Source organism: Anguilla rostrata, chromosome 15 (assembly GCF_018555375.3).
Source record: "Anguilla rostrata isolate EN2019 chromosome 15, ASM1855537v3, whole genome shotgun sequence".
Lineage (NCBI taxonomy): Eukaryota > Metazoa > Chordata > Actinopteri > Anguilliformes > Anguillidae > Anguilla > Anguilla rostrata.
Window position 1 is genome coordinate 27,725,573 of NC_057947.1, and position 62,371 is coordinate 27,787,943.

A 62,371-nucleotide genomic window follows, 5' to 3' on the forward strand; every position below is an offset into this window, starting at 1 on the left:
GCACGAGTATAAATACATATTTAAACTGCGATATCATCACATCAAAAGGTGGAATTATTTTATTTGACACATGCAGCCTAAGACTGCAGTCCTGAAGGAAATAATTTGGTAGAGCTTCCTGCATCAGCAGTGCCACATAGAGGAAACTCACCTTAAAGCAGAAACAAAGCAACAGGGCTGAAAATGGTTCCTGCTTTCGCCAAAACTTTCAAGAAAAAAAATGACAAAAGCATCATTGAAATCGTCAGTTTCAACAGCTACAACCCAGAGCTATCGGTAGTTGTCTTTCACCTTCCCTCTGAGATATTTCAATACTGAAATATCAGCACATGAATTTCCGAAAGAACAATTAATCTATTTCATACATAAGTTCTCATAAAGGTTTTTGACCGAAAGTTCAGCTCTTTAATAACCGTTAGTGAAATTTGCAACTGAGAAAATGTGCAGATGTCCTTCTTTTTGAATTTATCGTTTCGCCTCCAGCACTTTTTCAGAATTTTTCTGAGTGTGCAGTAGTTCCCTTTATCAATGAATACTGAAATCTCTATCATCTAATATCAAAAATCTCTTTTAGTCAGAATCTCTACAAATATCTCAGTGAAATGTCATTGACGTCATTACCTTTACTAAGGTAGTTTCAGTTCTGAAGGAAATCAGACTCACACTTCAAGAATTGTGTTCTTACTGGAAGTAATTAAGGCATTTGAAAACAGGATCTTCCAAAATCTTTCTTGAGAGGGAGGTTGGATATTGACCTTAGTAACTTGAACAGTTCACGTTACTTTTGTTGAGTCCCTCTCTAAGACCCTCTCTGACAAACAGCCATTTTTTTAAATCTTGTGAGTAGGTAAAGGGTTTCAATTGCAGGACAATTTTGCTAAGCACGAATATTAATCAACCCAAATCAGTGCATTAGAGCACTGCACATTGCACATGAGCTCTATTTGAGTTATGTGATCTGTGAAGTTGGTGCTTATCTTTTTCTTGAAAATATAAAGCAAGCTCCTGACATTCAAGCTCACCACCAAAATGAGAAGCCGGCTTTGGATTCATTGAGCGATAAATTGATGAAAAAACCGCTTTGGGGTTGTTTTTATTGTCAGTTATCTTCTTCTAGTCTATTATAAGCTCTTTTGTAAGGATATCATGAGATATATGCTGTTTTTTATTTTTTCCATTTACAAGAGTTTCACTATTTTTTCAGGGCATCTCATGTTTTGATGTCACTTTTATATTTTATCCAAGGTAAAAACAGAGCGCAATTGTAAGCTTTCCATTGATACACACGAACACATCAACAGCTTGTGGAATAATGGGAAGAGATCTACGATTTATAAGTTCGGCAAACCTATGAGCTGCAGTTTCAAAACTTGTTAGCGACACTTTCAGCTTTGTAAATTTCCATTGACAGCATGATCTCTGAGGAAACAGCAATCCTCAGCTCTCTAGAAATGACAAGGTCCAGACTATGGCCCTGACCACCATTTGACTCAGTAATATGCCAATTAAAATCAAAAGCAATTTTTTTTTAAATCCAGCCTTGGAGATAAACACACGCTCTGTCCAATAGACAAAGATGCAGCAAATTCAGAATAATGATTGTTTTTCAAGGAAATGCAATAGATGGTCCAACACAATCGAAATTAAATGAGTATCGCAAATGAGTATCAGAGCAAGACACTAAAAAGACGAAGAACCCCAAATCAGTTTTCTTGGGATTAAAAGCAGGTGAATATATATTTGCTAAGCCACATTCTCTCTTGACTGGAGACAAGCAGCAATTTAGTACAGGGAGCTTATTAAAAAGACAGGACCCTCTGTACCCAGCCAAGTTCCCAGTAAAAAAAAATAATTTAAATTTTAAAAAGTTCATAATCTTGGATAATATCCTTAATTAAAATGTCTTTGATGTCAGTGATCTAACATTTAGTAGGGAAAATAAAGAGAAGAGAAAATTTTCATGGGGAGGGGGGTGCGGGTTCCCTTTGCAGTGGTAACACCACCATGATAAGGGGTTCTCAAACTGATACACCTTAGTTTTTGGATTTACTGTCTGGATATTGTACTCGTGGAGGAGAGAGTGAATATTTAACCGAGCAGCACTGAATTGATCATTTGCGTGATTGCAATACAGTCAGACGCTGAGGGCTTTGGGAACATGGCTGTAGTTTGACCTCGCCTAGTAAGCTGCAGGCCATCTATACGGTGGAATACAGGTCTCTTCAAGAATACATCTCAGTTATTAATAAAGCTGAGCACACCAAGCACAAAGCCAGTCATTAATTGGCAGAAGGCGGCTGAAAGTTTTACAGCCTCTCGCACACCTGAAGGGGGGTCTGAGAAGTTGTCTTTTTATAAAGCCCTTGAAGTGTACGATGTAAAAGAAAAAAAAGGCCTTTTCAAAGTTTGAAGTCATTATCCAACAGCTTGTACAATTCAGTTTCCAGTGTGCCATATTTTCTTACAACTTCATCAAGGATCCCCGCACCCAGCGAGCATTTAGTATGCTCTCTTACTCCATCAACAGGTGGAACGCTGACGCCGCGGACAACGGAGCGGCCGATCGATAAAGCTTTGCGCGGATTGGATTAGGAGCTGTCGGAGTCACTTAGGGCTCTGTATTTGTTACTGAGCGAGAGTTCCGGAGGAGGTGCAGGCCTGCGAGGGTTCACTCCTGCGTGCGCTAACCCATTTGCAGTTCGAGCAGGGAGGAGAAGCAGCATGGAGGCGGAGGTCAGGGCGGGCGCACTCGCCAGCAGAAGAACCAGAATCCCGTTGCTAAGTGGCGCAAATACCACTGACGCTACGCGGCAAGGAGCAGCTAGTTGGACGCAGTCCAAGTCTTGAGACAGAGAGGATATTTTAAAGCCATCATCCGCAACCCGCACACATTCAGGGATGTCCTTTGATGTTAAAATGCATTTCTCCAGCAGGACAAGCTTTCAGCTCAGGTCCTCTTTAATTACTACATGATTATATGTTGAGCACTTTAATTTTATGCTGTGTATAGGTCTACCATAATGTTGGATGCCATGTTGCTGTTTTTGTTGTTATTGCTTGTTGTCTGTGATATATCCAATGAATGCTGCAGGGCGCATGAATTTCCAAAAGCACAATGAACTGGTCAATCAGTCGATCAATTAATCAATTACTACGCCATTTCCACACTCAGCAGTCCTCAATAAAATCACACATATTCACATATACATATTCATGCCACAGGATGTCCCATAATTCCCAAACTGGGCAGTTCGAGTCAGCTCATACAGCAGTTGAAGAGGCCTACCTGACCATCCCAAGGCAGCAGGAGGGAGGAGACTGTTCCGATGCATCGGCCAGGCCAACTGATCCCAAAGGGTACGAGGTGGGGAACTCAGGGGGGTTAGCCGGCTGGTCGAGCACAACTTGGTGACCTGCAAAGGGTGGCTGGGGGCACAGAAGCTACCCAAAAGGAGCAGCTGTCTCCAAAATAGCAGTGTGCCAAGATGGATGTCTCTGTAAAGCAAGGGATTGATACATTAATATGACAGTCCCGCTCTTACTCACAAAATGTATGACGCAAGAACAAACAACATAAACAAATACAGGCTAAAATGAAGTTAAATGTGAAGACAAGCTGGAACGTGCGACAGAAACCTTCGAGCCGGCATTCAGATAAGCAGAAATAGATAAAACCAGATTGCTGCTTCTAATACTGAAGGGGTGGGCTGTTATAATGGCAGGACATTGATGAAAAATGGGTTTAATAAAGGTTTAGGAAAAGATGAGGATACATGAACTCAGACAGCTACTGATTGAGAGAAACTGGCCCGCGTACTGCTCTTCACTAACATTGTGTGTGTGTGTGCCTTTTTCTTGGTATGTGTCCGTGTGTCTCTTGGTCTGCATGTGTGTCCCGGTATACTCTATTCTGTTGAGAAAAACATCTTGACATTAAGCACAAGATCCACTTGTAGACAATCTTGAGTTTGGTTTTGTTTGTTTGCGTGTTTAAGACAACGGCGGCTTAGTAAAGTCCTTTATCCACAAATTCAGGCAGGAAGGAAGAAAAAAACTACATTGATCAAATTAATGTAATGCATTATACAGAAATTCAGTTCTGTCAATAACACAGGCCCTGAGTGGATTCTCTCAGAGAAATTGTTTCTATTTCAGGATGATATAGCCCACAGCACATTTTACACATGCATGAAGCTTCCTGCTTCCTGAACTTCTCTCTACATGGGTGGGCCAATTTAGTGCAGAAGCTGTACAGAGAACTTCTATTTAATCCCGCGTGTATATCTACGTCACTCCGTCAGCCATAATAATATACAGAACAATATTTTATGTAATTGAATAAACTAAACAAATGGGTGTGCCCTTAAGTATAATGTTAAGTGGATCATTTTAGATCTCTATCAGTAACAGTAGCATTATTTTTAGACTTGGCAGAATTGAATCAGTATATGTATCCCTGTACGTGTCTTGGAGTACAGATAAAATCTACTTTGACTGCCACAGAAATCTTAAGGACTAAATTTCCGTGTCTGCTCTGTTCCAAATCTTGTGAAATGTCTCATGAAATTCTTGAGATTCAAAAGATGAGATCCAGAGCCACAAATTGATTCAATGTAATACCCAAATAATACATAATAGTATGGTAGCAAAGTCGTTCCTATCAATTACTTTGACATGAAGGCCCAGTAATTGCTAAAATAGGGAAAATGTACAATAGTAATCAAGTGTAAGAATGACTTGACAAGTACTCATGTCTGCCTTTTAAACTCGATACAAGTTCGGTCATGACCAGTAGAACGCACTGGGTTTATACGTAAGGCACCTTGGAGAAACGTGGAGGCGCATGCAGGAATTAATCTCCTCCTGAGTTTCGGGGGAGGGCTGTTTTGACTCAGTAAAGCAGAGAGAGGCTCTCGGTGTTCTCACTGGCAATTCCCTCGTTACAGACCGAAACCTCGGCAGCATCAAAGAAGTTTTGTTCCCGGAGGAACTAAAGCTCTCTGACACTATCTGAACTTGCAGGAGTCATAAAGTATCTCAGCATGAGGCCAGGCCTGTTCTCCGGAGTGTTCTTATTTATCTTAAATAACTAAACATTAACTGAACGCCTTATTTGCAGAGTTAAAATATTCATAGTGCCCCACAGGAAGTGCTGAAGCATTTTTGCATTAATATCACCTATCATTAGCCAGAGCTTCATCCTAGCGACAGGAACGTTATCATCTGTCTCCTTCAGCAGATTCAGTCAAGGCTTATAAAACTGCCACCTGCCACAGATTCAGGCCAGTCTCATAAACCACATCCTCAACTTGTGTATATAAGGGCTGTCAGGGCCTCAAAGCATTCATTTAATTATAAATAGTTAGTTGAATTAAGGGATTTTGTCATTTGTTTCAGTGTCAATAAAGCTGTTGATCATCCCTGATTAAATGTTTAGAGGCACCCTGCTGAGATCCTCCAATGAGGCACAACGCAGGGCCCAGGAGACTGGTCCAGAATACTTTCAGACCAAAGTTGTAAGCTCTTAATGACCTTTATTATAGTGGGCTATCTGATACCTTGATGTTCCCAGACTTTGAACTGGCCTGGGGCTATCTTAGAAATACTATTAATTCCATTGTTGACAGGGCATGCTCCATTGAAGAAAAAAAAAGGATAAAGCACAGATTCAGTCCTTCGGTTCACTACTGAACTACCAGTGCTGTTCCTGCTGAGAAATAAATTCTGAATTCTGGCCACATGTGTCAGAGACCCATCACACTGGCTTGTTTTCATGCAGCTTTGGAACAAGTGTACTGTAAGAAAAGCTAAATCTAACTTTTATTTCGATACAATTACAAATGCTTACAATAATCGCAGTATATTTTGGAAGACTGAACTCACTAAAAACCAATAATGGTATTTCTCTGCTTTCTCGTATATTTACTGAACAGAACTTCTAACCAAATTGCTACATGTGCTGCGTTATGTTATATCCTGCTATATGCACTTATCTGTTTGATAAGACGTGCTCTAGTGTCGCTGACTCTACAGAAACTGTAGACCCTCTTATCCCTCTTTCAAGATCCACCTTCCTCCCTTGCGTCAGCCTACACTCTTCTGCGCCGGGTTCCTTTCAGTCTGGGTGTAAAACCAACTGCAAACATGCAGCCGCCACCACCTATAAGCCTGTTAGATGCTGTCTATCACCCTGCCCTCCAATTTATAACAGGTGACAGCCGCAGAACCTATCACTGTATCCTGTATAATAAGGCTGGCTGGTTCTCTCTGTCAAAAAGGCGTGACCATCACTGGTATGTTTTTTTATTTGTAAAGCCATACTTAGTCTGTCACCTTTTTTATTTATCCTTACTTCTGGTCTGCAATACCACCACATATCAGGCACCATCATGTTCCTAGGACTGGCTCGTTCTCAGGGTTCCCACTGTTAAACAGTAGCCTAATTGCACTCACTGTTTCAGCCAGGCTCCGCCTACTAGACAATTTAGAAAAATGCATCCTGGGTTGGGTGGAGTAGGTGTGTCCATCTCATTTGCATAAAGTATTCTATATTCAAATGAATTTGTACAGTGGAGCTGCGCCAGGCTCATGAAACTTGGATCAAACGGTCAAACTTGGCATTGCAGATCAAACACAAATCAATATTCAGCAACTACATGGCCCATTTCTCATCTCAAATGTCTTCAGAAACATATTTAGTGGACTGTTTAGATGGAATATGATAAAGTTCATGAACAGGCTGCCATGTTTCTCCAGTTGGAAAAACTAAAAACTTTGGGCCAACACAAATCTAGCCAATCAGGTGCCAGCAGTGTTCTGTCATATTAAAGAGTAAACGGACAAATTTGAGGTCGCCAAAAATTTTCCCACTCAATGTCTTGATTGACATCTACATGATGTGATCTCACAGTTGGGGAGGGGCCCAAGTGGAATGCACAAAGCATTTTTCAAATGTTAGAGGGCAGTACTAAGACGTTTTTGACGCAGTTTGTGTGCGCGCATGTGTGTGCGTGCACATGCCCGCGATTGTGTATGTGCGAGTGTGCTCGCAAGTTCCTAGCAAACTGTTAAATGCAATGTAATGTAATATGTAATACATATTTACTTATTATATAAATAACACTTATCCAAACAAAAGTTACAAAGTGCTTCACAGAGAAAACATTTAAATCAATGTTTCCTGCAACACCTTGAAATAGGAGCAAACCCATCGTTGCTCTTATTGTGTAAGCAACCAAGCACAATCCAACCACCTGGATTGGTGCCGGTGGTTGGTGGACAGCAGTGGTAAAATAACAGATGGCTGGCTAGTGGTGCTGTAAATGGGGGGGGGGGGGGGGGTCGGGTGGGCTGTAGAGTGCAGGGGTATAAATATATAGTCGAGTTTGAAAAGAGATGGCATCTCAATTCTTCACTTTCTTGAATAGCAGCATTTTCAAATGATGACCATTTATTTTATTTTGGGAATAAAAAGGAACCTAAAGTCATCACAATTATGCAGAAATACTTCCATAGAAAAGAGATGTACTGCCTGAAGGAGAAATGCATCAGACCTTGATGAGTGCTCTAAAAGTTAAAAATGGGAGTTGCTCTTGGACCTGGTGTTTTGTTTTGGGCTGTCCATGATCCATTAAGTACATATTTCTTTATAAATGGCTCTCTAAATCTCATCTTTATGATGGACGGAAAAGCTTCCTTTGACAGTTCTGTATATGTGGCGTGGGTTGAAAGTGCCTGATGTATTGACACGCAGGGTTTGTCATCCGGAAGCATTTCTCTTCGCTCACCCTCAGAAAATTAACTAAATCGGACACATTCTGCCAACAAGTTCCCAGAGTCTTTTCAACCTTTGAGCCGCATGACCACAGTCCAGCCAGCAATACAAAATTTAAATCCTTAAATAGGGTTTCCAGATTTTTAATTTATCAAAACTGGACAACATGCACAGCTGGAAGCTTAATCGCAAACGGGGTGGGGAGCAGTGAGAACTCCAGACCGGCGGGATTTGGGGCGTTTAACTGTGTGCTTTCAATCGCTATCAGAACCTTTTGCAGAATGGCGCAGAATCCATGCAGAATTCATTACAAACTAGGTCATTTTTTCAATCAATTACTCAGACTGGACAATATATTGTTTGGTTGCACCAAAACCGTGCAATACATTACAATACAATACGTACATTATTTGGTACAAATAATTTTTCAACCGACCATTCCTGTCAAAAACTAGGCATCTGACAACCCTAATCCCAAAACGGGATGTGGAACGCGAAACTGTCTTAAATTCACCACCAAGGAAATGCAGGCTTTAGGGATCGATCAGGAATAAAGGCATTGGCATGGTTTACGTCCTCGTTGCCGGAAGCCAATAGTGTGAATTCATATCAAGATTTAAAATTTGAATGGAGGGAGTATCTTCTTCAATTCCTCTGAGATTTTAAGAGAAAAAAAACCCTGTCACGGGCTGATTCCGTGACGATCCTGTAAGCTACGTGATTCGTTCTTTTATTAAAGACCTCTGCAAACTCAGTTGCATCGGATAAAGCCTGCTAGTGCAAGTTTGTAATGTTGCGTTTGTATATGTTATTTTTACTGTTTGTGTGTGTAAAATGTCTAGCATGTAAATGTCTGTTTAAAATGTTTTTAAACAAAAATGTTTTTGGTTTATGACTATACACGTACTTTTGATAATACGAACATCACAACTATTTTTCATTGACCGTTTGTAAACACAATGTTAACCCTACTCACTTCCTCGTCTCAGCTCCACGCACTGCCAAACGGAGCAAGGGACAAACCAAGTTAATATCGGCGGGGGAAGATGACAGCTACCACTGCAGTCTAGGTTGATAGGGGGGAATTTCTTATATATATATATATATACATAATTTGCGTGTAATTAATTTCGAGTGCCTTTATTTTCTTTTCTTATGTTATAGATAATTTTTGTAACTGGTATCATGTTTTCTGTATTGTTCATTTATTGTAGTTTGGCTGTTGTTTATTTAATTGATTTAATTTATGGTGGTTCATGTCAGTGGAGGAGCTACTTAGTATAAAGCAATGAGTTTAGAGTTCCTTCAGTCAGTCCTGAGTCAACCTGCGCAGCAAACTTTGGTGGCACAAGGCATAGCCACATTTTGGCAAATTGCTGCATTTCTTTTTATTTTTTATTTTTCCTTTTGTTAGGTACAGTTTTTATATCATTTTTTTTTATTATTTATTGTTCACTGTACTTATTTTGCAATGCATTATGGGAACTGGCACTAAACTTCACCGGGTTCTTTGACCTCACTGCTGCTTCGCCACGTTTTGTTTGCCTCTGGTTATCGGCGCTACCCTTACATCCCCTCTCCCTTTCTACCTGCTCCCTCTCTGTGGAACTCTCTTCCAATAAACACCAGGGAAGCACAGAGTGTTGAAATGTTTAAATCCCTACTCAAGACCTACATCCTCAACATCAGTAACCCTTTGCTTCAATATTGCCTTGATTCATATTATTGTTTGTGTTTATTCTTTATTCTATACTCCCTTTCGTATTACTCCATATTCCGTCATATGCCGTTTTATGAATCTGTTTTTCCTTCTGTACTTACAGTTTTTTACTCTTTTACTTCTTTAAGCAACCTTTGGCTCTGTAAAGGTGCTATATAAACAAATGTATTATTATTATTATTATTATTATTATTATTTAAAAATTTCCATTTTCAGAAAAAAAAATTTCATTTTAATTTAGTTTTTGGGCCACTGGACGGTAAGTCTTTTCAGTACTTCAGTACTGCACACACAGAGGTATAAATAGGCTGTAATGTCACCCTGAGAAGGAGTGGTTGTCAGATTGGATGACTGTCACGTTGCTCACTAGCAACCCCCACTGGTCAGTCAGCTTGCTATCTGCTGGCTAAAGCAGCACTTGAAGTCTTTTTCTAACCTCTGACCTCTGCAAGCTATTTTTGAGAAAAGGAGCAGTAGCTCAATATGATTTTTGGAGGAGAGAGCCCCCGCTTTTCTGCAGTCTCAGGAACTGATTACCCAGGTTGCAGCAAATGAGTTATAGTGGCCAGTGAATGAAACTGGGCATTCCAAATTGAACGAACAAGCGAAAAGCAACAACAAAAAAAGATTCAATTGTGCATATTTAATCACTCATCCTCTTTGTCGCAAAATGTTTTCTGTAGAGTGTAAACGTTTTTGGTCATGTCAAAGCACATCCAGCGCATTCACAGTCAGCCCCCAGTGATGTGCCTGAAGGTATGTTCACAGTAGCATTTTGTACAAAGGAGGCTGGTTGTAATGATTTTCGATTGCCAGCCAGCACAACTCCACAGCAGCTCCCCCACTAAACCAGCCGGCAGAGTGCACAGGCGTAACACCTTGGGTTTTTATTAAATCTTCTCATTGCAGTAGGAGGGCACAGTTACTACTCGGAAACCGGTCATACCCAGTGGACGGTTGTAATGATGTGTATGTCTGCCACAGAATCACCAGAGACCTGTCTGGGCAGATATTGACAGAGAGGCTTTATAAGCTAGATAAAATGTAAATTAGTTTGGATTATAAAGCCAGGCAGCCAGCTAGTATAGACCCAAGTTCTCACTTGTCCAAAAAAATTGGGGGGGCACAGAGGTTGGTATGAATCATTTCTGTGGAAAGAAGTGCTTACCTTTTTCTTTTTTTCTATTTTTAACAAAAGTGAGAACATGGGACTAAAACAGGTAACTGGTTGACTTAATGTTCTAACCCCGCATTCAGTACTTAACATAATTTCAGGACACAAAACAAAATTGTGAACAAGGATATTATATTTCTTAATCATAATTATAATATCACTAATTATAGTATTACTATAATATAGTAATACCACACCAGCTATCTCAGTACCAGAGTCCATATTCGATTCCTGGGTAGGACACTGCCGTTGTACCCTTGAGCAAGGTACTTAACCGAAATTGCTTCAGTATATATCCAGCTGTATAAATGGATTGTGTAAGTCGCTCTGGATAAGAGCGTCTGTTAAATGCCTGTAATGTAATGTTCCCATGTTCAAATCAAGGAAATTGAAAAGTTATAACAGCCAGTGACTATCCAGCTAAATGCCATACTGCACGTTCACGTTATTGGGTATGTCTTAGCTCCTGGATTATGTGCCCATTCAAGTTTAAAAAAGAGCTGACATCTCCCAATCTCATGAAATTTTACATATGGCCATGACAAGCTTTTAATAGCGTTAGAAATATTTATAAGAGCATTTTGCAGCTGTTTTCATTTACATAATTACTTTAAGTAAATGCCTTGCTAAATCAGCTGCTGGCACTGGCACAATTTCTTCTTCCTCTCAGCACTTACGGCAATTTGTGGCAGTCTTAGTAAACGTCCGCCGAACTGCGCTCCTCAAATGCAAAGACAAGGATAAAAGTTTAGGATGAAATGTTTTCTTATTGATAAAATAGCATTATGTGGAAGCCCACATATAAGTTCATTAACAACTTAAAAGAAACAACATCTTGTTTCTGACTTTGAGAGATAACCCATTTGTTTTAAATGCAATTTCACCACAAAACCGAATGCATTCATTTTTCTTTGGAATAGATTTGTTAGCAAAACATAAAAAGTAGAAGCAGTTATTTTGTAAAAATGAGGTAGCCTATGTACTGAGAGTAATATAAGGTTTAAAATGGAAATACTCCTGAACTTCCTCTACAAATTGACTGTCCCTTGCGTTTTTGTGTTTGAAAGGGTACTCTTTATAGTGTAAAATGCAATCTCTTGCAGAAGACACGAGAGACAACCTGGTTAAATAAAGGTCATTACAATCGTTAAATGATATGTAAATACACTTACAGTGACCTATTTGAGTCTGTCACCTCTATTAGGATAAAATAGTCCTCCCTGTGACATCCTCTGTCTTGTCATTCCCTTCAGAACCGCAGTTGAGGAAGTGGCTATAATTGGCTGGGTCAGTCGTATTACCGAATGTCAAATTAGCCTACCCTGCCTTCTAGGGTTTTCTGAGGTGAACCTCTTCCACTGCGCTCCTCTCGACTCGCACTCTATCGTGTGACAAAAGAGCAGGTCAAAAGTGAGATTCTGGAGACTCAGAGGAAGAGAAATAGATCAATACTTGCTTTAAAAAAAGGGCGACCTGGTCCATATCTCACCTGGATTCCAAGGTGCGGGGAAGGCAGACGGATACCAGCTTTATAAAACTGACCTTAATACATAGCTCACCTAGAGCAAGTGTGGCTGGGAGGAAAAACACAGTATCCATTAGACCTAATGAGATCTTTAAAATACCACTGAAAATAATTATTTCAGTGTTGGCCGCTGTACCTAAAACATAATGTCGCACTCTAAATCATGATGTTAAAGTTGATGTCATGCCACAGCATTTATCAATGTGAGATACTCAGAGTTTATTTGAAAACATGGACTGTATTATTGTTGGAGAGTAAGCCAGCCCTAAAAGTGAGTGTAATGTCTAGTTACTACTACTATTAACACTGACCACTCTTCTGTGGCTTTCTTCCCCTCTGTCTCCATTATTGCCCTCCAATTGGAGAACAGTAATGTTTGTACTTTGTTCATGCATGTACCTTTTTAAACAGATATATAATAACTGATTATGGGTGGGGTTTATAGCGTAATTCTGTTGAACTCAAAGCTTTTAAAATACGGCTAACAGCATTGACAAAAGTTTCTACAGATCTAAACTTTTCATTGATAAATCAGCATGGAGCACCCATTTTGGAGAAGAGAGACTATATCTGAATAGCTTTATTGTGCTTAAGTCCCATTAAACTGAGACTGCATAAAAAGTACTAAAATACCCCATGTAAGGATCAGGCCCTGTATTATTAAGGGGTGTATAAAACTAACGATTGTTCATTACTGTATAGTAGTGCACTAATGTTTTGCTTGGTAGCATTATTTGCAGGCCCTTAAAATGAAGAAAGTGCTGTCTTGTTGAATCAGGTTAGTCATGCATGACGACATAACTGTTCAAACTGGGTATGAAAAAAAAATTAAACCATATTCTTTTAAAATTAGAGTAAAACAGAAGCACATCCAGGAAATACTGGAAAGTATTTCAGTACATCCGTTCTTTTGTATAACTGGAAAATGATCATGTTTTCACAACAGTGATAATTGTCACTAAAGCAATACATATGTTAGACATACTTTCTCTTCAGGCGACATATAGCTTTTGTTTGCATTGTCTTGTGTACACTGGTTTTAAAGATTGCCGTTTTAATAAATGTTTTGACTGTTTGAGAAGGAATAGTGACTACGTCGTCATTGATTCTCTGCATAATTTCTCCCTCCAAGGGACAAATTATGCACCAGTGCACACTGTGCGCAGGTTTACATGGTCCTCTTTTAGCACACTGTACACCAAAACAGGACTGTGTAGCCCTGCACACTGTGTACCAAAACAGGACTGTGTTGCCCTGCACACTGTGTACTAGAACAGGACTGTGTAGCCCTGCACACTGTGTACCAAAACAGGACTGTGTTGCCCTGCACACTGTGTACTAGAACAGGACTGTGTAGCCCTGCACACTGTGTACCAAAACAGGACTGTGTAGCCCTGCACACTGTGTACTAGAACAGGACTGTGTAGCCCTGCACACTGTGTACTAGAACAGGACTGTGTGCCCTGCACACTGTGTATAAACAGGACTGTGTGCCTCACTGTACTAAACAGACTGTGTAGCCCTGCACACTGTGACAAACAGGACTGTGTAGCCCTGCACACTGTGCACCAAAACAGGACTGTGTTGCCCTGCCCACTGTGTGCTAAAACAGGACTGTGTAGCCCTGCACACTGTGTGCTAAAACAGGACTGTGTAGCCCTGCACACTGTGTGCTAAAACAGGACTGTGTACTAGAACAGGACTGTGTAGCCCTGCACACTGTGCACCAAAACAGGACTGTGTTGCCCTGCACACTGTGTACCAAAACAGGACCGTGTAGCCCTGCACACTGTGTACTAAAACAGGACTGTGTTGCCCTGCACACTGTGTACTAAAACAGGACCGTGTAGCCCTGCACACTGTGTACCAAAACAGGACTGTGTTGCCCTGCCCACTGTGTGCTAAAACAGGACTGTGTAGCCCTGCACACTGTGTGCTAAAACAGGACTGTGTAGCCCTAGCAACAGGACTGTGACTAGAACAGCGACCTGTGCAAAACAGGACTGTGTTGCCCTGCACACTGTGTACCAAAACAGGACCGTGTAGCCCTGCATACCACATCCCAACAGGGGTTTAACGGCGTTAACCTGGCTCCGGCTTACATCAATTACCCAGGTGTCGGAGTGGAGAAAGAATAAACTAGTGAAGATACTTCAAGTTCAGTATGATCTGTTCTTAAGGGAGAACTCACACCTGGGGGAGTTCTTTAATTATGCAGCTCTGACAGTTATTGGAAATGTGTCACTTCATCTATTATTTATCCTATCACTTTATAACAGCATGTATTCATGAAGAGGCACTATCTGGGGTATTTAAAAGTGCCAAGATTAGAGCATTACCATGAGAATGGGGTTTGTCAGCAGTATCGATAAAAGCAGCTCCCCTTTCTGTTGCAAAGTTAACACCTGGGACACAATCAAAAGAGGGACAAAAAAATCGCATCAAGATTGATCTAGAATGGTCACGGTTGAACAACGTGTGGAAGGGTCTATCTAGAATGACCATGGCTAAATGACCTGATTGAACTGAAACAACCTTGCACATTTTCATGCTTCTGTTGTGATACTCTTTCAGTAACTGGAGATGGTTTCGTTAATCATGTCAACCTATGGGTATAATTCCCAGACACCGTTGGCAAAAATAGCTTTTCAGTTGTTTCACACCATCAATATTTGTGCGTGTGTGTGTGTATGTGTGCGCGCGTGCGTGCGTGCGTGCGTGCGTTTAAAGTTTCCCATTCTATGTATGGGCAGAGATTATTCTTAAATAATATTCTTATTCTTAAAGAATATTCTTAAATATTTTTCCATTATCACTTAAACTTACCAGGCTGTACCTGCATGATATTTAAGTGTTAGTTTCATCACTCAGCAGGGTTAATTATGTGACCTATTCCAGAGGACTAGCATTGTTCAGATGAAAAAAGTGAATTTAAAACGTAATATTTTACATTTGCCAATAATTTGTAAGGAGTAATACAGCAATTTAGCCGAAATGCTTTAAGGGTAGTTCTGTCTAAGGTGAAGTTCAAGGAGCACACTTGACACCCCCACCACCCCCCTCCCATCCCCCTCCTACCCCCCTCATCGCCTCTCCTTGTCTACACCCCCCCCCCCCTTCCTCACTTGCGGTGGTGTCTTCAGGACCACGGACGGAGGCCACAACCGAGTAGCCTTCAGCGTTGACGGTGGCGTGGAATAATTCCGCTAATTCGATAACTGGGAGACAGCCGGCCGCCATCAATGCCACTACGGCAGCTGCAAGCCATCATAAAAGCCTGGGCGTCCACGTAAAAAAGGCCTCATGCCCTACTAACCCTGTTAGGAATGAGGAGGGAGACTGCCCGTGGCAGTCCTGAACCCCAGACCGTCCTTCCTCCTTCACAGGATTGTTAGGTTAAATAAATATGGCCACTAGACTTGTGGCACTGCATTTCTTTGCTAACAGGCTTGCACAATCGTTGCTACTTCAGCACAGCATGATCGAAATGACCCTGAGATCGTAATGCTCCCAGTGCTAATAATCAGCACTTGTAATAATGCCGTTAAATTGTCATTCTGGCGGAGGATAAGTGGCCTAACTTGGTTACTTTGGAAAAAAGCTACATAATGAGGCTTTAATAAAAAGAAAACCAATAATGGTTTCTTTTTAATGGCAGTGCAGTATAATGATTAAAGGAAGTGAGCAAGTCTCAGGTGGGGTGCTGTAGTCGTATGCTTGAGCATATAACTTAATTTAAATTGCTTTGGTAAATGTTGAGTTGCATAAATAGACTGTATGTAAAAATGAAAGCTGTGCACGCTGGATGAAACTGCCTGATTAATGTAATTTTACATAAAATAAAGAATAAATATAATATTTATTTTCAAACAGTGGCTACACACTTGAACCAGACCTCACCATTCAGCATCCTCCTGCTGATCTGTGGTGTCTTCCCTTTGAGTTCATGATCCCGGCTCTTCTCTCACCTCATCTCCAATGGCGGAACAACCTTCTCCCGCCTTCCACGTACTGTACATCTCAAAACTCGTCATTTTAAAGTGTACCTCAATTCTTCCAGTTAACTCAGTGTTTCCATCTTTGTTTTTTTAATTACCCATCTCTCCTTTTATCTTGCAGGACTTGAGGCAAGAACCTTGACAGTGGTACTTATATAACTGTAATTATATACTGCATCCATCTCCAGCGCTTACAGTGTCTCCTTACCGTAAACTGTACTAAATTGTAATATTATAATAATATAATAAAATGGATCGAGACACATTTTGGACCAATTCTGCTGGCGCATCGCTCTAATGCAGACTCAGATTTTCAGACTCAAAATTTCTTTCATCTGTTGGTCCTGGGTCCTGGGTCTAATTTAGGTCATATGTCTGTTAGTAAAGGAACTCAGGAAAGTCACCGATAGGGTGGCAGTGCAGCACTGTTGTGGCGGTAACCCTGTCTGAGGAGTTCTTATCTGACAGCAGCAGCTCAGGTGCGGTGTAAATTTCCCCGGATGTGCCGGAAAGACCGTAGGGAACGTCACCGAAAACCACAAAACGCCAGCTGGCGAGTAATCGCTTTTTTTTTTTTTTTTTAAACTCTCCGTTCATCATCAATCACAGTCAGAGCAGCACAAAGAGAGGACCACACCGAGCCTCGGCTTACCAGCCCACACCAGCCGGCAGGTACAAGAGAGCGCCTATCAGGAGGACTCCAAAGTCCTGGGTTTGGGAAAACGGGGGAGGGAAGAAATCACTCCTGAGTTAGCACTCCGGCACTCCCAGGGCACAAGGCAGCTAATGCCTAGGCCTCGAACCCTGAGCAGTCAATCAGCATTACAGTCCATGTCTTCATACCGTTATTGCTTTAAAGCAGGACTCCCCCCTTCCAAACAGTGTTTATCAAAAAATCATCGTTATAGCTTCATGCAGTGACTGCTATAAAAGCAGTGGAAACTCAGAAGGGTGATTTAAGTTTGCTGTATAAAAATTCAGATATGAATTTTGATGTAAAAAAAAAAAAAAACATTTTTTAAGTTGAATTTCCATCAAACGGAAAGATCCCCACCTATAAAGTTATGCGATAACACATAAGGAAAATCAAAATCAGTTTTTCATCCATGTTCTGAGAGCTGGTCCTCTGGGCCAGGCTGTGCAACCACAGATATCTACGGCTGCCTAAGATGCCGGTCTCTCAGGGTACGGTGTTTAATCAATGTTAAACAGCTTGAGTAGAGCGTTGGAGTTCGACATCTTGAAAAATTGAAGACTAATCTTAATTTAATGTTCCACTAAGTAATTTAAAAGTTTGCCGGACAGAGAAATCCCAGAGCAGGCACAGAAGCTAGCCTCAATGCAGTGCGAGTGTAACTCACCCGCATGGACACGCGTACTTGGACAGGCTCGCACACACAAATGCACACACGACAGCACGTGCACGTGAATGTGCGCACGTGAATGCCCACAAACACAAATGAACGCATGCACACACGCAAGCACACACTCTAAACGCCCCCCCCCCCCCCACCATCCCCCACTTCTGGAGCTTGGGGAAAATTGGTTTCCCAGTCTAAAAGAGAATGAGCGATATCAGCTCACAGCAAAATCCTCAGTTATTGGTTTCTGCACATATAAAAGTGGGAAATTGTATCCCCTCTAATTCCAGATTGCATTAGAAAAAAATACATCGCATGCCTTCCTCAAGGGTGTTTCCAGTGAATATAACCATGCTGAGAGGGGCGAAGGGGGAATGGAGAAATGGAGGAAAGTTAGGAGGAAAGGAGAGCACTAGTCTCCTGAGTTATGAATACTGAGGTAGAGCCAAGGTAAATAATCTATCACCAACACCACACTATACCATCTCAAAAACAAATTCCTGCTTTTGTTTTAAGCCTCCTGAATTACCAGGGGTTCCAGAAAATGCTCTTTATGCAGAGAGAGTAAAATCCAGAACTGTACCATTCATTCATTTTAATCTGGTTGCGAGTTGTACATTTTGATAAAGGGTGATCCAACGAGTTGCTCTGCCTATCAACAAATTCAGCAATTTAACCGGCATTTGATATCTTTGATAAATATATTTTATATAATTTGGTAATTATTATTTGATTTATTTATATTTATGTTGGATAAGTGAGATGTTTTAACCGTTGATGCATTTGTGTTTGGTATTCAGAGTGCCAAACATTATCGTAAATGATGTAATGTTGGATTGAGAAAACCGAACATATTTCACTTAATCCTCACTTTCCTGACAGATTTCACATGAGCACACTTTTTTTAGGCACTTCCCTAAATGTTTAATCTCACCTTGAGGAAGTGAAGCAAAGGAGAGCAGGAGCAGAAAAAGAACAGAACCTGGATGATGTGACGTGGCAGGCTTATATAAGCCGTGCTTTATTTGTTTGTATAGCTCTGTGTGGGACTTCGAGTGAAGTTTTGGCAACACTGCGAAGGGGGAATGAATTTTCAAACACTCTGTGATAGCGCTGAGCCATGTTAATAAACTCTCTCTCCTGTGGATGTTGGGGCTTCTGTTCGGAGATCAAGCACTTTGTGAGAGACTGAAAGCTTCGACTGTCTGTTACCATACACCAACAGAGCGTTTTTTGTTTTTTTTTAAACTTCTTTCTTTCTTTTTGTCTTTGAAGTTCCCACAGCTGCACATATTTTGTGTTTTGTTTACATATCCTCATTTTTTAAATTCAATAAACTGCTTTGGAAATTAAGGCGAGAAACATTGCCGAGCTCAATGGGATGGCCTGAACACTGCATCCCATAGAACAGCATCCCACAGCTGGGGAGAGTTCACATGTGTCACAGTTTGGATTGTGGAAGCTACCCTGCCTATATTTTGGGTTTCATTTCACTGATACACTCTATACATACACATTGTTTATTAGACCTCCTGCCAAAAAAATATTTTGGTAGCCAAATTATTATTGCACACTTTTGTGGGGTTTAAGGGGAGGGACATGTCATCTAACTTCACTGATTTTTATTATATTATACTCCAGGTTATACAAGTGACTATTATTGGCATCAGGTTAACTAATCTAATCATATTTCAAAATAAATGATGGATAAACATTCAATTCTTCTTATAGAGTACCGGTCTTTCTGTAACTTTGTGCTCCCAGTATCTCTGACAGATGAAATGATCTGGTTTTACAGTAAATTAGCCTCATTTATAAATATGTATTTTCATTGATTTGCTTGTCAATGTCTGGCCCTACCTATCCATAAATGTCTTACTATGCCATCTTTTTCCAATTAGTTTGATAAGCAGCTCATTAATGATAAACAAAGTCTCTTGTGGCTCACCACTCATCTCTCTGAATATCTCTTAATCCCCCCCCCATCTCATATTTGAAAGCACTTTTTTTTTTTTTTTACAAATCAAGAAATAATCCAGAAAAAAATAAATTTATGTTGGGAGATCTAAAACACTGGCATTCTCAATTTTCCACTCTTGTGACCATGAATGACAATTACACATACCAATGATACTAGACATAACGCTAGTTATTTGTGAAAGAAGAAACCATTACTTGAAATACCAAATCTTCATTGAGAAATGTATTGAAATGGCAAATCCCCACTGTAAAAGGGCTTAAAAACAACTGAGTAAAACAAGACTTTAAAAAGACTGATAATTTATTTTAAAAACACCAGCAGTACAAATGTTAGTCATGGCTCACCTTTCCTTCATCCTGTCCCTACTGACAGACACTTTAAATAGGTGGAGTCAATCTGTTGCATCTGGTTTCAATTACCTCAAATTAACACATTAAAATCAAACAAACAATTAAATAATCAATACAATAAATAAGCAAGTGAAGGGCCACTCCTGCAGAATGTTTCTGAATGTAACCAAAAGTATTACAATATATTTCCATTTATTGGACATTTATTCCTCCACATATTCCTCCATATATACAAATGTACCTTTCAATAAATTCATATATTTTAATTTTGCATGGGCTTGTTGTTTGTGGTAGTGCTTTTGAGCACTGACCAGGGGAGTCACATCCAGACGATGCAGTGAGGGTTGGCTCAGCCTGACTCTGGAGACAGGTTACCGGTCTCTGTACGCAACAGGCATCTTATCCGATCCTGCACCGCTCTTAGCAACAAACCTTCTCCCAGACATTTTGTAGACCAAATTGTACATAACACCTGCACAGACGCAGAACCATTATGGCTGTGTACAGTCCTTCCTGAGGGTCAGCGAGAGCAGACGGATTCTGTACCATGCTGTATCTCAACAGGTCGATGACATACGTAGACACTTTGAAGAGGAACAGAGAGGTGATGGAGTGCTTCGCAAAATGGCAGGGAATCAGTAGTGAGTTCATTAAAAGAACAGAGCCCTGATAGATTACTTTAAAGAGCAGGCCTTTTGGAATATTCTTTTCAAAATTCTCAGTCAGTGCTGCTTTAAATTACCAGTAGTGATGGTTACATCAGCATCAGAATGTTCAGTTACGAACATTCTAATCACATATCTGTGATCTTACACATTAAAGGGTTAAAAAAATGGGGCACTGAAGTAAAATATGAGATCCAATGTAAGTGGTGTACATGATGGGGATCTCACAACGAGCATTTATTGTACTCATGCAGAAAGCTGCTGTAATGAACATGCTGGAAATAGCATCAATTTTGCATTCTCAATTTCAGGGCAAACTTGCTGCCTTTCATCAATTCACCATTTTGAATCCACAATATTGCACACGCATGAATCTATTCCAATGAAAAAAGTATTGAGGGTAATGTGGAGGGTGGGGGAGGGGGGGTGAGAGTGGGAGTGGACAAATTGCCTGCCTACACCACAAGTGATATGTTGTGCTCAGCTTATAACATGTCAGTCCTAGTCAAACTCACTAGGATTCAAAATCAACACAAATTCAGTCAAATTAACGCTTGAAAGAAATCTCCTGACAATCAAGATGCATGAGCTTCTAATGACCGAAGAGAGCACTCGACTCAACAGAAGTCCATGCATCGAGAAAGAATAGAAACCTGGTACAGGAAGTCAATATCTCAAGTGTCAAATAGAAACTGAACTAATCAGCATGTCTCCTGTTGTCCTTTCAATTTGTTGGCAAATCATGTAAAGAATAAAAATAAAAAAATAAAAAACCCTTCCAGAGGTTGAGAAAAGGTAGTTACTAAATATTTTCACCATGCTAAGGTCAGTTAGTCAGGTAACATCGGACTCAGACAGCCAAACCTATTACCAGAGCTTCATGAAAAAGGACAGATTTGTGCCTGAGGAAAGATTTGAATGTTGCTGGTGGGAGATGAGGTTGAGTCAGAAGACAAATCTGCAGTCCGCAAAATGCTGTTCAGTGGGATGTGGCGCCTTTCTGATGAGACGTCAAACTGAGGATCAGACTCCTTACAGCTGTCGTAGGTCATGACACAGTGCGCAAAGATCAGGGATTGTAACCCTGGTTTGGTGGACATATTTCAAAGTAGGCCACCTGTCCATACCTCTAATGGCTAAATGAGTCCATGGCAGCTGATTTGGAGGCTTCTTTTGGTACCTACTGGCTGCTATAAATGACCTCTCCCAAGTAAACAAAAAAGTAACATTTATAATAAGGAAAAACATGTATACAGTGGTGAACGATCGTAGTCAACCATCCCTATTTTCAGAATATTTCCAACAAGACAACTTCATGCCTTTATGAATATAAAATGTATGTCATGTTCTTTGAATACTAAGAATTTTACTGTGAATAGAGCTTGTATCTTGAAGCGACAGTCCTGGTTTTCTTATTCACCAGTATTTTCTTTTTTGTAAAAATTCTTTAAACTCTTTGAACTCTTTGGGGGCGAAAAAAAAGGATGTTACAGTTGTTTTTCTTCAGAGCGTTTAGCAGGCATCTATTCTCCTAAAAAGGTGCGGTACTGCACTGAAAGAGCCGTGTGAGGCCGAGCGGCTGCTACTGGAGACGGGACTCATTTCTGTGCTTTCAAAACCCCGGAGGAAAGAACACAAATAAAAGAGTGACACAAAAAAAGAAGGGGTACGCAGCGAACACCATGGGTTTGACAGCCAGGCAGTCAATTAGCGTAGCGTCCCTTTACTTCCAGCCCCTCCTTATCAGGCCCCGAACTCCTCAACACTCCTCTTCCCCCAATAAAAGCTTCTCAGGGGGGACAGCCTAACCCCGCGGCAAGGACATCCAGCCGCCCTCCCCCCGAACGCCGAGGCCCTCCTGATTACTCTTGGAGCGCGCGCGGTCAGCCCCAGGGAGAAGGGGGCAGGTCCAGGGAGAAGGGGGCAGGTCCGGGTAAAAGCGCTGCGGTGTGGCATTGGACCTCTTACCGTCTCGCTGCCGGGCTGTAGCGGGCCTTGGAGAGGCTGCAGGCACGAGTTCTACAACGCCTGTATAATAACCGGTCCATTAAATGGCAACCGTGCCCAGAACCCTACTCAGCTGAGAAACGGTGTTACTGTACCTGTATAATTACTTTCATCGTTTCAACATTCCTCCCTCACCACCCCCAACCTGTCTCTCCACAATCCTTTTTCATCTGCATACTCCATACAGAAACATTTGAAACAGCTGCAGGTAAGGATCAACTAGTTTCGTTTCCTAACGTCTGTAAATACTACATATCATACTGGCAGCTGATCTGTTTTCTATTCCCAGCTTTTTACAAAGTCCCCCCCCTTTCCCGCCAACTACCCCCTCGCAGTCAGTAGCTACAGTGCCCCCCGCCAAGTATGAATTGCACCATAAATTGTTCTCTCGCGCTTGCGTTCACTGCCCGCACCACGAACACATTATGGCGCAAATTATAGTCAATACACATCGGTCTGTGAAGCACAATGCTCACCAAACCTCCAAAAGAAACTAGAGGAAGAAGCTTCAGTGAAAAGCCTTCAAGCCACAATAAGATCATCCTTTACCTTGTGCTACTGAGCTAACCGCTGGTACTTTTGGTCCCCAGTCTCACAGCTGTCTAATCCATGCCTCTGATGATCACACACAGCCATCTTTGCTGACTGCAGGGGGGGCAGTAAGAAGAAGGGTTTTAAAAAAAAAATCTATAAAAAAAAACATGCAATGACATTTGTTCTATTCTCTCAATGTCTGAATTCAGTATTTTGAAAATGTCGGGTTTTTTTCTGTTTGTCCTTTTCGTATCCTGTTATTTTCAGTCTTCTGCTCTCGGCATTCCGTTTGCCTGCATCCTCGCCATTTTTAATCCCGCAAGAGCAGGATTTCTCTCTCTCTTCTCTCACCGCCCTCAATTTCCAAACACATTTTTATAAACATCGAAGGCCACATGAATGCAGAGCTGTCACAGCATGTTACTGCAGCTGTTCAGGTGAGACTGTAAGTGCAGGTAATATACAATCTGGAAGATAAGCTTCTTTTCTGCTTTGGACTGACATCAAAAAAGAACTCAGTTTCTTCCCTCTCATCTTCTTTAACCACTGGCTGCTTTTTTCCTCTTCTATGCTCTAATCTTAGAGAAACCCATCAGTAAAGGTCAACTGAACACAACCAGAAGATAAACAAACTTATAATATGAAAGCTTTACTATAGACCGAGGCAGAGATAATGCAGGAAATATTAAGTCCTGAACCCCATATTTGAATCACAAATTTACCAAAATTTCATAGCCTAGAGCTGAAAGCTGCTTTCGGAAGATGAGTATGCTTGACATAGTGCCTATATTTGCACTCTGTGTTTTTGTAGTGTACAATAAAGACATATTCCGTCTTAGACTCAACCAGACATTTACACTCGAAAGGTTCTTTAAAAACTAAAGGTGAGGATTTCATGAAATACAGCAAGTGAAAATTACAGGGAGGGGAAATGAGAGGGTAGCATCTGGAAGGTTCCTTGATATACGTCAGCATGTCAAAACATCAAATATCAGGTTACAAAGTTATAAACCAGGTCCTGAAGGCACAAGATCTCATACACTGCACAAATGAGTTGCTCCAGGGTTCTAGTCACAGCTAAAGAAATCCATACGCACGCACGCATGAACACAGTCTGTTTTATTATAGAATGCTAGTTTCCCACATGAGTGGATTTGCATATGAGACTGTGTGCCTGTATTGTTTCATTGAAATGAATACATATCTGACACAAAGTTAAAAACATGAGGTCACAGCTTTAATAAATAAAAAAATAAATAAATAAGTATTTGAATGTTACTGAACAGGATAAACTTTGTTTTGTGGGCTCTTCAGAGACACCATGCAGCAGCATATATTCATATTCTAGATGATTCTGAGCTTCTCGTACTGTTTGGGGAAGGCTCTTTCCTGTTTCTGCATAACAATGCCCCCGGGCTCACAGCGAGGTCCATATAGTCATGGTTTTGTCGTGAACCGTGTGGAAGAACTTGACTGGCCTGCGCAGAGCCCTGACCTCAACCCCAACCAACACCATTTGGGACCAGTTGAAAAGCTGACTGTGAGCCAGGCCGATTTGTGCTCGACCTCACTGATGGTCTTCAGGCTGAATGGAAGCAAATCCCTGTAGCAATCATCCAACATCTAGCATAAAGGCTTCTCAGAAGAGTGGCAGCAAAGAGTGGACCAACTCCATGTTAATGCCCCTAATTTTGTATGAGATGTTGGACGTCAGGTGTCCCACATTCATCTGGCCATGTACTGTCCCTCAAGATGAACCAGGACATGAATTAACTGACCGCAAATTTGCTTTGTAGTCAGTTATCCACAAAAACTACATTGGGTTCCGGCATAGCAGAAATCCTGCCCATCTTCTGATGGAGACTAAAGATGAATCTCTACAGTCTACACCATGGCTCGCCTGACTCCCTTTAGATATCCCCGATTTCTTTCTCTGGATTTACTTTTGGGATAATGTTGTACGTGTGGCTGTGTAAAGACAGGTCATCTGTCTCCAGGTGCAAATTGTTGTTCATTGGATGAACATCACACTTGATTATAAATGGACCTCTGTGCCTACTTGATGATGCCACATTTTTGTATTCCTGAGAATAACAATGAAATTTCTCACTACTGTACGTCACTGTGGATAAGAGCATCTGCCATGTGATTGTAATGTAATATATACAGCAGTCTTCCCTTTTGAAACACCTTGAGCTGCTCAAAGACGATTTGTTAAAACCTTAAAAAGCTGTACAGGATAAGGGCTAAAACATAGATTCAAAATAATATTTTGAGCATTAGACGTTTAATTGGTAATATTTTGCAGAACTCCCAGGTCCCTGTGGAACTTGAACATTGCTAATGAATGGAATTAATTTCACCATCCCTTTACATTAGTTAATTGCCTGTGGGTATTCACAGTTATTCACTATTTTGTTTTATTATTAATAAATGCGCCACATTATTAGTGTCTGTTGTTTATTCTGCACTGTAATCTGAATATAATTCTACAAACCAAGGGTTCAAGGGTGAGACAAGAGCCAGTTTGCAGCATGAATATAAAATTTCTACATTTACATAAACTTTAACCGCACAAATAAAAGATCACAGAAAACCAGGGAGGAATTCATTTTTAAGAAATACCCTGTAGTCTTGGCTAATTAGTTACGCCTAACAGAATTATTCTATTCAACTAACCTCCAACCCCCAAGGTAATTAATGAAAAAACAATAAACATGACAGAGGCACTGGGTTCATCTTTCATGTTAAAAGGTTCAAAGAATCTCTTTGGGCACAGAGTACACCATGTCCATGCCCTGAAGTCCTGTAATGGAACCAATTTTCATCTACATTTCGCAACTTCCTTTCATGAGATAACTCATTTTGTTTGACCGAACAAAATGTTCAAAAAAAGTGACCACTTAATTTGGACACATGTAATCAATTAGACATTTATTTTTGCATTTGTTTAATTTGCTGTATTGCTATTCACCCTCATTCAGGGTTATGTAAAATAGATTGAATATTCAGTATATAATTTTATATAATGTCTCATTTAGAAAGCAATTTGCAAATAAACATGTCAAATATATATTTTGAAGAACATCCTTATGCAAAGTATCCATCTCACCACAAAGATTGATTTAGCATTTACATCAAGTTTACATCTCATTTGTATTTTACCAGCAGACATTACATAATCACAGCATCAGTCAAATTCAGCATGCAGTTTTAATTTTAAATAAGTTTTTTAAAAAAAAAGAAGGAAAAAAAAAAAAACCTTTATCTGTAATTAAGAATTCATTAGCCGAAGCACTTGAAAGATAATTTAGTAACTAACTCCCCTCTTGCAGAACAATTAAAAATCACGTCAGGATGAACCGCGTATCTCATTTCCTCCAGCGCCATAGCGGCCTGAAGAGGAGAGTTCTCGGGAAGCAACAGAAGGCGGTGACTGACTCGGCTGTCTTGATTAATCCCTCCATTGTAATTCCTGTTTGGCTAATATGGCCGCCCCGTGGTTCTCCGACGCTCTTTGGTTTCTGTTTCCAGCTATGCGGGCCCTTGGCAGCTGTGCTTTTATTATTTGTGAATAAATTGGATTTATCCCTCCTGAGTCAGGCCAACAACAACTCTTGTGGAGAGAACGTATTCAAACAAGGATTAGCTCCACCATCCATCAGCTCAGCAGTCCGCCTGTCTGACAAACTTGACTATCTTACTTAATTTATATTTAGAAAAAAATATGTAAGGACATAACAGGGACCCTCAGAGGAAGGCGTGAGATTACATTTGCGGACCTGAGAATGATAAACAAGCATATGTGCCAGTTGGCCTTACAATGATGAGGATTTACCTGTTGAAGTACCAGCATGTGAGAGATTAAATTCTTAGTGATGATTATGTGTAAAGGACTCATTGAATACTAATATTAAAGATTCTTTTGAAAACAAAGCATCAGTATCAGTAGCAAATAAAAATGTGAAATTTGAATAGATTGTTTTAATATTATAAATTAGAATTAGAATATATATCTTTAGTTATAGGGGTTGTGTCATCTAAACCTTGCCTCTAAACAGGAAAAGATCTATGTTTGGGTTCAAATACAGATAAACATTTAAAACAGCATTTGTATTAAATGTGAAATGTGTAGCATTTAGCATGGATAGGTGTGCTGCAAACAGTGTAGATATGTTGACTGCGAAAATAAAAATAATTCAAAGGCATTTTTCACATTCAGTAGAAATGGACATTTCAAGGAAGCCAAGTGCTCAGAAACGCTCCAAGTTTCAGGATAAGTTATATTCACTATATCCAAATTATTTCAGTCAAATGGTCTTTCAGAATTAATCTTCACTTCTCTGCCTCAAAGCCAGAATGTCCCCAGAAAAATACAAAAATAAAACTGCAGTCTAGTTCTGAAAATAAATGATATTAAAGCTTCATGGCAGCACACAAATTTCACCATCCACTGTGTTTCCTGAAGCTCAGTATGTAAAATAATTAATTTACTGCATCCACAATAGATATATGCCTAGGTAGAGATGGAGAAATCCAATGATTCAACATGCTCTTTAAGTGTAAAATGGCAGCCAACTTCATATAGTACTGATGGAAAATGGGGCATAAACAATGTCCATCATCATTGTGACCACACTAAAAGGATTGTTTCAGGTGAATGTAATTATACCTGAGCTCATTCATTATCAGGCTCTCTACCAAGCACATAACATTTAACCAAATGGACAAGTAATATCTTTAAATAAATGCCGGGAAATTCAAAATCTATTTGCAAATATTGTGTAAAATATGCATGAAATCTAAATAATCTATATGCTTATAGTTTTAATGAAAACTAACATGTATTGAAATATAATTTGAAATGTGTATAAAATGCAGATATTTAAATATAACAATGTTGTGAAGTAAATACCTGACGAATATGACAAAGCACCAATTTTGAATATTTAATTCATTTTCACAAAATATACTGTATTTGTGTCAGTAAATATATGATGGAACAATCTGTAAAAACAAATGTCAAAATATAAGTACATAAAAAATATAAGTACATATATTCCCATGGTTGTAAGTACATATAGTATTTCCATATATTATTTTTCCTTATGAGTACAGATGGTTTGAGAAAACACGTACTGCGTGATGACAGGAAATAATCAAAGATAGCAGAACAAGCACAAACTGTAGCATCACTGAGTTTTCACAATGCTGTACAAATTCCAGAAGAATAACTGGATGTGACAGTTCATTTAAAAAGTTTGTGCCAGACCGGAGGTTTGTTGTGATAACTCGGATTTAAACGGTGCTGTTGCTTTAGTTGATGTCCTTTAACAAGCTGTGTCGAAAATCTTCTAGTTTATGGACTTTTTATTGCGCAGAAGAGCTCTTTCCTCAGTAACTTGGTAACTTTTTATACCATCTGAAAATCCCACAATGCTTGTTGACTCTACACTTTTAAAGGAGTGTTTTCTAAGGACATAGATGACTTAAAGAAATATCTGTCACATTCTGTACAGGGCATGGTGCTGACTGTAGACTGGCTTTCCTGGGAATTAAGCACTTTCTGTAGTTTTCCAGTTCATTGAAGTAACTGTTCAATGTGAAGATTAGATGAACATGGTAGTATAGGCAGCAAGCACACAAGACTTGCAATACCCTGATTGATGAAATTATGCTCCTAAAATTTATACAATATTACTTCTGATAATGCACGTAGTAGGGAAGAGCACGTTCCCGTTTACTACAAAAAGTAAGGGTATATGCACATTAGTATTCATAAACTCCACTACTTAACTTTGCATTTTAAATGCATTCATTTTTACACATGTTAAAGCTGTACTGACAGAAGCAGCTGGCTGCCAAAAAGTTGGTGATTAAAAAAAATTGCATTGGAGAAAAGTGTGCGACCCTTCTTAAGTTTCACCTCGCCAAAACAAGGTGCACATTTTCTTTTTCTTTTTCACTTTGGAATATGTATATTGCTATCCATAAACTTGATGGCTTATTGAATTTTAAATAAAATAGTTTTTACACATGTAATTACTTGCACTCTGAACAGAGCCACTTTCTGGGTCAACACAACATCCCTATTTATTTTTTATTTGACTGTGCATAGGCATTTCCAGTTTTCCCTTATGTTAAGTAATTTGCTATAGTGGTGAAATGCTTGATGGGAACTCTATTAAAATGCCAGATCAGTAGACCGGTTTCGTCAAGCATGATAGACCTTAAAAAGCTGTGATTTATTACTTAGAATTCCTTACAAAAACAAATCAAGTGAAATATTACAACCACAATAAACATAACATATGAACTGAACCAAGTGCATCACATCCGTTAATAAAATGTTGCACTGCTTGGTGCTCTTGATTTCCAATTAGAGGTTCATAAAGTGTAGTTCTCACTGAGGACAATTAACAGATTCAGGTACATTCCTGATCGAGCCGATGGCAGCAGGAGTTGGCAAACATGTGCAGTGACATAACTGATCATGTCACCCAGTGATTGGTCGGTTTGAGTGTACTGGTGTTCCCCACTTCATTGCCAACAGCCTATCAACTGTCTGCATCAGCTTAACGGGCCGAGCTCCAGAGGTGTTGTATAGTTCAGCTGGAGAATTACAGGATGTAAAGTAGTAGTGAATGACTGTATACGTTTTATAAGTGGCCGTTGTAGACATCTGTTTTAAAAAAGTCCTTGAGGCTGCATCAAAGTGGTTCTCTCAAAACCAATAACAATATTGAACGTACAGTTCCTTCTTTGGGGTTTTTCAATTTCAGGTATAATTTTTTTTAAATCAGAGGCAAATACAGCAAATAACTCCATGTTTCAGAGATGCCCTTCGGGTGTGTCACAGAGCTAACCAGTATAAATAGCTTGATTTTTGGGTATGATTTAAAAATACATTAAATTGCTCCTCTTTAAATGTTATACAAGATTGTGGAGTGTGTACAATTCATCAGACACTAAACCATAAATTGGAGAAAAGAAAAATAGGAGGAAGTGCACTATGCAAACAGTAAAGCACCTGAGCGGCAGTAGCAACTCAATCTAGCTTTGTCAACTATTAATAATCCCCCTTTAACAGATTACCCCTGTGAAGGACATCCCTGTGAAAGATATCCCAAGGGAACAGGTAACAGAAGATCGCCAAATGCCTTATGTATAAAAATTAGACAATTTAAACTGTTCATTTAAAAAAATCATTCTAATTTAAATATCCAATGGTATTGATAGTTTTGTCAAACAGCTAATTGTTGGAATGAACCAAAACATCAAACATTGCTCTATAATAGATTTAAGATGCAAATAAGATGTCAATTTAGAAACAAAAAAAAAATCATACACTCATTTATGAATATAGGCTGACTACTTATAGTTATAAGGAGAGAGAGAGAGAGAGAGAGAAATCCAGACCTTGCTAGAGAATTACCCCTACAACTTCGGTTTGACAGGTTCCATTATTGCAGAAAGCAATAATGGAACAAACGCGTAGCTAAGGAACCAAAACAAAAACAAGATTTTTCTGCTCCAAAACATAACTGAAAAACTCAAACGGAAACCTAAAACTTCCCCTCAGCAGTCAGAAATACTTCACCCAACAGGGACAGAGGACGTTGACCCTGACTGGGGTGATGCACCTCAGTGGGGTGGGGTGGGGTGGGGGGTAGAGGTATTGGATTCGTATCACAGGGAATTCTAAAAAGCAAAGCTATAAGAAATGGGAAATGGCAGAAGCAGAGACAAGCACCATATTATCTAATCCTTTGTTGTTTTAGACTTTTAAAGACTAACCACGAATCAGTTCTGAGGAAACCCAGTTTAGCTATTGAATACAACTAACAAAAATGTTATATTCATTCCTGCCCTCGACAAACAAAACTGACTTTTGTACATTTTCATTGCTAAGTCCACCCAGTTTTGAAATCCTCATTCTCAGTCAGAGTATTGCTACCATTTTAAAAGGCCAGTTCTACAATGGTTTGAGCTAGCTGCAGCCTCACAAAATCCCATTTCAAACTGGCAGGCTTCAACAATGAAAACTTTCAATGGATTTATTAAATTTAATGGCACAGTGTCACAGAAAGAGAAACTTGTATCAAAAAGACATATGCATAAAATACAAATTGTAAGTTCTACCAACGTAATATTGAATAAAAATTATTAACTAGTAATAGTATACTTTCTCTCCCATTCGCTGTATAAAAATAAAAACATGCCACACTGAAAGCATAACATTGGAAGTAAAAAAGACTCTATAGAGGGTCACAGACCTCCTAATCACTAGACATGGCCTCGTTTTACACTCCTCCCAATTACCACAACACTGAAGATCTTACAGGATTTTACATTACAGACCTGAGGATTGTGCTTGCAACCAATATGCGTACAAGTGCAAGGAAGAACAGAACGACACATCCTGCCCCTCTGTGCCTCACATCATTGATCACCATTAGGACCGTTCCCTGGTCCACACGCAATGTTCCTGTGCGAAAACACCCATTGGGATGAGACAGATGGGTGGCTGGGAGGCACGTATCCATGAATCTGTCCTGCCTGATGTGTTCCCATTAGCTGAGAAAATCTGCTTTCAAAAAATGGAGAAATGCAAAGCAACACGGTCGAGTCCACAACGAGGAATACATGAAGTCCAGTCCTCCTTCACCTCCAGCAACTGTCCATGAACTGTCCAGCAGTCCATGAAGCCTTCACTTCTAATCTATTGCTACAGTATGTGAGCTTAAATCTCATTCAGTTCAACTGTTCTCACAAACTTGCTACACGGTACTGCACTGGCCATTGCCCTGTCCATTACTCAGAAGACATAAAGAAGGGTAAAGCCTTCTAGCTTTAGATCTATTTACGTGAAATGGGTTTTAGGAACATTAAAAATGTGTGAATTTTATAATAAAAAATAATAAAGTTTTGTAAACAGCTGAAATGTAAACAATTGTATTTACAGTGAAATGCTGTAATACATTTAAAATGTGTTAGATATGCAGATAATCTGCTACCTTGTGCTTAACATAGTTACCGTTATTTCTACAGTAAAGTTCTGGCAACCCATAATGTAAATATTTTATTATTATTTTTTTTTTTACAGCAAACTGTTTAACTGCTAAAAGTATCAAGACAAAGGAAAAATGCTGAACACATCTCTATCCATTGTCTCTAGGACCGCCATTATCATGTGATGGTGATGGTGCCACCCAGGCAAGGAAATTTAAAAACTATTTCAAGATCCCTTACTTTTTATACCTTTTGATGTTTCTTCTCTTCTGGTGTCTTTTGAGAAATTCATCTCATCACCTGACACGTGCACGTCCTCTCTCAGAAAAAGTGACTGCTTAAATGATTGCATCAGGGACACAGAAGTAGATTCAGATGCATTTAGGATTTTTTAAATGGCTCAGTAAGACATTTCGAGGTCTGCGCTCATCAGAATGTGTGTTGTTTTCAGACTTCTGGGAAGACACGTGGGAGCATTTTCTCCAATTCTCTGACTGTCACCATGAAGACAAAAAAGAACAAAAACAGCATCCATTCATTGGAGGTGATATTCTGATTTTAGCTTAGTTTTGCCACAGGTTTTTGTGTGTTTCACACATACACCGAAGACTCATTACTACAGCATTAATTTACCTTTTTTTCTTTGAGATGACAAGCATTAGGAATGCAATGTTTACGTTGCATGACGTGGTTACATGTGAGCACACTGTGGAGCTATTTCCAGCTCATATCTCACTTTGATTACCTTAATGATGGTTGTGGTTTGTCATGCACTTGAGTTGCATCTACATCATTTTCAGAAAGCCCTGCTCATTGCCTTACTAAATGGTGGCTTCCACTACCCTGGTAATGGAGATCAGCACTATGAGCACCTCCCTACCCAAGGACTCTAAAATCTTAAAGCTTATTTTTCCCCCCAATGTATGCAAGACACATGAGATTGTCTGCCTACTCACAAACTGTTTCCAAACATTTTAAATGCTTTATTTGAAGGAAAATATGATCCGACTATTTATATCCACAAAATCCAATTAATGGCAATTATGTATTTGTGCAATTAAATTATTTCCATTCTATACCATCATCCTGTCATCATCATCATCATCACGTAAACTACTCTGGGAGGGTGAACCTGAAACCTAAGATAGAAACAAAGTTAATTAGATCTTCAAAGTTTTGTGCATCCATTAAAAAATGATTATACTGTCACATTTACAGTGGAAGATATGACTGTCTGGAAAGCAAAACAAAGGAAAAAACACTTAAACTGGAGAGAATGAGCCACAACACAGCCTGACATGATCAAAATCCTTTCAGAAATAAGCGTGTTGACCAAATTTAGAAAATTATTGCCAGAAAAGTCAAGTCAAGAACGTGACTGCCCTGCACCGAGCCCTGACCTCAACCTCATCTAGCACCTGTGGGATCAACTGGAAAGCCAACTGCGAGCCAGGCCTAAATGTACAATCAGTGCCCGACCTCATTAATGCTCTTGTGGCTGAATGGAAGCAAATCCCTACACCAATGCTCCAACATCTACTCTAAAGCCTTCCTAGAAGAGTGGAGGTTGTTATAGCAGCAAAGGGTGGACCAACTCCATATTAATTAATGCCCATAATTTTGGATGAGATGTTGGATGTCAGGCGTCTACATACACTGCATGGCCAAAAGTATGTCATCAGGCTAAAATAAAAGGCAATGAACTTCCATAAAATGACAGACACTGGCAACGTCTCTCTGCCTAAACTGGTGTCGCTAGTCTGTATAAATCTTTTCACATTTCACTGCCCACAAAAAGATTAGGCCACCTGGAAGTTCTTTTGAAATTGGTACTGGGTAATGACTATACACGCCATGTTATAATGAGCCAAGCAGCAGGGGAAAATAATGGCACTAGATGACTGCCAACTGATGTCTACGTCTGTCAATGCAGACATTGACACAAACTAAACGCCCCGGCATAAATTTCCCTTTGGGAATTCAAAATTAGCTGGTTGCCAGATGAGAGTTAACAATCTGCTCCTGTGTGTGACGATTTTTTGTTGAAAGACAAAAAAATGCAGTTGTCAGCTACACTTGGTTCTTGGACGAGAAACGTACATTTCTAAAAATCATTCTTGCTTATCAGACATCACTATCTCCATGAAAATTAAGGGGTCACACTACATCTACATATGAAAGGAGATTCACTCAGAATCTCTGTTTTCCCCCAATGTCTTTCCCTGAAATTAAAGGCTGTACAAATAGGGATACATTTCCTAAAAGGGGGCCGCGGTTAGTTAATGCATTTAAAACATAATTGCAAGCAGTAGAGCATATGAATTCATTTCCTAAACTGGCACCTCACCCATAGCTGATATTACTTGTGCGTGAAAAGCACATTTGTAGGTTAGCGTTAATGCAAATATATTTTTGGAAGCTCTGGTCTGAAAACTCAAATTACAGGGAGGAGTGCATGGTGATATGTTTGTGAATGATACCAAAGGCAATTTCTCAAGGCTGGTGGTAGTTTCAGGAAAGGCCATTGTTTGTGTTCTTTAACACCTGGGCCAAAGTGGTGGTAAGGCTGCATTAGGCATGAGGCATGACTGTCATGTCATGACAACTCAGATAAACCAGTGCATTCACTTTCCCAACCATTTTTAAAAAAGACATTAATTTTGCACTCTTGGCCCCCCATCATCATGTAAAATATAAAGTATCAGGCAAAATTCTAACATGCTAAATCAAAGTAATATAGAGCGACTTTCAAGCTCATATTAAAATCTTTAATCACCATTAATGTCATCTCCATGCAAGGTTTCCAATCCTAACATTCTTCCATTTGTTCTGTTTGCTGACCATGGTTTGCACTGGTGGCAATACGCTCTGTCCTGGAGGGTCTACCCTGGTCCGCGATCACAATCTCCCTCCACCCCTCCATGGTTGCAAGCTCCCATCCTGGTCCACCGACAAACTTCCCATGATTACAACGCTGGTCACTTTTTTTGGAAAGGTCACTTCTGCTTCAATAATACAGTACACTTGCACTGGATGTTGTTTTGTACTGCGACTGACGTATGGAAGCTTAGACATACCACAGTAGTCGTTCTTCATTTCCAGAAAAAAGTTCCACTTTCCCTGCCACCGAGAGAACTTTTCTCCTCTTCTGTATGAAAAGAACACGGCACAAAACCAAACAGTCAAAAAGGGGGAAAAAGAAAGAAAAAACTTTTTTCCAGAGCATGAAAAATACAATCTTTTCCTGAGGGGGGTATTCTGCAAAATGGCCTTGCCTGTACCCTATTCAGACTCATCATAATACACAATGGCACACACATTAATATACCTGCCTGTACAGCTGCCCCTCCCCAGTGCTATTTTTTTTGTGATGGGTTGCATTGTTCTGCCTCAGAAGAAGATGAGACACAGCTTCTTGTGTCATCAGAAAGGCTGCTTTCATGCTCCCACAATGCAAAATGAATTTCTCTCAGTAATATTCTGTCAAGGCTACAGAATAAAACCACGGGATATTCTTGGAGGGACAGCCCCAAGTAATTACTTCCCACAGAAGAGGCCATATCTGTGTGGAGCACAATATATGTTTTTTTTTTTTATTTAAAAAAAAATATCACCGTGAAGTGTTTTTTTTTTTGTTTTTTTTTACTTTTTCTTTGTACGTTTATTGTTCGGATTTTGTCAGTTTACAGGAGTGCTGCATTCTGCAATGTCATTGTACTAAGGACCTTTCCACATTAGCGAACGCACAATGCCTACATAATTGTACGTGCGCATTGCAGTGAATTACATTTCTTCACAAAGTAGACTGTAGTTTATGGGATGCCATGTGAGAAATGAAACATTTGTTCTAACATTTTACCCATTTTAGATATTTGCCACACGTTTATTCATTTCCCACGTGTAACAAAACTGGTATTTCCCATAATTCTAGACTGTGAATATTGCATATCACATATTTCTAACTGACAAAAGTTCAAAATGACATGTACAAGAGGAAAATAAAGATTTAAATTTAAAGCATTTAAAATGTAAAATTCATTATCGTTCGCAGTATAGTTTCATAGTGCCCGTGAGCGGATACTAGTGGCCAATTCAGACGACAATTAAGAGTCCAGAACAGCAGGATGCAATTACTTTTATCCTGCTTTACTGAAGCTGGGTTCACACTCAGCCAGGGTTCTCCAGGTGACCACTGAATTAGTTCCTCTGAACGATGTCCACAGGCAACGGCTATCAGGAGAGAGAGGTGCGCCTCTTTTCTGCCCGACGCTAGCTGATGTGAAGCGCTGATAGCCCGATAGTGTGTCACTGCCTCACAGCTACAGAAATAAGGAGTACCCATTCTGCAGCTGTGGTGTTTCTGTATATGTATAGGCTGATTGCAAATTTCAAGTTTGTTGCCAAAGTCTGCCTTAATAAAAAAATAAAAAATAAACTTTGCTAAAAACTGTAAAATGATTCCTTGAGCAATAAACAAACCCACCCTTATTAATAAATTTAAGAACTGCCATGCCCATAAATCATGAACATAATCCCCCTGAATCACCTACGTCTTGTACATTAACCTCTCTCCCCTTTCAACTTCTGTAAGGAATATTTTTTTTAAATCCCAGAATCACATTAGCTACACTTAAAACACCTCAGAGCACGAGCTGCCCTAGATTTGAAAAGTTACATCTTGGAAATACAACTACAATGCATAATTAAATTGAAAGATCCCAACTACACATGTGCAGAATGGAAAAACATTGGGTGTCGTGAAACCAAAAATGGCTGGAGCAACATTAGCTACAGTAAAAGACATCTGAGCCAGTCAGTCATTGTGTTTGCTGGAAAGAATAAAAGCTTTAGACTGGGTCACACAAGTCAATGTGCGACAGCACATCGTACTGTAGATCCAGCCTTTATGGCTCTGTGAAACCACACGTCCGCATTATTACCCATCAGTAAAAACCTCCCTTTAAATCATAAAACTTGTCCTCTGACCTTCCAGCTCTTTATTCACATCCAATTGTGCTCATGGACTTATTAACACAGTGGATAAACATAACAGAATTTAAACTGTAGCTCCATTGATGATGGAACAACTACGGAATCTCATCCATTTTTTCAAAATTCTCCTAGCTATATGGCTCAGTACAGTTCCCTCTTGTGACAGTCACACTACTGTTTAATCCCTTTACCTTGATCTTCTTGTGGTGTTGGGACTTTGAAGAGCTCCTGGTTTCAAGCTAAACACATTAATGTATTCAAATTTTAACAAGAAAATCCTGTACGTGTCAGTGTGCTTAACACAAAATATGACAAAAATAATCATATAATATACTCTTCGTATTTAACATACCCTTTATAATTAATTTTCAGAAGGTTAACGTCAAATTTAATGTGGCAGGCTTCCATTTGGAAAAACACTGCACGCATCACCTGTAGAGGGCCTGTACAATCTGCTACCCCAGCTTATTCAACCCTCCCCATCTGCAGCATATTCAATGAACTGGAGGAGATCTGTGTGACAAATATGCAACTTCGGGGAGCAGGGGGGTAGGTGACCACCGTCCAAACACGTGACGGATGTTTCCGTCCCTCCAGTAAGCATAACCATTAGCCCCAGGGAAGCGGTGACTATTACTGAAGACTGCAGGCCCCCGCAGGAGTCTCTGCAGCCAGGCTTCACTGCATTTCCATCCCGACCCCTCTGGGCAATGGTGCGCTCAAACTCTGAGGGGTAGAAATGTCCTGTGCCTCACGGGGCGGGGACTGCCACTGGCAGAGGATCGGTCCTTCAGCCGAAAGCCCGAATTCCAAATAAGATGGCCGAGCAGGACACGCTGATCCATCTCCAAATCAGTTTTTAATGTCAAGATGGGCAATGAGGCGTGGTTGACAGTACAGTGAGGCAAAAGAGGGACAGAGAGAATGCAAGTGTGTGCATGAGAGAGAGAGTGAGAGAAAGAGTGAGTGTGTGTGTGTGCGCGTGTGTGAGAGAGAGAGAGAGAGATAGAAAGCATATGCATGAGCATGCGAGCAAGAGTACGACAGAGAAAGTCAGAGAGAAAGACAGACAGCAGACAGACACAGGGTACAGGTGTATGCATGATAGAAAGAGAGAGAGAGACAGTATATGCATGAGAGAACGAGCAGAGTACAGGAAAATCAGAGAACAAGCGGATGCTGAGGGAGGAGTGGGGCGGAGGCATAGCATGACAGAGAGACGAGAGAAAGTCAGAGAGAAAGACAGAGAGAGCACGGTCAGGGTAGCTGAAGAAGGCGTATGCATGGGCAGTAGAAGTAGAGAAGAGAGAGATGATGCATAGATAGAGAGAGAGAGAGAGAGAGAGAGAGAGAGAGAAAGTGCGCTCCCTCTTTAAAATTCTGCCTCGGTCCAGAGGCATGATGAGCCAGTTATATTTCTGCAGATGGTGCAGTGGAACCTTCAGTAAATAACACACAAAATAATCCACGGGTCGGCCCCAGCGAGGATGCTCATTTACAACTGTCATCAGCCTCTGCTATGATTTATCACCCTGCCTGGTCTGCACCCACCGGGGAAGTCAGGTGTGACACATTTGACAGAGTCACACAAGGGGCGGAATCCAGATGTGACACATTTGACACCGAGCGACACCGAGGGGTCTGTCAGGTTTTACACATCCGACGCAGAGTCACATGGTTTTGGGGGGTGCTCATGGGTGAACTCCTTTACGTATGTAGTGAGGTTCGGTCAAGTTTGTTCAGAACAAATTATGCTCAACAACCAGGACTTGGCTTTGCAGACATATAGAAATCAGAATTCTGTACATCTGTAGAGTCAAACCTAATTAAATAACGTAGACACGACAATGGTTGGGAAAAATAATTTCTATTTTATTGGCTATGACAATGAATGGCTAATTGAAAACAGTAATTTGCATAATATGAGGACTAATTTTACACAATTCTTAATCAGAGGGAATAATAATTCAGCAACGGATAAACATAGAGGTTAATAATACTACCATTCACTGAAGGTTAATTTGTGCTATGGGTAAGTGACACGCTACTCTATATTATGCGTTTAGTTCGTTTAATCAGTTGCATAAAATTAAATTCAACAAGGTCAGGGAATTTGCAATTCCAGACCAACACAAGCATAGTAAAACTAAACAACAAACCGCAGTGAAATGGCCCAATCGGGTATCACAAGTTTTATGCTATCCTATTGTTTGATGCCGGGGTGGGGGGATGTGTGAGTTCCTGCCCCAAACTGGTGCCTAATCAATCAAGCAGTGAGTTTATTGCAGGGTCACAAGAGGAAGGGGACAGTCACTTCTTTACGCCTTGGTTGACCAGAGATGGAAATTGTGAGCGTGACGCAGAAGAAAGTCAGGAAGCCAGAGGCCGGTTGTGTATAGTTACATGGTTACCCATAGAAACTGAGTTCAGAAGAAAGAATAAAGCACAAGCAGAATAAATACTGATGCTATTTCAAATACAGGTACATTGATCGTACCAGGTACACCGGAGGACAAATATTTTTAGTTTTATTTTGCATGAAGACAATTGTTTTACATGAATCTATGGGAGCTCGGCACAAGCTGGCGAGCACAAACTGTTTGCCCCAGCATGGAAAGCATGTGGAAGCAGCACTTTCCTGGATTCAGATCAGGGTCAGGGTGAACGATCCTGCTCCCCTGCCCGTCGTCGGTGTGCGTGCACACGTGTGGCAGTAATGCCTTGTTAAATGAGTTATCAAAAACCCGTCAAGAAGAAAGATGGAAGAGTCTGCATTTGCTGAAATCACTCCCATTCATGCTTTTTCTGTCCCCAAATTATGCATCATCTTCTCATTTTCTTTTTATATTTATGCTCTATCCCTGATTTTATCCAACCTCAGATTCAACCTGCTGATCTCCCGGAGGCAACCCTTCCTGCCACCTTAAGGAGGCGATGGCAGACACGTGGCCCCGCCGACACGCTCACCACCAATCATACGCGGTCCATGTCATCAGAGGATAGCACAGCATCAGCGTATTCTGTGTGTGTGTCCGCAGGCACCTGCTCTGCCCAGGAGTGGGTGCTAGCGAGCGATGAGACCAAACGAAACTAGCCGGCTTCCGCCATAGACTCAGACACCCAGTCGCAGGGCTCACGCTTCTGCTTTGGAACGAGCGCCTTTACGGCATGCACCACCCAGAGGCCCCAGGTGAATGCCTTCACTGTAACAGAGGTCACAGTGAGGTCACAATGTAGCAGAATGCTGTGGAAATCTTTGGCTGAATCATATGAATTTTCCCATGCGATCATGGTATGCATCGACATACAGCAAGCGATTAACCACCAACTTAAAACAGGCTTTCATTAACACATTAATATTAAAGTAATCCTTTACTCTGGGTTGTAAGTCATTGTCTCAGGGCAGATACTGCCGCCGCGCCCATTCAAATCAGTATTGGCGTTCAGTCGACAGAGACGGGGGCGCCAAACCCATCAGGCCCATCCCGAGGTCTGTCATTGACATCAAAGCCGGGGCGAGCCCCAGATCAGCGCAGACATCAAACGCGGCTCCAGTCAGCACGTACGGGCCCCGCGCCTGCAGAAAGCACCCAGACGACATTCACAACTGTCCTTTCACCGAGTGGCACAACAACGATTCTGACAGCTTATCTGACTTCGGCAGTGAGGGCAAAGCTACCCAATTACAGGCAGCAATATAACCTGGGTTCCCCCCACAACCCACCCCCCCACCCACCTCCCTTTAAAACCAATAACACTTTCAAAAACTGGGGAAGGGGAAGGGAGAGGGCGATAAATTGACTCGAGCAAGACGATGATTAGTTGAATCAGGTTCGTAAGTGTCCGGCTAGAATAACCGCTTTTAGCTACGAGGGTCCTACACAGACAGTGTTGAACAGCAAAAGGAGTTAGAAATGAATGTTGCTCGTCTCGTCCAGGGAGAAAGAAACGCCACAGCTGTTTGTTTTACCTGATCCAATTTATTTCCCCTCAAATGGACCATGGAAAGGCGAAAATAAAAAGGAAAAACAAGGACAAGTGTTTGATGTAAAATTGATCACAGTGGTGAAGCATAATGTGCTGGTTAGCTTCGGATGTTTAATTTGGGGGATGGAGGCAGTGAGGTAAATGGAGAGAGTGCATGCAGGGTAATGATAGGCAAGGGAAAGGATGTGGAGCACATAACCTCTCTCCACTGTTACACTCTGTAAGCATCATCTGCCAGAAACACAGGCCAGATGTTGCAGGGGAGCTTATTTTTCGTCTTTTTTTTTGGTTTTCGAAATGCTCATGTCCAACGTTCGCGGACGATTCAACACTCTTCTCTCTTGGGAGTAACTGCACAGGGGCCAGCATGGCAAAGTGAGATGTGCAGGGAAGATTATGACATTTGCCTTCTGCGGTCACTAGGGAACCCGAGATGATATTTTTATAACGGATGTGTGAGAAGAACAATCATAGACTCACCCCATTGTATGTATACACTGAGCCAGAAGCCACTTCTGTAATCAGAGGTGCATTTAATCTCTTGCCCTTTTATCCCATTGGCTGAAATGAATGCTTGTGCACTACAGGATGATCCCCATTTGTTAATGTCATGTAACAAATCAGCTATATGAGGAAAGTAGCCATTGAAATTATTATTTTCATTTGGTTAATAGACAAATAGTTTACAGCTCAATTAAATGAACAGAGCGTGTTAATAACTCCAAATTTAATAGACTCATTAAAAACACCATAGAGACCACAAGAACAAGGTATTATTAAGCGTACAACATTGCGAGATGAGTATTGAAATTAAACTAAATCAAATCAAATCACCTGAGTTTGTGCTTAATTATCAGAGGTGGGAAGAGAGGAGTAAAGGAGGGGGTCTGTGTGGGTGTGTGTCTTTCTATAAACATATTTTGTGTTTACATAAGGCAGTTGATTCCAAGCAAAGAGGTGTATAGGTGCCCTAGCAAACACACACAGTGTTTTCCTGAATACACACATGCTGACAGAAAAGGATATAGTTAAAACAGGGAGGAGGCAGACAGGAGAGAGCAAGTGACAAATGTATATTAGAAGATTCAATTTAAGGCACCTTCTTTGTCGGTTGCACAAATGCTCTCAGTAAACACTCAGTTTCCTCTTCCTCCACCAGTTTAACAAACAGCCTTGGAGTTCTTGGAGGCAGGAGGCTAACTCCAATTGCTTATTTCCACTCCTGCCATCTTCCTCAACAGAAGATGTGAGGCAGATATGCAAGGATGAGATACAAAGACGGAGGAGTGCAGGCAGCATGCATTTGGCAAATTTGGCAAAGCTTCAGTCAAGCTTTGGTTTGAAGCAACGTCAATTACAGACGTGGCACATGAGGAGAGGCAGATCCAGAGGTTGGTCAGTTGAACGTCTCCTGTTCTTGAAAAAGACTTCCACAAAGGCTGCACTTGTGCATCCTTGTTGAAGTCACCTCCAGGGGCCTCCTTGCTCCTAGCTCCTCCAAGAAGCATGTAACGGGCTGGAATGTCCTTAAAGATGGCTGACCTCAGTCATGCGAGGACCGAGGAGGCAAGGACAGAAAATAACGATTGGCATGAACCCGCACAGGAACTGAATTCGTGAGAGACCACATAAGTGAGACTCTGCCGCATTCCCACTGAGACACTGGGGGACAGCACTGGGGATACCGATCGATAAAATGGCTCCCGAGTACCGTTCTGTTTCAGTGTCAGAATTGATCGTTTCTAATGTGTGCGGACAATTTTGTGTGTGGCAGAGTCAGAATACTTCTGTATTTAGTGAGTTTGCACTGTTCAATAAACAATGATGCGGTTGACATAGCAGCCCTTGATTAGCTGTACAAATTATGTGATCCACCCCTTATTTAAATGTAGTCTCATGTGTTAAAAACATAGAATTGTATGTTATTTAATGACACAAACAGCGTAACTAGTTCAGTGTACAGCATGTAATGAGTGCAATGTCTAAGGTCTCTGGTCATAAAAAAGGGTTTAACATTGTTCCCGCTGACATTTCTATTCACATCTCAACCGCCCGCTCCCCTCCCCCCCCCCCACCCACCCCCCACCACAAGGCCTTCCATCCAAGTACCATGCTAATCAACACCACTGCTTCAGCTGTTTGGCGCTAGATGGCTACAGCGTAGCATGTTTGTTGGATATAAATAATGGATTTGCATCGCGCCTGTGAGGAATTACTGGCAGTGAGCAATAACAGCAAAAAAAAAAAAAAAAGGTTTCCTGCAAGCTATATAATCAGCTGGCTGAATTTTGCGTTAAGACGTGCCGAGGGGATCTTACAGTGCGCCTATGGCATTGAAAGTATGTATACGACGCAGCCCCGACCCTCCCTACCCTGGAGCCCCAAGATTATCCCGCCATATGCAGTACAGAGGCTGCCGCGTCTACCCTGGTGCCATGGTGCTCCTCCAGCGCTACGCCGCTGACAACTCAATGTGTGTGACGTCTGAAGGGCCCGACGCCAGGGGAGGGCGTGCAGCGAGAGGGGCAGGGGGGTGGGGGGGGGGGGTCAGCACAAAGCAGTCATCTCTTTTGCTGCAGTAAGCACAGCAGACATCACCTCGGTTACCACAACAACAAAAAAAATAATAATTATATATATATATATATATAATAAAATAAAAATCACAGGAAGAATAGTCTAGTCATTTGAAAGCAATGTACAAGTAGCACAAGGAATCTTTTAGCCTAAAAGTGCCGGAGTGCCGGAAGATATGAAATTACGGATGAGCTACCACTGGGAATTCACACACGATGTAATATGTATAGAAGTGTCCTGAGGCCAGCCTGAGGGAAAAGCACAAGGGGGAAGAAAAGAAAAAAAATATCAGCTGGGCACAGACTTCTTCAGAAGGGATACGGTGAAAGTTTTAGTGAATCATCGAGGGGAGGATTTGGGAGTCTTAGAAGAGAAAGCCATGCTTGATCAGACTATCACTTGCTTACAGTGACCAACAAAGTATTGCCCGAAACATTTCATTAATGCCATTTTCTTGTCCTGTCACAGTCTGCTGCTTCACATGCTTGAAAATGTGCATTTTAACCATATGCCTTAAACAAGGGACGACTGCTGCAAGTCTGCACAATGGAATGAATACAAAATGAATACTATGCTTGGCTACTGGAGAGCTGGACCTGGCAGGACCAGGAAAGAATGGTGGAATAGTACAGAATAGAATAGAATAGCATTATTTTCCCAGAGGGACCTTCAGGGAAAGCTCACAAGCTTCAGTGCTTACTCATGCCTTAAAGAAGAAAGGAGAAAAAAAAAAAAAATTTCACTAAATGAAATGCCAACAAGCTAGTGAACCAGTTACAACCAGCAAGCCAGAAGGAAAGGGCTGAACAGTGATGTTTTATGCCCGTGGTAAAATATGCAATTTTGTAACTCATAAAAACGCTCTCCGCGGCACCCTTTGCATGCATTCCATGAGCATCATCGCTTCGTTTACCACATTCTAATTCGGTCGGACTACTGTGCCCGTCTGTGTTCTCCTAATTGGCTGGAAATGTTCGCGACGGAAATATCCCGGCTGCCTTTCATCGAGCGTTTCAGGAGCTCCGTCTGATCTCCTTCCCGAGCTCACTGAACTGGACCGCCTCGCCTGCTCGCCGCGGCTAAAAATGCCCCTGGTGACCTCCAGACAGGGCGTGGGCGCTTTGACATGATGAGACTCCCGCAGCAGGTGCGACGACCAAAGCTGCCCCCCTCCCCGGATGCGAGTGACATCACAGTGCCACTCTTTATATGGCAGCTGGGACACAGGTGCACTAGCCTCGCAGGGGTGAAAGTTTATAAAAGGAGAGGTGAGAATGCGCACATCACAGCAGAGGTGTCTGGGAAAGGAAAAATACATCTCCAGTCACATGACCTTACCTGTATTAAAGCTTGTCCCCTTCCCACCCTGCCTGTTGACCTCTCCCTGCCTGCTCGCACCAGCGAGACTCTAACAATATGCACTCAACCCTGGTGGGGAAAAAAAAAAAAAAAAAACACACACACCTGACTGTTCCACACAGTCTCAATACACCGGGCTTTCAGGCCGGGCCAGGCAGTGATTCATCAAACAATTTCTCAATATTAATGCAGGGGGAGAAAGGACTGGGCTAGATTAAAATTTTGTTAAACAATTAATTATTGAATGCTTTCTCAGAGCAATGATAACCATCTAATCCCTCCTTCTCCAACCTCCCTCCCTCCCTCCCTTCATGGCAGCGAAGATGTATAGAAAGATGTTTCATGCTGTCACACTGGCACATGTCGCCTGAGTCCATGGTCTGTCTTAAAACATTTCTTTCATGCTGTCTGGCTTACCAGAGTCCTACAAGCCTTTTTAATTTCATATACATGCGCATTGACAGAAAGATGAGCCACAAATGAAAAATTTCAATATCATTTTCCACTCTGTTATTCCAATTTTTTTTTCTAACCTCCAGATGATACATTCCCCAATTTTAAATGAAATGCTAATTTAGGATTAACTGTCAAAATGCCTTGATGTGGTGAAGGGGGAGGAACAAAGTTTTCCAGAAAGTGAATTTTATTAAAGTCAGATTCTAAAAAAAAAGTAAAAAAATCTTCGCATTCAAACTACTGCTGGAGTCAAGACTTGGAGAAACTTCCTTAATATTCTAGTCACCCATGATCCTCCACTCAAGGTTATGAGGATTCATCCAGTGACAGAGAAACAGTTGGGGTGGTACACTGAATGGTCTTCTCTTGGGTTACACAGGAGCCGTTTCTAATGCTGTGCCATTTGTAATACTTGCCTGATTGTTTAATTTCGGTTTCTAGTTCATTAGCTCACTGCTGGACCAATAATCAAACCATCTGTGTTTCTCTGCCTTTTCCTTGTGTCCATTATAGTGTTTTGAACAGTGAAAATTATTGCAATATTGCTTAAAGCTGATGATTGAGAGCTTGTATCAAGCTCTACAATGTCGGTGCAGCTCATCCTGTTAAGGCACGGTTCCAGGGCATGGACAGTGTCACAGGGTTGCTAGCACCACACAGGGAGGGTGAGTTTCACACAGCCAGGATGACATTGTGCACCAGCAACCTCTACTGGTCAGGCAGGGTACTCCCATTGCACCTGTTCAGTCTTCCTACTGCTCATGTCTGTGTGAGCCCTACTTGTCAACTGAAGTGTGGTGAAAAAATTGGTGGTGGCATCACATGCTTGAATGAACTGAATTATGAGTTATAAATCAGCAAAACAGGAAAGCAATGGTTGAAATTAGGTTATTTTTTTCTGAACCAGTCTCTTATAATAGCGAATGCTATTATTTTTCCTACGCAGAGCTAATATTGTACAGAATAGCTGTCCAGAACTCATTGTGGACAGACCAGCAATATTCAAGACCAGGCTACACTGGAGGCAAAAGTCTTGATGAGCAGAATAACTCTGTCTGATCATTTAACTCAAGACACACACAATGGTCTCTTGCCTTCCAGAAGCGGTTTGGTTAAAAAAAAAAAAAGACTCAGTTCCGTTTCCTTGGTGGCTCCTGTAGGTAGAAGACTTCAAAGCAACCCCCAAAAAAAGTATCTTCACTTCAAATTAAAAATCAGTGTCAAGCCTTTGGTGTTAACGGCATTCAGAAATCCCCGATTAATTAACGTCCTGACAGCCCATTCAGGAGAACCTTACACTGGCTGAATTCAGCCTGCATTTTATTTATGTGAAACATTTACAGCTGAGTCTGCCTCTGCAATGCAATTTTATCTGGACTTCTGAAACACAGATGGACACAGATAATAATAATATTATTATTATTATTATTATTATTATTATTATTATTAATAATAATAATGTTGTCCAAAAACGTGACTGAAAAGCGTTTTATTACGTTTCTTGAGAATAAAAGTTTTTTAAATTTTACTTTGCCAAGTTTTACTTTTTGTTTGACAAGTGAAATTGCCTCACCTCACTGGCAAACCTTTAGTCTCATTTGGCAATAAAGTAGTAGAAATCAGATTTTAAGTCTAAATAAAGGACTAAAATATTTGGGTGGCTTATCTTTTGGGTTTTTGCAGTGTTTCGAATGTTAAAGGTCTAAGTAGCCCACAGGAGCTTACTGACCCAGCAATACAGATAAAAGAAAACACTTAAAACACAGGATGAATATATACACCACAATGGAAATCAATAGTAAATAAACAAAGAATAACAATAATAACTGGGTGTCCTGTGCCAGGCAATATGGGGAGTTTGGGCCACTGGCTTCATCTTTCTCGGATATGGAAACACTGATTGGCTGCTTCTCTGTAATCCTGGCATAGGGGATAATGCAGTCTCAGACACCATAAAGCATATTTACACTCTTAAGAGACTTGCTCAATACTTTGTGTTGTATACAGATATCATCTGGGGACTTAGGCACAGGCAATCACTTCACTGTGAAATAATTAGCCAAATTTAGGATTGTACATTCTGCAAAAATCTTAGCATTGGGCACAACGGAAGCTGCAAAACCTGCACAACATGGTGTCAGTATTGTAGAAGAGTGATTACAGTCTTAAAACGTTTGGTGTACCTTGATGAGATTTCCATGCTTCAGACACACGCTGTGTCAATTCTGTTTACAATGCGTCTGAGCAGATAATTGTTTCAGTAACAGTAGTTAGAATGTGAAAATATTTACTGTTGTAGACGTGGCATTATGCATCACTCAGTAAAGACTATTAGACCTCTTAGGTTTACGGATAATTGACATATTGATTATCTGCACCTACACATACAAGAGAGACCATTTTACAAAGAGCAGGACCAAGCTGAGCACTTATGACTCCACTGTGCAATATATTAACAGACAAGGTAACTGATGAATTATCCCATTATGGTTCCATCCAAAAAAATAAATAAGTCTATAATTTTTCAGAACAAACTTCCTACCCCCTCCATGACTTACATTCACAGTCTATCCAGAGGTTTAAAGTCAGGCAGGAGAAACTTACAGAGAAGAGATTACAGTGGCAGAGATTACACAGTGTATACAGTAGCAATACATTTTTTACCAGGACTTATGCGCAACGATTCATATTTGTTGCGGGGAGCAAAAATATTAAATTCATCGCACATCAGCTATTCACTGTCCTGTCATTTCCTGTACTAAGACCTGTATATAAAGCCAGTGGCACCATTGTTCAGAATACAGCTCAGAATTCTTCCGAACGAAAGCACTTAAAATATGGTTTCAAAGAACTAGACAATGAATACTACTTGTTAAAAAAAAGTTCTGTCAGCAATTCATTTCATTCTGCACTGTAGAAACTTGAGGAATCTTTGGATCTCATTTTTAGCCACCACAACTAAAATTTCATTCATTTTGGAATTCAATGCGCCATAAAATGAAGACGATAGATAGCCAAACTAATTTCAAAACAGCTTTTACTCTAATTCAAGTACAGATGCAATCTAATTTGCTGCCTCTGGGGCAATTCATCAGTCACTAGGAGAGTGGATGGTCCATTCAGCATAAAAAGAATGTGTGGACCATCTTCTATTGACAGAAGTCATTAGTTCAAACGACTTGCTGAGGAAAATGGCAGAGTCTTAAACAGAAACGTGCACAAGGTTATTTCACAGACAACATTCAGAAGGCAAAGTTTTCATAGATTTCTTCATTTTCATTGCTAAATAGTCAAAACAGCATTCACAGCAGATGTGAACCTTTTTTTTAAAGAAATGAAATCATCATTTTGCTTTATATTAACACACTGTGCCAATGAATGGCTTGATAACCATCACTTTCACTCTAAAAGACGGAGGGTACATATTCCCCACTGTACAGCAAAATTGCTGTTTACAGTTTTTATGTGCCTCAGAGGAATGGACGATATGAAATAAAGGTGCCACTGGAGGAGTGGAAAGTGGGAGGTAGGGAAGAGCAACAGATATAGGGCGATATCGGTGGTAAACAAAAACTCAGCTGAAAAGTCAAGGAAAACTCAGGGCTTATTCCAATCGCTTATTCTTAGCCTCACCCAATGGAGGACGCAAGGAAAGGATGCAAGGAAATGATACTAGGACAGAGGAATCAAGAACATTAAACATTTGTCACGCGTTTTTAAAAAAAATGCTTCTGCAAAACCCTCCTCCAGGAGCCTGCTCACTCCACCAAGAAGCATTTAACTGACTGGACTGCCCTTAAAGACGGCGTCGGTGCGGGTCAAGCAAGGACAGAGGAAACAAGGACGGATAAAACCAGCCCTTGGAATTAACCCTGACTGTCTGAGGAAATCGCCTTTGTTAGCTGAAACCTGTCAGAAGCATGTTACGTGATTCTCCATTTTGAACTAAAACATAACCAAATCTTTTGGTTGTCCTCTTCTCACAGGTTACCAAAATACCAGGCAAAGAGCACCAGGAGCCCGTTATAAAGCTCCCACATGCAGGCACTCTCAGCCAAAAGAGCAAACAGGAAGTCAGGCTTTTAAGGCCTGTGTGTGATCATGCACAGGTGAGCAAAATCAGGCCAGTTTCACCCAATCAGCTCCACCAGGACGGAAGTGGCTCCTCCCACAAGCCTCAGACTTCGGGAAAGTCACTGGCTTTGGGAAAAACGGTCACCGACTCCATGCATTTCGAAAAACAATTTTCAGTCTAGACCGTCTGTGATGTACAGAAAATGATTTTGTTTTAAGAAAACAGAGCCTCAGAGATACCAAGGTCTCAAATCTCCTTCACCGAACACAGAAACACAAATGCTAATTTTTATGTGTATGAGTAAAACGCAGAAGGCCATGTCTGAGAAGTGATGCAGTGTGTGTGTGCGGTCCATTACTTCCACAGCACGTGCGGCTTCTGAGATAAGCGTCATTAGGTAGAGAGACCGGTTGTGGAGAGTAACACGGTCAAAAGAGTGCAGCATGGAAGAGGGGTGACCACTCCCCTGGATCCTGTGCAGGGAAGGGAAATTCGAGAATATCCAGTAAATATAAATGATACTGCGACATGACCCGAGAACGAAGTGATCATCAATCCCATACATAAGGGAAGATGACAGCAGCTATAGAACTTGAAAAGAACTTGGAACTAATGAGAGTAGGGGGCGTTCTTCATAATGCAATCTTTTGTCAATAACAGGGCTTTGCAAAGAGCTTGGGACTAATAAGAGTAGGGACCGTCCTTCATGCTGCTCTCTTTTCACAATAACAACGAAGCTTAGCAAAGAACTTAAAATTAACGAGACTGCGGGTGTCCTTCGAGCTGAAATATTTTAATAACAGAGCTAAGCGAAGAACTCAAAACTAATCACAATAAGGGATGTCCTTCATATTGACATTTTAGTGATAAATTACTGACCTGGGGTGCCTTGGTTTGGTTCAGTCCTCTAATCAACTTGCATAACTGACAATAGAAATGACTGATGGAAAAGGATTCATTTTACTTCACTGAAACATACAAATTCAGTAAAAAAAAGTTTGAAAATGTTGCAGGGCATTTCTACACTCACTGGTGAATAGCCGAATTAGGAATTTTGAAAGATAAGGTTTCGTTACGCTAACACATTTTAAATCTCTCTCAGCGGTTTTACGATGTACATATTTGGTAGAGCTGGCAATAATCTGTCAAATCAGTTCTATTGTCCCCAAAGCAAAACATTTTAGCCACTAGATGAAGCTTGTGTGGCAATTTTGATATTTTGCTTTGTGTTTGTAAGAAAGGTAGACCTTGCCAGCGTACAGTATCTTGCTTTGACTACTTTTTAAAGTCAGTTACTAATTGAGACATCTGCCTACATCTGGTTTGTATTTTAATGTCATACAAAAAACACACAAATTACAGCAGCCACTGGAGCATTACAACTCTGATGCCAACGGTGTTGTGTGGGTAGTGAACACTTCAGCACAATTTACAGCCTCATTGTACATAGCAATGCTACTGTTAAACTGTTACTTTAAAACCTGAGTTATTATCAGAAACTGACAAATTTCTATTATACAGAAATGTAGTGCTGTACACATGAACCATGAACCAATGGCTTGTACTGAATGGTCCAGGCCAAGTACATAAATCATTATACCCCCACTGGAGAGAGAAAATGAGAATGGCTTGTGGCACTGTGCCAGAACTGTAAAAGATGGTGAGTGGACAGAACAGAGACTAAACAGGATGTGTGAAATGGACCATTAGCCCTTTCATTCACCTCTCTCGTGTGAAGAAAAAAAAACAGAAAGAGATAAAGCAAACCAATAAGAGAAAATGTCTTGAAGGCAGACAAAAGCCTGTGTGCTAGTGGTGGGGGAAAAAAGAGGCATTTGAAGCACTGAAACATTTGAAGAAAGTGAAGGTCCGAAGCCCTCAAAACACTATCTTGACATCTGATGGCCAATGACGTTGAACTAGAGTGTTTAGAGTACACAATGTTCATGAGCGGTTTGAACGAAACTGCTAGAATTGCCAGAGTACTGCAAATAATACAATAAGTACTGCCAGATAAATAAACAGCAGACGCGTGTCCAGAACTGGAAAAGAAATTATGTCCAGACAGACGGCACACCTCCGCAGCTGCGTTAGCGAACGTGCTCCGAGCTGCTCGTCTCCAGCAGTTCCCAGAGATCGACAGTTTGAGGCGTGTGCTGAACGACGAACGGTTTCATGGGCGTGTCCGGTTTTGCAAAAGCGTCTTAAAATGAGGGAGGGTCAGCGATGGTTGGACGGATTCCGCACGCGACGCAGTGGAGCTCGGCACTCCGACGCACTCTCCGGCGATCTCCTGCTCCGGGCCGAACGACTGGAATCCCTTTCGAAGCAGACGCTCCACTTTTTCCCCGAGAAAGCGCAGCGGTTGCATGGCCGAAACGCCCAAGGACACCCTGCATGCTCGCTGACGGTTTCACACTGTGTAGCTAAAGGGCAAATCATTTGTTCTGAGACGGGCCAGTGCTGTTACTACAGCGTCACACTGTTCATAGAGACATCGGAGCGAAGCCTAAGCACAGTTCCAGCATGTCCTACACCTCCTGGATAAACTTGGCCTTTTTTTCAAAAAAAAAAGAACTAACAAACTACCTACTTCATGTACAGGTATCCTGGATCGGTGGTGTTTGGGTTGGCGCCTTCTTAACCACCAGATTAAGGTCACATGCAAAACAAGGGCCATGTCCAAACCTTACTTGCCAACTATTGAGCATATCAGCCGAGTACACTGGATGAGAAATTACTATGGAGGATATTTTTCGCATTAAACAGTTGAAAGCATGTTTAGTGGTACATATTTTGAGGATGCAGTAGTTAGTTATTTAATTAGGGTGACCGTATACTGGACTTCAAATAGAGGACAGGGATGGGTTGGAATCATGAACATTATACCAAGCCATTTGTATGTTTATATTCAGTCCATTGAATGAGCAAAACCTAACTAATATTTGTAGCAACTTAGGAATCTCACTTGGATATTTTCGGTCCCAATAAGGAGAATTGTCTGGGGAAGAGGACATCTGGTTAGCCTAGATCAGTGGTTCCCAAACTCGGTCCTGGGTCCCCCTGTGTATGCTGGGGTTTGTTCCAACCACAATCACAATCCAATATTTTTAACAAGTAGCTAATATTTCTTAATTAGGTGCTTTTCATGTTTAGTGGGATTATTTTCCCTCTGAAGCCATATTATGTCTGAAAAAGCTTTTCGTGCCAGGAAGAATAACATTTCCATGTTGATACATTGTGCTTATTGTGTTATATTGCAAACAATTGCATAGAGGTAGCTATTTTGATCAAATGAGAGTTAGATTAGTATGCTCCTAATTAGGTTGCTGAATATGTTTCATTTCTTAAATTTTCTCCTTCAGCTTAACACAATGCAGGTTTGACCCATTATTTGTTTTGTCTTCGAATTCAGCATATTCCAAATGGTTAGTTTTAGTGGCCAGGTGTCCACACTTCCAGCAATTAGGAGCCTATTGATTCACCTCTTCTTATGCAATTGTTTTCAATATAACAATATGCACAATATGAACACCCAAGTTTTATTATTTATGGCATACATAGCTATTTGTGACAATGAGGCTTCAGAGGGTAAATACTCCCTCTAAATATGAAAAGCCCTGAATTAAGAAAAATAATAACATTGTTAAAATTCTGGGATTGCAACTAGTTGAAACAAAACCCAGTATACACAGGAGGGCCCCAGAACCATGTTTGGGAACCCTCAGCCTCGATTATGTGATGTGTCAAAGCTTCCTTTGCAATGTCATGTGAGCTTGAAATTTTGAAACAAGTTCTGATGCAATTAATCAAACCACCATGATTTTGAAACTTGAAAGCAAGGTTTGAAACTAATGATCAATCAACTGTCATCATTACTTTCTGATTTGCAGTGAGTCATTTGAATCAGCAGACAAGTAGTCTCTTTCCAAAGCCACCACAAACCTTGCTTCTTACTACAGGCTTGATGAAGGCAAGGAGTAACAACTTGGCAAACTATCAGTCATCATCAGATGGCAACAGATGTCATCATAAACTCAAAACTTGCCAGGAAGTAGACATTAAAACTGGACGACTAATTATTTCTCCATTATTTTGAAAATCCAATAGGAAAAAAAATCTGAATAATTCCAGTACATTATAAGAAAAGCTTTACTAGATGTTAAAGATGTTTGATTATTTAAAAAAATTGTCGAAATGACCATTGTGTTCGAAGGAGAGTGCCCTATTTTTCCCCCACTATCATTATCCATCATTATCTATCCAAATATAACCAAAGCCATTCAATCTTTTAATTATCTGGATAGGATTTAATTCCATTGTCCACTCGACTCTCCGCGGTCCTGGTTGGGTTTGAAAAACAAGATAAAATAAATCACCATTCCACTCCAGGTCTGACCCATGAAGTCTGGAAATGTCTGTAATTTTCCCTCTCTTTAAAACTTTTTCAGAAGCACCTAGTATTAAATAGCCTTTTGTGCATGTGAACAGCAAAAGGAACACAAAGGAACTGGGGAACTCGTACAGCCAGCTCTACACCGCACAGCGTAGCCTACTGCGAGTTTATTCAGTTCTGTTTGAACACCTTCAGACCCCACTGCAAGGACTTCATATAAAAGGAAAAATGGTTTTAAAATAAGAAAATGGATGTGCACTGCAATAGTCAAATGTGTGACCCGTGGAAGCCATTAACATTAGTCTCAGAATTAAGTCATTTGCATTACTTTAATGAATAAAACATTCAGAAAATGGCATGTATTGATTATGACAATGAATCACAAAACTCTAACCACAATATAGTGAGGGTCCCAAAACAGACTGAAAGTGAACTATTTATCATATATGCACATTAATATTGACTTAAGTGATGCTTCATAAACTCAGCCTGAGCAACTACAGCCAGAGTACTATGAGCATGGGGAAGAGATTCACCTTTTTAGTCAAGCAACTTCCAAAACTTCCAAACATCCACATGAACAAAACAAAATATCATGGTACAAAACAAGCCACAGTAAACCACTTGCTATAACCAGGAAAGAGATGGAGGGGAAGAAAAGAGGAACATTATATTCAGATGAAGCCCAAAAAACAAAGTAGCCAAAACAATCCACAAAGGAAGAAAAGGGGAAACCTTACATGACTGAGATCTTCGGCAGAGCAGTTCCAATGATTCAGGGAGTGGTAATCCAGGTGGTTAAAGCGGTCAAACAGGAAACAGTCTTTAACATTACTGCCAAGAAAATAAAACTGGAGTTTTAGCAACATAAAACCCCACCTGCTCTTTTTATATTTCTACTCTCCGTTGCTCCAAACACACTCGACTGTGTGGAGGAAGTAGCCAAACCTGGCTCAAAGGCATGGCAGCAAATGCAGATGTCATTCAAAGAGGTGCAAACGCAGGGGTAAATTGAAAGCAGGTGCTTTCACACAGGTTTGGTTCCCGTATTAATTAAGTAATTAGCATCCCATCATGCTCAGGGTCATGTACGAAATGCTTGGCAGGCTTGGTAGCCTATAGTTCTGGCAGGCGTGGCCAGAAGATGAGACCTCTGTGGCTCTTAAGGGGGGGGGGGGGGGGGTGAATTTTGGGACGCGTTGGCAGGAGCTTCAGTGTTGAAGACAGCCCAACTTGCAGAATTTTAATGAGGAAAACTGTTTCGGGTGATGTCGGTATGGAACACAGGGCAGGGAGGAAATATTATCAACAAGGACAGGACAACTGACACAAAGTACACATGTAAAAAAGGAAGATGCCCGACACACTTCAAGCCAGCTAAATAAAGGAGGACTAAGTAGGTGTTCAACAGCCAGGACAATCAAACTATAGAGAAGGACCCCTTACAACTTCATGGGGACTAGCCCAAAACAAGAAACACTGGAGTACACCAAGCTCAGATCAAAAGACACTGTTTAATGAAACAGAGGAGAATGATGTTTCAACGTCTTCCTCGGAGCCATAAAGCCTTATTTCAGGCTTGTCCCCTTCTCCACAAAGTTACATGTATGAGTATGTTCAATACCCCCACTTACCCACTCTGGCCAGAATTATTGCATGTAAAGTACTTAAGCATGTAAAGTACTTATGTCTTCTTGGAAATAAAGCACGTGTAATACCATTATTCATATTTGAATGCATTTCACAATTCAAACAATAAAAAAAACCAAAGTCAGCTCTTCATTAATTCCCTTAAGAGCTTCCCCTCCCCAAGACGTTGGCCCATATTCAATCAACGTGTGTATTTGAATTTCACTTACAATGAAATTCAAGCCTTATGCCTTTTCTTTGGAAACCTAGTTCGGTGAGGTAGTTTTAGTGACAGCTGAACTCAGCCAACTGTGTTTGTGAAGAAAATAATGCAATTAAGGACAAAGGTTTGCTGAATCCATGCCTATTCATTTTTTTAACTGGGTAATCAAATACTCTTAGTAATAACAGTGTATTTTATATTGCAACCTACACTACATTAATTTTGAGTATGCTGAGAGTGTAAATGTGTCGATATCCCATAGTTTGGCGGTTCTGGCCACAGGCAGTCTCTGATCCTGCTTTCTGCTGACACCTGTGGCTCACTGTTTATTACTTTGTCAATGGCTCGTGCTTTACTTTCTCCATAAAAATATAAATCATCAGGACACTTCAAAAAGTCAACCACAACAAATTTAGTAAAAAGCTATTTATCCTTTAATCCTAGAGCTGAAAATACTTCTTTTTCAGTATCAGGATTAAAGAATGGGTTTTCTTTTATCAAGGCCCGCATTTGACATAGTTTTAGATGCCGTCTTTATTGACCAGACTTTTTCCTGGCCTTTGAGTTTGCAATTATCGGAACAGATCTAGAAATGAGTGAAAATGTAGAAATCAGCTTAGTAGGTTAGAATTGTAGGATGGGAACTCTCTTGTAGGATGGGATTTCTCTCTCTCACACACACACACAAATCTTTTTAAATTATTTTTACTTTTAAAAAAAACCAACATGGGATGAAAAATGCGCAGACGACAAATTTTGTGCATATCCCAATTGTATAAGTTGGGATGTTGCTCGTGTTGATTTGCAGAGGGAAACGTCCTAGCAATCCCACGAAAGGCATGCCGCCTTCAGTTTCAGGTGCTAACATCAGCTATTCACCGGTCTCCACAAAGGTGTCTGTGCTTCATACGTGTGGTCCCTAAAGACACTCTCTCCCTTCGAGGCACCATTAGCCAAGTAATCCAAAAGCAACAAATATACCGTTGCTAAGTGTTGAGCTTGGCTGTGCTTAATTGGTTTTTATATATTGTCATCAGTGTTCATCTACCACTTTTATCAATGATCACTTTTATCAATTAATTACACACATTCCTAACAAGGTAATTATCGTAAAATAAAACCAAGACAAAAAGTATGCAAGAAAAAAAATTTATTGTAAACTAATAATGTAAACTCAAAAGGAGAGTTTTTGAAAAACTAAACTAAACTAAAACTTACCAAACATGCTGTAAAACTACAATAAAGCTAAATTGAAATAAAAAACGAGTGAAAAATTCAAGGTTATTCAGAGGTCAATAACCATTTAAAATGACATCGCATGAATAATAAAGCATTCTAAAGGCGTATGCCTTTACGCCTGTTTCCAAACACACATAGATTTTGGTCTTTCCAAAGAACAAATTCAGATAAGAAAAGAAATGAAAAATGCCGAAATGTTCATAAGCACAGCTAACGATCAAATCTGATCGTACACATGATTGGTGAACGAGGCCCGATGTTGTTGAACTCGGTTCGCTAATCCAGAATGCTTTGTCTCTGAAACAAGCTCAGTGCTGTTCACAGATTAAAACAAGATAATAGCACTGCACGTCTTGTGTGAAAATAAGGTCAGGAAGAGGCTGGAGACAGCTGGATTCAAATGCACACTGCAAATGAGAGGGAAGCACACTCACAAATAGAAAGCTCTTTCATTTTTTCGACATTCTCAGCAAGCACAAGACTGAACTTGAACATCTCAGTACTCGGCACTGGCCAAGAGTGAGAAACGTAAAAATGATTTTCACATTTTATATCCTGTTTTTATGTCAAAATGCCACTTCACATGTGTTCTCAAGCTGTTTTTTTGTATGTTCTGTGGTTGTCGTACTACAGTACCAGCTATTGTAGCCTGGTACCAGGCTTTGACTTATTCTTACCACAAGATTCAGGTTGAGGACATTCTCTTTAAATGTTCTTGTGCTTTGAAGTGTTGCCTTTGAATACTTGTATATGGAAAAGCATCATACGATTTGACTTAGGAATATTTCAGTGGAGTAGCCTGCAGCAGCCTACAGACAGAGACAATGCAAGAAAAAAGGTAACCTGTGTTTAACTGGCTCAGGGCTCACTGATCAGGAAGAAGAGAAAACAAGAGAATGATTGTGTGTTACGTGTGTGTGTGTGTGTGTGTGTGTGTGTGTGTGCAACTGGTCCGTGTGTGTGTGTGTGTGTGTGTGCGTGTGTGCGTGTGTGCATGTGTGTGTGTGTGCACAACTAGTGTGTGTGTGTGTGTGTGTGTGTGTGTGCGTGTGTGTGTATGTGCAACTGGTTTGTGTGTGCGTGCGTGCGTGCATGCGTGTGTGCGTGTGTGTGTACTTGTGCTGTTTGTGTATGTGTGTGTGTGTGCGTGCGTGCATGTGTGTGTGGTGTCTGCGTGCAAGTGTGAGTTTATCAGAAGGCAATTATATCAGCTCACTGCCACCCCTACCCCGTCAGTCCCTCATAGCCGTTCCTAATAGACCTAATTTAGTGTCACCAGCTCACAGACAATTGCTTTGTGTCACCAGCGTTCTTCCAATAACTCATTAACAAACCATAAAGCCTTAATATGATGGAAAGACTGAAAAAATACACCTCAAAATTGCTCTCCTTCCAATGTGCAATTAACATTTATTGATGCTTAATCTGCACTCTTTATGTGAGCTTGCTCCTCCACTGAGCTTTGTTTTTCTGTATTATATATAAATGGCTGGATTTATGAATGTGGTACACCTCTAATATTGTGGAGGAGGAGTAAATTAAAGGGGGTTTGATTCTCTACTTGCTCTACACTGGAGCAGGAGGGTGAGAGGGTGCTATCCTGCTAAACTGCTGTTTTTTTTGGGGACCAGTGCTAACTCCCGCAGTCTGGAACAGAATGCTCTATGACGTTGCCTCAAAAGCACCGCGCTAGGCTCACAACCGCAAGCGGGGTCTCTCAAAAATCGGAAAACCCAAAACCGTGGAGATAAAATGTTACTCAAAAGAGAAGTCAAACTTATGAATTGCGTTTTCCTGATTCCTCATTTATAGCCCAGGTGGGACGCTCTGCTCTGGTGTCTCGAGCTTAGGTCTTTACCTGAATTCCACTTGAGCTTATTCACCTCTATAAACGTACTCACTATGAAAATGTTTGCTAATAAAGTCACCACCTTGCCTGCATATATAATAACGGTCAGTCCAGCTCGGTGGAAAATTATTCTCCAGGGGTTGGTCTATGCATCAAAGGGGTTTTAGAAGGAAAACGTTCCCAGCACAAATTTACCTCTCAAGCCGAACGAGCAACCTTGATAGAGACCTCAGAAGCTAGCCTTTCTTTTTCCTCAAGTCACACTTATTTTTAGCATGATCTCTCCTGAAAACTATTTCTTTAAGTTAATAGAAATAACGAAATTGCAGTCCATGGAAACGAGGGAGACGAGTCAAAAGTCTTATTGCTTTATCTGCCAAAAGCGTAGGAAAAAAGAGATTATTTTCCTGTATTTCAGTTTCATTCCTGTAGAAGGGCAATGTCATTTCAGAGTTCCCTTTGTGTGAGCGTCAGTCTCGCGCACGTCTGCTAACAACCAGCGATTCTGTTCTGCCAGCCATAAGCCAAGCCTGCCCTCTATAGGAGGGAGAGTGTCACTGCAGACTTTCACCATGCAACTGTAATGCGAAGATCAGGGGAGTATTTTGCAAAGCAGGAGTACTGAGTTAGCTCTTAGCTGGATAAATGTGCTGAGTAAAACCAGGAACAGCTCTTTTTACTTCAGTCCATGTTTCAGATTTGGGAGGGCTTCTGGGTTTTACTCAGTGCAGTTATTCAGCTAAATGAGCAATTCTGCTTTCTTAAACAAGGCTCTGGTGTGAAATCAACTTAATGCTTAATATTCAGGTAAGATTTGGTTCAAAATATGCTGCAGTGTCTATTCAGATTGTAAAGGACTGTTTTCCTGTCAGGAGTATGTAAAAGCCAACCGGATACTTAAATTTATATTTAAGGGATTTAAAGTCACATAATACATATTAGAACTGGCCAGCCAATAAACTCTAAGTTTAGGGTATCAGATCAACACACTGCACAGATCCATGTCAAAGTCACTCATAGTTGTTATTAATTAAAAATTCTGCCTTTGATTTTCCTCCTTCATCTTTCTGTTTTACGAGTGAGTGCATGTACGCTTTGTAGACCAAAGGTAAGATTACAAATAAATAAAAACTGTAAAATATTGACGTCGGAATAAATCACAAGAAATTGCAATTTCAGGCACCAACAGCTTCAATCCACCGCTGTTCATGCTTGTATTTCATTTTTAATCTTTGACTTTCACCATGTAATGACAGCAGTGCCCTCATTTATCAATCATATGTTGAATTACTAGAGTTTGACCTTAATCTCAGGATGTATGAATGTACATGGAATTTATCAAACCTGTGTTTACTCATTTCTCTGTGGTAATCATGATAAACCACAACAATTTCAAAACTGTAGCCATGCGTGCATTTTTACATTTTTCATAGAACTCACTTCTAAGATCACATTATATGAGGAATGTATGCTTTTAAATGTAATTCATTATTGTGACATTACCACTGTGAAATACAAGGAGGAACCGGCAGTAAAAGCACTTCAAATCAAAGGAAGTTATGAGGTAAAAAATGTTATATCATAACTTCTGCTTTATGCCAATTTCATCAAGGGACTCTTAAAAAGTAATAGTGTGAATTGAACTGGATGCCGGCATGCAAAAAAAAGCAAATCACACATATGAGAGTAGAGTAGCGAGTCATAATGTCAGTATTGGGAGTTGGTGACTCGTAAATCATGGAAAACACCAGATGGCCTTGCAAATCAACGAGTTCTTCCATAAAGAACCCACGTAACATCCAGTTGTATGACAGAATCTGATAGAATTGCTCCAATCAAATCGGAATCCCCCCCCCCCCCCAAAAAAAAATGAGGCTAAAGTACAAAAGTGGTGCCTAGCTACTGTGCTACCAGCTTCCATTGGTCAAACATGTAACACTATAATGCTCTCCAGTACTATACTGTATGTCTTCACTCTGAATAGCCTGCATAACATACAGTGAGAAATGTCTGCATTTCTTACACTCAATATCACCACCTATTATTGTAAGCTAAAGTGAAATAATGATACATTACATGCAAATATGTCCTTGGGCTGCCAATCTCACTCAGACATAAGCAAAAAAATGTTTTTTTAAAAAAAGGATTATTAGACATTATTATCAATCTCTTGTAAATGGACGGTAAATGGACTGCATTTATATAGCGCTTTTATCCAAAGCGCTTTACAATTGATGCCTCTCATTCACCCATTCACACACACACACACACCAACGGTGAAAGGCTGCCATGCCCAATACCAATCAACACGTTGGGAGGAATTAGGGGTTAGGTGTCTTGCTCAGGGACACTTCAACATGCCCAGGGCGGGGGATCGAACTGGCAACCCTCCAACTGCCAGACAACCGCCCTTACCTCCTGAGCTATGTCATCTGTGTTTCATTTATTTTGGGTCAAAACAATGAACCGGAGCAGAATGCCTTTTTCTTAAACAGCATTAGTAGTAAGTCAGCTAATTAATTCCTCTTATGTCCTCCACTGCTATTCAAAACTCTCCAAAGAGCACCACAGGAAAAGGTTCATACTACCGTAATAGACTCCTAAAAATCTGTCCGGAGAGCTGGCAGAGACTGTAACGTAATAAAAAAAAAAGAACCAAAAGGCTTTAGAACACAGCTGCTGTAGAGCATTTGGTCTCATTTCTGTGAGTCACAGATGGGCCTTCTCATTTCCCCAGGGACCAATCATTCTTCCTCCCTGTGCTTCCCCATACAGAATTAGTGCGGGACAGTGTGCAGACGGCCCGGCTCATTGCACAAAAAGGACATCGGAAATACTGACCACTGCTGTACATTAGTGCCATGCAGAGGGGGGAGCGGGGGTGGAGGGGTGTAAGACAGAATGGGTGTGCTGCTGAGTGAACTGAAGAAAGAGCCTGAAACTCTCTCTTTATTTGTTTACCTGGGTAGGGCAAGGCATCGCACAGCCTCACACACTTTCAGAAGTGAAAGATAAAACAAATACAAAAACAGCCGCGGTCTGTGGTTCAGGTTAAGGTCTGCTACGGACCTGGAACCAAAAAAGCCAACCATCTTTGGTTTCTCCGTGCAGTAAAATGTTCCGTATTAAATCAACTCTTACAGAATGCATATGGTCCCATATGTACTCTGTTAGAGTTGAATTAACACTGGACATTTACAAGTGCTTAGCAGACAGTGAAGGCATAGCAGACGGAGAGATCCTGAGTTTCGGCCACGGGAAGTCAGAGTGTTACAGGCACCCCAGTTATCACGTCTAATCACTGTGTGACCTTCAGCCTTTTCCACAGCCCCCACACCTTTTTGTGCAGACTGATGAGAGGACACAGAGCATCTGTGCTCATTTCTCATGTGGGACCAGCACGTGGAGGGCAATGACCTCAGCTTCAGGGGACTGCTGTCCTTGGTCCTGAAGGCCCTGCTGCCTGCTTAGGTGAGTACACTGCTGTC

At 40.7% G+C, this 62,371-nt stretch overlaps 1 long non-coding RNA gene across 2 annotated transcripts; it reads right to left on the reverse strand.

The window, feature by feature from the left end:
• Nucleotides 1-31,283: 31,283 nt before the first annotated feature.
• LOC135241029 (uncharacterized) lies at nucleotides 31,284-55,029 on the reverse strand. 2 transcript variants are annotated; one of them, XR_010325864.1, is made up of 4 exons: nucleotides 54,684-54,981; nucleotides 34,878-35,249; nucleotides 32,351-33,240; nucleotides 31,284-31,676 (listed from the first exon to the last, which is right to left on the reverse strand). It is a non-coding gene; the product is annotated as an uncharacterized LOC135241029 (long non-coding RNA). The 2 variants fall into 2 exon arrangements; XR_010325863.1 differs by lacking the exons at nucleotides 31,284-31,676; nucleotides 32,351-33,240 and having other exon boundaries at nucleotides 34,856-35,249; nucleotides 54,684-55,029.
• Nucleotides 55,030-62,371: the final 7,342 nt, after the last annotated feature.